The sequence below is a fragment of the Schistocerca serialis genome, chromosome 7 (genome assembly GCF_023864345.2).
Source record: "Schistocerca serialis cubense isolate TAMUIC-IGC-003099 chromosome 7, iqSchSeri2.2, whole genome shotgun sequence".
NCBI classification, from domain to species: domain Eukaryota; kingdom Metazoa; phylum Arthropoda; class Insecta; order Orthoptera; family Acrididae; genus Schistocerca; species Schistocerca serialis.
Genome location: NC_064644.1, coordinates 447,225,669 through 447,297,757, shown reverse-complemented (window position 1 = coordinate 447,297,757; position 72,089 = coordinate 447,225,669). Strand labels below are relative to the sequence as shown.

The following is a 72,089-nucleotide window of genomic DNA, read 5'->3' as shown; positions in this document are numbered from 1 at the left end:
TGGTCAAAGAAAACTAAAGATAATTGCTGAAGGATGTTGTTAAGTCTTCACTTTCCGTCGAATTTCTTGTTACTTCGGAACTGCACTTTGAATTCTTGGTATACTGGAGAACTGGCTTGTTACTTAACTTGAACAGTGCTATTGCACAGATAATTGGCAGTGGGTAATCACAGGACGGTTATGTCTTTTGTTTCAGGTTTAGAAAAATTGAGATTACTGCGCAGAAAACCTAATACACCTTGAAACCATATGAAATGTCACAGGTCAGAGAAAGGAAAACGAACAGAAAGCAAGCAACGAAAAATATTTTGATTAATTAAGAGCAAAGCTATGTTTCGACGTCAGTCGCAAATTCTATCTCATGTCTGTCAGCTATAAACTTTAAATACGCTCCAAGCTTCAAAGCTAATACAGAATAACACTAAACAAAAGATTAATCCCACAGACGCGAAAAGAGTCTCTCCTGATACTGACATAAAATAATTATATAAATGAATTGTACTGAATATACAGAAGCTAATCATAATGTTGTATTCAAAACATAACGCCAGAGCAGGGTACATCAAATGTTATACAATTCCGTACACCAGGAAGCATAGCATATATTAACTACAAATATCTTAACAAACGAATGTTAAAATGATCCATAAATTCGTTTCCACTATCATAACTTAGACAACGTCTAAAATGTGTTGTAAATGGTGTCATCAACGTCCTGTTGAGGCAATAACGCCCACTCTTCCTGCAGAGCTGCTCTTGAAGAGTGATTGGTGGATGCTGACGTGATGCAGCCCATCTCCCTCTTGTATCCTAGACATGCTCTGTAAGACTCAAATCTAGAGAGGGAGCAGGCGTGCAGTATATTCCGTTTCGAATAAAACGTCAACCACACGTGCTTTTTGAGGACGAACAATATAGACCATCGATATGAAGTCTGGGACCACCCCTCGCCACGACTCCACTTGTGGTCCCGAGATCTCGTCGCGACACTTGACAGAAGTTAAACCTTGCCACTTCACCCGTACAATTCATGAAGAAGTGTACGAGTGGTCAACGCTATCCCTACCCATATCATTAGGGATCCTCCTCGATATCGGTCACATTCCACAATGTTTGAGTCCCGAAATCGTGCTCGGAGTTCCCTCCAGATGCGAATCCATCGAGAATCACTCTCGAGACCAAATCGGGACTAATCTGTGAAAAGGACAGTGGCCAACTGTTCGACTGTCCAGTTATCATGTTGACGACTCCACTGTAGACGTTCTCTTCTGTGAAGACGCATCGGAGATACACCTAGAGCAAGTCTCCGACAATAAACGCCACTCTGCCGAGGCCTTCTTTATACCGCTTACCTCTATATAACACGTCCAGTGGATGCTGCGAGGTCAGATGCCAGTTGCCGAGCAGAGCTAAGTTGGTACCGTCGTGCCCTTACAGTCAAGCAACGGTCCTCTCTATCTTTGATGTCACAAGTAGTCGGACCTGCACTGGTCTTCGGGATCCAATTTCGGTCTTTATGAACTATTGCCATACCCGAGAAACAACAAAACGATTCACATTAAGCCATCGACTCGCATCGCTTTGCGAGTGTCCTCTTTCCACCCTTCCTATGGCTGTCCACCGCAGAGAGTTTGGCAGGCGTCTTCTATGTGCCATACTGCACCGTCTGTGACTGTGTACACAGCGACTGTGGATGTGGGTCCACCCGGAAAACATAGAACCATTCGATAGGTGCCCGTACGTCATCGTTGGCGTGATTGTACTTTGACCGGAATGCCATCTTCCCTGCAGAACACGGTCGTACGGACATCTGTTGACAGTTTGTATGATTACCTCGTGAATTACGCTCAGGACGGAAAAACAACGGTTTGTTTCTTTAATTTGGGGCATCAGTGTAATACGTACCTGAAAAGCGTCTTTGAATATTAATTAAAAGACCTGTGCTTCTGATGCGATCCCTACTGCAGCTTAGCTACTGAATAAAAATCAGCAGGTATGTCGACCGACGAATTTTTGTATAAGAAGTCACCCTCTATTTGGCAATGGCATTATCAAAGGAGGGCGAAGAAATGGAAAAAGATTTCATAGAATCTTATGGACCCAAAAAGTGGAAGATCTGCAATGATCATTAGCTGGAAGGTGAATAAGGCGTGGATACAAGCGCATAAAAGGCACATAACATGTATCAACAAGAAATGTGGCAAGGGGCGCTGGATTAATCCGAATTCGGAAAACCGAAAGGGGTCTACATCTAAATGTTTTGCAAACCGCTGTCTAGTGTGTGATGAACGGTATTTGGTATCAGTATTATCAACTTCCTTTCCTATTCGTGTACGTGTTATGTGTGGAAAAAAGGGATATATAACCACCTCTGTATGCGAACTAATCTCTCGTCTCTTCCTCGTGATCTCTACGCGAGCTGTACATACGTGGAAATACACATAACGTGTATCAACAAGAAATGTGGCAACGGACGATGGATTAATCCCCGCTCGGAGACCCGTAAGGGGTCTACATTCAAATACACATTTGGCAAGCCGTTCTCCAGTGTGTGATGGACGGTACTTAGTATGAGTATTATCAAGTTCCTTTCCTATTCGTGTACGCATTATGCGAGGAAAAAACAGCTAATTAAACACCGTTGTACGCGAACTAATCTCTCTTCTTTTTCTCGTGATCTCTACGCAAGTTATACATTGGTGGCTTCATGACAGTCGCACAGACGGCAAGACAAGAAGCAAGCGACCAGGGTAAACATATTGAGCATCCAAAGAAAGGAGGAAGATCTAAGGGGCGAAGCGGGGAGTGTTAGAAGTCGGAGTATCATGAAATAAAAATGCAGTCGTTGAAACTATGTCTAGTGCCGTGAGTGAAGTGAAATTGAACATTGGTCAAAGTGTCGTGTCAGAAGAATACTGTATTTTGTTTGTTATTAGCGTCCTAAAATGCTGTAATGGGCGTTTGATTTCCTTTGGATTGGAACCAAGAAGCAAGCGACCAGGGTAAACATATTGAGCATCCAAAGAAAGGAGGAAGATCTAAGGGGCGAAGCGGGGAGTGTTAGAAGTCGGAGTATCATGAAATAAAAATGCAGTCGGTGAAACTATGTCTAGTGCCGTGAGTGAAGTGAAATTGAACGTTGGTCAAAGTGTCGTGTCAGAAGAATACTGTATTTTGTTTGTTATTAGCGTCCTAAAATGCTGTAATGGACGTTTGATTTCCTTTGGATTGGAAGCAAGAAAAAGAAAGAGTTACTATGAATGGTTCATCCATAGAATTAGTTTCAGCACAGGCGACATCAGATCTTCCCCTCACCTGTCGCTGGCGATTACACGACGATTTCACTTGCAGAAGATGCACAGACATTTGGGTCTGTCAAGAAAACTGGAACGATGTAACATTGGTAGATGAGAGGGTTTTGAAAGAACAGGGGTTCTGGAATAGGAATGAGAGATGGGAAAGCCCTACTGAAATCTGAAACAGGTTTCAGCTAATAATATTTAAATCAAACAGGGAACACTGTAGTACGCAGCATCGTCAATGAGATTAATAACACAAACGTAAAGTCAAAGTCAGAGATTGCGACGTAAGGCAGAGGAAGCAAGAAGGGCTGAAGACGCTAACTGCTGTAGGATGGGAGAGCATTCCTCGTTAAAATAAGGCTGCGCGTATTATGCTTTTGTGTGGAATTTCAGGCCTTAGCGCCGGATCTATTCAATATACGGCTCTCGAGTCTGCCGCTGGATGGCTCCTTGTGTATTCCACAACGCCATCTCGAGGCAACTGCTCGGCATCGCCTTGTAGTGGCTCCTTGTTAGCGCTGTGAAAATAGCATCTGCGGTTGCCAGCTGTAGCAAACAGCCACCACCTACCCATGTGAAGCAGTTGCCTCCGGGAAACGTGATCTGGCCGTAGACTCTAGAGCCGTATATTGATCGTACTTTCGCTTTTTGAGGATGTACGTCTGCAAGACGCCTTAGGACAATCGTAAAAGTGAACCAAAGCCACAAACAATTGGTATTACAAAAATATAGCTAAAAATTAAGTAGCCTGATAAGACAGCACATAAGGAGGATCACCACAAAACCAACGAGGAAAGGAAAACAGCGACGACAGAAAAATAAACTTAAGACTTTTGTGCTGACATTAGGAAACAACATTCATGATACCAGGGAGACGACTGGAGTGTATACAACATATACGAGGGTTATTGGGAAAGTAAGGTCCGATGGGGTGCGAAATGGTAACCATAGTGAAAATCCGATGAAGCTTTCCACAGATGTGTTGGGTAGTGCCTCTAGTGTGCCCGTCGATCGAGTTACTTCGCTCTTTGCAGTTACAAGCTCACAGTGAGCACGTAAAGATAGTTACAACAACAGTGTTTCCCACCAAGTACGAGGGCCTAGTGTGAGATTTCGCCTGATGTCATGCAGCCCACATAACATAATTGTCATCCGTTTCCTTCTGTATGACAATTCTCGGCCGCACTCCAAAGGCCAATGAAGATGCTCCGGTAGCGTTTTCGATGGGAATTGTTTGATCAACCACAATATAGACCGAAACTTATTCTCCCTGAGTTTTATCTCTGCTCAAGTCAACTTCTTTCTATGAAGACAACGTTCTGGCCCAGACAACGAGCTGTAGGCCAGCGTAGAAATTGGCTGGAAGCACAGGCGACTTGTTTCTATGACAAGGTTATTGGAAAGTTGGTACAGTGGATATGTAGGGGAGTAGCTGGAAGGCACAGCTAGCTGATGCAAATAAAACATTTTTGATTTTCGCAGGACTTTTCATTTTGCGTCCGATCGGATCTTACTTTCTGAATAGACTTCGTAGCTGAGGACGCTGTGTGTATGCGGTACATCCAGATGAAGTTGAGGAAGTAGTCGTCGGCCGCATGAAACCCAGTAAAATGACTGATGACCCTTATCTCCCTAGTGTTAAATGATTGACGTAACTGACCGTCCACTGTTGTGTGCAAAGTTTGACACAGCAAACATTTATTCCGAGTAATCGACAGAAAACTTTGCAAACAACTGTAGCAAGAGTATGAGGTGCCACCGGTTGAGAGAGCGACTAAATAATTTTCGTTGTATATTTACAGAAGTTCCTATAACAGCAACATGGCTACAGGGAACTGTATTGTCGACGAAACTTTAGAAAAGGTCGGGTCTGTACGTAGTCCGGATGTCTAAAATGTTCCTTTCGCATCATGAATACCAGACCAGTTGTACGAAGCAGTTATCAGACAATTGTCCATTATTGGATCTCAAGACTATTTACCATTACATCCGATAACGTATCAGTAGTATTCGTTGTCGACACTGGACAGGTTAAAGACCCCCTACCTTTATAGTATCATAGGTGCATTTTCGTGATTTTGACTACAAGATACCTTTGAATAACTCCATGATGAACAATATTACAACAGAATGAAGCTTGCAAACATGTAGGTAATTGATAGACAAATGATATTTTCTGAAATGAAGCAAATTTTGACAGGTAATTCGTCAATTAAGGATTTCAACAACACCTTTTCCATTGGCACAATATAACCCCTGAACAAAATTGTCGTTAACGTCATTCTTCAGTAAGAAATTCAAAGCGTGTTTGACTAAACGATACGAGGGATTGATTCCCATTGCAATTCGCGAAGACACTAAAGCTGAATATTTCATGAGGTTTAGTTACTTCATACATCTCCTTGCTTGTGTAACTCATTTTACTCAGTTACTTTCCGTCGTTCCTAATGTCAAATTTTTCACAAATGGCCGTGTCGTTTCATTTTCTTTTCGGCGGTCAAGTTCAGAACTAGCAGGGGAGGCAGTCAGTGAACCCATCACCAAATGAAGTTAGCTTCACCGATTCCGAAATTTATGTACAGATTTTCTCTTCAAAACACAGTTACTTAAGTGTTCCAAAAATAAACTTTTATATAAAACAATAGTGGAGAACATTTTCTTTGATTAAACGTGGCTTCCCATGCACTACTTACTCTTCAGCTACCCTTAGCAATTCCAGGTTTCGTAAAATCCAAACTCTTAAAGACATCGTTAGAGAGCACAAGCTCAGCATAAAGAGAAGGGCTACTAAATCTTTTAGAAACAACCACGTGGATATTCCGCTGACAAAAATTCTCAATTAGTGTGACGAAACCAGTGTTCAAATACGTACCTCACGGACACGAGTCCATTACTTCGTCAGTTCGGTACCTGACTCTTCGTTAGATAAGCTTTCTGTCTACTTCCTCAGGAAGAATTCATCTCTTACCGCAAAGCACATAGTGGAAAAGAGTGAAACAGCGGAAGTACTGAGATTTCCCAAAATAATGAAGCTTATTGGCCGTCATCAGAACTGCTAAATGTCTTTGATACTATGACAGGTTAGGTAAAACATTTATTTTATTTAAGTTTATCTGCACGTCTTTTCCACGGAAGACAGCGATTATGCAGTTTTTGTTTCGTTACGAGTACAACTCTGAAATTGTTCTGCGTGGGAAGACATATAGGCAGACGTCGGGTGGGAAAAACAACTGCAGTGAGGTATTACGAACGCGAGCCGATTCAAAAGAGACTGCTACTGCTGAAACACGTAGTTTCTAACACAGGGTAATTGATTATAGCATGATGACAAAAAGTAATCGATGATACATAACACCATCACAGCCTCATCAGTGCTTTAAGACTCGTCTACTGAACATGCTTCGGCTCACACAAATTTAGTTGATCATCGGGCCAAATTTTGGCGATAGAACTAAGCCCATGGAATGACATAAGGTCCTACATAAAGCTGTTGGTAGAGCTTCCGTAACACATCACGTGGGTGGCCAGTCTAAAACTCTTTCCTTGATCTATCATAGCAGCATGAAGCGCAGCGCCCATTGATCTTGTAAAACCCCAAAAGAGAAGCCCTCTATTGGTTAAAGAAAGGGTGATGGAACGAGTCTATTAAGGATACTTGATAGTAGAGCTAATACAAAAAGTTACAAAAAAAAGTCGCATTGTACAAGCGTGTCCTAATGGAACACTTCAAGCACTAGCAGAAGAAACATGAGTTCCTTCCTGAGATCAAGATTAATCTAAGAACGACATTTCTTCATCTGTCGAGCTAAATGACAAACTGCCTTACCAGTCATGGACCATATGCGTCGTATCTGTACAAATGATAGTTGCGCCAGGGGCAGTGGCCGCTATTGGGAGCACTTTACTAAGATGAAGCGAGAAGCGAGTAGTTGTCGTTAGGCACTGAAGGCGCTGAATCCCAACGTAGTATTGAGGAATAAGTCGACCCGGCGCGTTATCAGATGACACTGCAGCCGTGTCAGACACGAAGGCAAAGAAGGACTTCACGAGAACATCAAACACACAACAGCATGCTGTTACCCGTACTGATCAACGTTCCTAGGGATGGACAAAAGGGAAGTGAGGTCGGCGACTACTGAAGAAAAACGGCCTGCAAGAAGGTCCATCGCGTTAGTGCAAGCGACTGCGGGAACTTAGGTTCTAAGAAGTTATATAGAATCGTGAAATAGTCTAGCAGTGCGGAAATACTGCCGATATGCTGCCGTAAGCCCTATGAATCCAAGGGGCAGCGACTGTTGGCCGGCCAGGTGACGGTGAGTATAAATCTTCTAAATATTAGGTTATCAATTCCACTACGAAACAGGCAAGTAACTAATGAACAGACAAATGTTTAGCGGTTTCAGTCATAGTTGTTGTAGTTGTTGTTGTGGTCTTCATTCCAGACACTGGTTTGATGCAGCTCTCCATCCTACCCTATTCTGTGCAAACTTCTTCATCTTCCAGTACCTACTGCAACCTACATCCTTCTGAATCTGTTTAGTGAATTCATCTTTTGGTCTCCCTCTACTATTTTTACCCTCCACGCTGCCCTTCAGTACTAAATTGGTGACCCCTTGATGCCTGAGAACATGTCCTACCAACCGATCCCTCCTTCTAGTCAAGTTGTGCCACAAACTCCTCTTCTCCCCAATTGTATTCATTACCTCCTCATTAGTTATGTGATCTACCCATCTAATATTCAGCATTCTTCTGTAGCAGCACATTCCGAAAACTGCTATTCTCTTCTTGTGCATACTATTTATCGTCCATGTTTCACTTCCATACATGGCTACACTCCATAGAAGTACTTTCAGAAACGACTTCCTGGCACTTAAATCTATACTCGATGTTAACAAATTTCTCTTCTCCAGACACGCTTTCCTTGCAATTACCAGTCTATATTTTACAATCTCTTTACTTCGACCATCATCAGTTATTTTGCTCCCGAAATAGCAAAACTCTGCCCGCATCTCGTGGTCGTGTGGTAGCGTTCTCGCTTCCCACGCCCGGGTTCCCGGGTTCGATTCCCGGCGGGGTCAGGGATTTTCTCTGCCTCGTGATGGCTGGGTGTTGTGTGCTGTCCTTAGGTTAGTTAGGTTTAAGTAGTTCTAAGTTCTAGGGGACTGATGTCCATAGATGTTAAGTCCCATAGTGCTCAGAGCCATTTGAACCATTTGAGCCAGCAAAACTCTTTTACTACTTTACGTGCCTCATTTCCTAATCTAATTCCCTCAGCATCACCCGAATGAAATCGATTACATTCCATTATCCTCGTTTTACTTTTGTTGATGTTCATCTTATATCCTAATAGTAGTAGTAGTTGTAGTACTGGTGTAGTAGCATAAACAATAGTAACGATATTTGGATAAATGATTAAGGGATCAATAATAGGTTCATACTTAGAAAAATAGTTTTTCTTCGTTTTCTTTTTTCGTTGTGGTATGAGATTCTATTATTCTATTTTTGCAGTATTGTTATTGTATTACAATTTTTTGGACCATTTTCAATTTTCAAGCAGTTATTTCAATGACCATACTTTTTGCTGCACGCAATCATATGAGCTGAGTGCTCTATATTAACTTTCAGGATTATAGGCTGCAATTGCAATTAACATTTCACACGTGTTTGATTCTGGCCGACAGTTACTCATATGGTATGGAAGACCTGCCGTGAGAGACATATTACGATAGCCTATCCTGAGTAAATGGTCGTGGTGCTGTAGCGGATACAGGACGACGTCAGGACCAGTGGGACTCCTGCCAGACGAGCAAATGAGATCCTTTCTGGAGGTATAAGACGGTCAGTAATCCGGACTCGCACTTCCTCCCCCCTCCCCCCCCACCCCCGCCCTCCCCCTCCGCCACCTACGCCGTTCTACTAGTGCTGCGGCCACGGAAGGGGGTACTCAGCTCAGTGTAGTCGATATCCTAGTCACGTGCGTGTGCCACAGACTTCACGTTTTATAGCCGATACCAGTTCAAGAGAGTCTTGGGCTGGGTGACATTTGGCCATCCAATTCCTGACAGCTAGACTATTGGAGGCTGCAACGGAAGACAGACAAGAAACGCAGGGAAGACAGCTGAGCTCCAGTCTGGCTAACAGTTTCATATCGTCTTCGTGTTTAAAATCACTACACATTCCTCTATAGAGTGAAAGATTCTTCATGATAATTGTTGCCCTTTATCGCATATTAAGATGAGATGAAGCAAAAGGACGTGATAGACAACAGTGAAACCAGTTGTAGCGCATGACAAATAGCATATACAATTCGTTGTGATGCTCTGAGTAGTCTTAACTAGCAGAAAAAGTAGCTACAGTGATCGTTTATTAGCTGTTGTAGTACATTTAAATTTACTACTTACTGATGTGCAAATAGTTCAAATGCCTCTGAGCACTATGGGACTTAACTGCTAAGGTCATCAGTCCCCTAGAACTTAGAACTACTTAAACCTAACTAACCTAAGGACATCACACACATCCATGCCCGAGGCAGGATTCGAACCTGCGACGTAGCGGTCGCGCGGTTCCAGAATGTAGCGCTTAGAACCGCTCGGCCACCCGGCCGGCTACTGATGTGCAGGAAACAACATAAACCGTCGGTAGTATATGATAATATCAATCGAATTATCATAGTCTATACTTGAATAATAAGTATCAGAAAAATATAAAAAGCGAAAAATTAAATAGGTAAAGTGCCTCGTGATGGCTGGGTGTTGTGTGATGTCCTTAGGTTAGTTAGGTTTAAGTAGTTCTAAGTTCTAGGGGACTGATGACCTAAGATGTTAAGTCCCATAGTGCTCAGAGCCATTTGAACCATTTTTGAAATAGGTAAAGTAAATAAGTAGCTAATGGAGATGGTTGCTTCGAAACATCAACTGAACACTGACATCGCCTGTGTCTTGTTACTTCTCACACTATAAGAGGCTACCGCATGGGCTTCACAAGGTAACTCCCAGAACATCTTAGGGATACCAGGGACACTATGGATCTCTCAGTAGATATTTACAATCCAAAACAACAAGAATAATCAAATACGAACGAAACTGCAAGATGAAAAAGGAAACATAATGAAACTGATTTCTTATTTTAGGGGGAAAAAGTCATTCTTGCGATATATCAGACCCGGAAATCGATCACGCCGGAAAATTTTGGCGAAATTCCTATAGTACGCTGTTATAGTATTCTGAGAACACAGCTTTTAACTTTTACCTGCGCATTAGTTGTTTGTCGCTCGCTCAGCCCCACTGCAGCCACCTAATGTCCGTGGTCGGAGTACCATACAGTAAGAAAGGGTTAGTGAACTGCTGTTCTGACATTGGTAATACGCATTGTTCATTCTGACGAAATGCGCAGCTTCTAACTTATTGTTGGTGTGCGAGCTCTCACTGCTACGAACAGTTTTGTGCTGCGATTCACAAATACATTTTAAAGCAGTGAAACGAATCAGTGGGTCCCTAAAGTAGTAGTGTACCGCTGTTTAATTATTAATATCGCGATTGTGCATTGTTCTTTGAATTACAGTTGGTACTGTTAAGGTGATGTACATTAACGGGAGATGCGCTGTTCTTCAACATGATTAGCATGATTAAATTATAAATGTAAAGTCCTTAACTTCATTTCGTAATGATTCTTCAGTTGAATAGGTTAATTCCTTTTGGTTTTTATGCGTACGTATAACTGCAGAATACTAAACCCGATTATTGTTAAAATCATGTTGAATGTAACTGTGTGTGAGGTTCAGATACTAGTACTCATATTACTAGGTTTCGCGTAAAATAATGCACTGAAAACATGAGATTAAGTTACTGATTCTAAATGACAACTGGTTGATAAGTCATCCATTTCAATCAAATATGGCTGCAATGATGGCTACGTGCACCAAACGAAACGTGACAACTCAAGTGAAGTTCAGAAGATGGGAGCTTACGGTGTTTTGAAGTACTTTCCCGAAGGGTCTATTCCTGACCTGTGAAGCAGAAATATTGTCTCGCGGCGTCGGAGACAGCTTCGCCCTACTTACGCTTCAGTGACACTACTCTGAGCGGTGCTGTGACGGCCGTCACGAGCTCAAGACGACGGACCAGCCTAAGCCGTCCCATTCAGCTGTTGCAGCTTAGAGTCTGCGCCGCGCCACCACTGGATTTCGCCGTCATTCCGCAGTGCACGGACACCGGCGTGAGATAATTGGTTCTCGTCTAGCAACGCTCTAGTGTCTACATTTCTACACAAATATACCTACACAAATATACCTGCTTCGCTCTGCGAAGCGAATCATGTCGGTATTCATTTCATACTCTATTGTATTAAACAATGCAATGCTTTCCAGATGAATCTATGGTGCTTGGCAGACGCAGATCCAGACGGAATCGTACGCAGCTTTAATTGTCGTTATCAGAATCTATCCTAGCACAAAGGTAGGGCATTGCTATTATAATTGTATGCATTACTTGCATTATAATGCTCATGTTTCTGATACACAAGGTAAATTCACTTAATATATTTACGGCTGACGTGAAGGGGTCTCGGGTATTTACAAAACGGTTCGAGCTTTGTAACCAAGTGTGTGTGGAAAACCACTCACTCCTGCATAAAAATTACTTGAATAGTGCTTATGTGGCATCTCTCAGCATCAAACGAATTAGTTAAACGTTTTAGTCATGTATTTCTTTTCGGGTGTTGAGAAATACGTATACAATAATTGTCTTTCTCAGTGTAACACTACACCACGTGTACCAACAGCTGGTAGAAACATGTTCTTGCACTGTGAAGCAATGTTTTATAAAAAAAAAATTTAAAAAAAACCTATTATGTTACCGCTTGCAATCTGTTAATAGATTTTGCTTAGAATAGGTAGTTAAGTTTGAGTTGCCATTTACTTCTTAGGACACAACTCACGTTTGTTGAAAAAAACTAAAGAACGTAACAGTAAATAATTCTTTGAATTGCCTGGCTTCAAACATTTATGGTGAAACGTTACATACTCTTTCCATTTTTTTTATTTTCAATTTAAAAGAGAACGATTCTAAGTAGGTACAACTTAAAATTGTAGTCTAGATTCAGCCTAGTCCCAAAAATGATGAGGTACCACTGAAAAACACTCAGTACAAAGAACTGAACCCCAATTCTCTAAAGAGCACAATGTTAGAGACATTTAATAACATAGTTGGAAAACAATATTGCATATTTCTATTTTTAAATGTATGCGGTCCTAAGGCATCGACCAGCGCAGAGCCACAAAACGGGATCAAGAAGACGGTGACCCGCGCGCCAATCCAAAGAGTGGGCAGTGCCACACCTCCAGGAAGACAGAGTTCAGCAACTGATGACAACGCTTACTTAACCAGCGTCCTATCGCCGGTCTGGCCGAGTTCGATCGCAGACTTCGAGAGCACCTGTACTGAGTAATAAGAAGACGATACTTAGCCTGAGTTCTGCGAATAATAAAATGGAGGAGGCACAGGAATCACTTCAAACCACCTCAAGAAGTTACGTTTCTTTCCTGTCGACGAGCAGAGCATCTCAGTGGCCACATGCAATACATTTCCTTGACACAAAGTCAAACCGCCTCCCTCCAAATGCTGAAATAATGCGCTTAGTGTTTGCTGCGCTCCCACGTACATTGCACAGATGATGAATCCAGTTACACTACTTTCCTCAGATTCCAATGGTACATTTTAAAAACAGTAACTTCAGATGGGCCTACGTTGCCAGAATTTTTGAGCTGACAGTTCGGTAGCTATGAAACTGCAATATTTCGCAGTATATAGGATGAAGAAAAAGGGAAGTACATTGAGGTCGGCCTGCGATTCTTCATCCATAATCTAGACCGAACTTTTTCTAGCAAAACTGCATCGGATGCATTTTGGAAACAAATGTATAGAACGAGGATCTGGCAATACTGTAACATCGTGCAGCGCATCAGAATGTACAGAGGAACTTGTATCACCTCACACTACCCTACCAGCCGCATTGCTGAAACATCAAACGGACATCCACTATCGAACTATGGTTTGAATAACTGTAAAATTCGTTTTTCATTTTTTAGAATGCCCGTGCCCTAGGTTTCGTCGTTCATGAGCAGGACGAAAATGGTTCCAATGGCTCTAAGCACTATGGAACTTAACATTTTATGTCATCAGTCACCCAGACTTAGGACTACTTAAACCTAACTAACCTAAGGACATCACACACATACATGCCCGAGGCAGGATTTGAACCTGCGACCGTAGAAGCAGCGCGTTTCCTGACTGAAGCGCCTAGAACCGCTTGGCCACAGCGTCCGGCTGAGCAGGACGTCATTTTGTAACAGACAATAGCGTATCATATGACAGTGAGGTGCTCTAATCTGCATGCATGTGTGTACTAACCACGCCGTGTAGGACTCAATATTTTTCCATATTTTTGAGTGGTTTAGGACAGGAACAGCCACCCCCGAACATTCACGCCCTCTACAGCAACTGTTTTGTTCTCAGGGCCTGTGATACCACCTGTTAGCAATTTCCCCACTGCATAGCGATAAGTTCTACCCTTGCTGCTGCCGTTCAACCTCATTTCTGCTTGTGGTGCGGTGAGGCTCTTCTCGTTTACTGACTACAGTCTTGGTTTTGTCTTAATGCATTACTAGTTTACAACTTGGCTTGTCCCGTTTTATCCGTATTTCATATTTATATGTTTTGCTACTCCCTTCGTTTTATAAAAGGATTACAGCTTTTAACGCACGCTTTCCTTATAACATGACGTAAATGATGGGTAGTGTCTCTAAGGCAGTTGCCTTTCGTCGATGACCTATTAAAAAGAATCTTTGTTAGGACTCCTCAAGCACAGTTCTATAACACTACTTTACACTATCCCCTTGTTCTCTACATATTTGTTAACGATCCTTTGTATAAGAATTTTTCCTTATTAATTGTACAAATTATCTGATGATGCGTCCTCTATTGTAGCGAAACCGGTCGCGACTTTTAATAAAAAGCATCCCACAGCCACTGCGGATTACTTATTTCAATATGTGGACGTCTGGCTGTGGTGATCCGCAGTTTACAATAACCTGTTTTTGGTTTCATCGCACAGAATATAATTAAATTATAATTACCATGCTAAATTATTAAAACAATCATTTTCGCTGTATTGACTTCATTAATATATCAGTCACTCACTACAGAAACTTTTCTTCAAAGCTGTATTCCGTTTTTGGTTCACAGATAAAATTCCAAATGTCTGAATAATGTTCGCTAGATACGTGGTGTGGGCACACTGAGTACTTTACGATCAAACCTTTAAAGATAAAAGAAAAGCAAGCACTTGTGCTGTAAAAATTATCCCACAAAATGAGCTCCACTCTTTCAATGCAGTGATTTTTATTTTTACACGCAGATAAAAATTTCACGATAAAGCTTGAAAATGCTCCTAACTTGCTAAAGATTAATAGAGTAATCGCTTAGAGGGAAAATTCCATCAAAACACATTCCCCATCTGTTTAGCGCTTCTGTTTTCAGAGGAATGAACAAATAATTGTGGTGCGTGTCGACTCTTATGGAAGAGAGAACAGTCTTTTTGAATTTAAATTAATTGTATTTTTCAGTATGGATTCTGAAAAATCAGAGATGTCTCCACGGTAGTAGCTATCGCAAAATTTGTGTTTCGGTTGCCTCTGCAACAAATACCACCCGGAATCCTGTTCTAACACGTTAAGCAATGCAGGTGATAGAGAGTAAGATATTTCTGTAATCTATTCAGCAACAAACGGAATACACACTTGAAGAACGTTTGCGGTTATAATTGATTTACTAATGAAATTCCTCCGGCGACAGTGACTATTTTTGAGTAATACTGTATAATATATACTATTTAACGATACTCTGTACGACGAAATGGATAAAAATAATAAAAAAGTACACAAAACGATAAGATTTGAACCTGTAACGTCAGCGAGATAGCTGTAAAACTTAGCGTATACGCTGCTCTTGCTTAGTCGAATCATAAACGACGTTATAGACAATGAAGGTACTTATAAGGCTTCAATATAGATTATCTCGGAAATAAGGGGTCCATTTCAAGGAAAACCCCTAGCCAGGAACCCAACACAGATCCCTCTACAACATTCCTAAAACCTGATTAACGGGTCCGATGATCCCCTTGTAAGACAGTCCCACATACGATTCAGCTTAAATGATATCATGACATCCGGCAGCGCTTTTGACAACATTCAAAAGTGAAGCGTAAACGGCTCTAGGCGTAAACAACAGTCGTCCATAGAGCAATGAGGAGGTGTTGCCATAGAGACTTTACTTAAACATTTGTACGTTATGGATATTTCTGTACGGCACTTTCATCATTTCAAAGGTGTTTTCACGAGTACATGGCAGTGAAATTTTTTCGATATTGCACTAAAAAAACAGATCCTTTTTGTTTTAATTTCTAATTGAAAACTGACATAATAAATACCCGGACAATGCCGGATTCGTCAATTAGTTTGGCAATAAAATCAACAGCGCAGCTCCCACGTCCACTACAACAGGAACGTGGCACGTCGACGGAAGTGTTGATATTATTTCGAATTTCAGTTCAATGGCTTCCAGTTAATGTCCGTATGGCCAGCACAGTGACGAAAAGATGACGTGACAATGTGTTTGAGGTGACTTCCGTGTCAGTAATGAAGATACGAATGTAAGGACAACAAAACACCCAGACCCCGAGCGTAGACAATCTCCCGCACGGTTGGGAATCGACACAGAGCCTCTTCGGTTAGCAATCTGCTGCGCTAACACTGCAGCTACAGAGTCGGTTGACCAAACAGTATGCGCAGCTATTTAGATACACTTTCGACTGAAGGACAATCTATTGAAAATTCAACTGCGAGAAAAACATAACAATGGAAATGCTTTTATACCTAGAAAACCATATGATCCTGTATACGGAACAGACTGACGGTTTGGTAATTTTGTGGGAGGGGGTAGCCTTCCCCCGACTTCCTGAACATCAGGAACTCGGCCGCCTTCCAAAAGTCGGGGAAGTGATAAATTTAAAACAGTTTTGGAACCTGATATAAGAAATCATTAAAAATTAACTTTTCCTTAAATTTAAAATATCAGGTGCCAGAGTAGCTTAGGATATTTTCAAAAGGTGGGCACAAAGTAATTTCCCCTCCCCTTGCAACTGCGAAGATTACTCACAAACGAATATGATATTCTGTATCACGTGATTAATATACCGTGATACTGAAACAGGGAGTTATAGCAGAAGATAATTGAACAGCTACGTGTCGTGAACCTTTTTAAAAAAAGAAAGGCGTCTGATTCCTCACAGATGTGTAAAATTTCTGTTCCCTTGATGAATTGTCGCTTAAAACAAAGGGTATCACGCCAGGCAAGGCATTAACTGCTGTCATAACAAAACGCAAACAATACTGAGTTAAAATATGGCATACTGATACAATGACGCCACATATCCCGCATTCAGAAGGCTCTTTATGCGGAAGAATGAAAACAGTGGGTTAAGGGCCGAAATGCCGTTTACGACTATGAGTTTAAAAAGAACCTTGTTTCGTGTAGGTGAATGTATGATGCAGCTGATTGGTCAACTAAACTACATAAAAGCTATTTTTCTCGTTTCCTGTTTATCTATTCCAACATGACACTGACAGTTCTGCTTGCCTCCTCCACAATTCACCGCAGGTGCATCTCCAGTGATGTCACTGATTTCACACCACTGGGATCTAAAATCTCTTCTTCGTGTTTCTGAGGAGAAAATAGAGTAGCAGTTACAGCAGTAACCGCTGGCAAGTTATACAAATGTAATTGAATTAAGTGTTCTCCAGGAATGTATAACGTTCATGAATTATCAGAAATCACATTATTTCACCTCAGATACACTGCCTGACAAATATGAAAAGCATCTAAAAGCTATACTTGGATGTCGATGTAATTCCGTGCATACAACTGGCGGGTTTTAAAATCATTACAGCTGCAATTTTCGGTGACAAGTAGAACGACCACCAGACTGCAGTCTAGATGTTAGCGTAAGTGTTGTTGCCATGTCTGGATGGTGTATAAGGGCAGTGAACAGCGCCAGATGTTGAGTGATCACTGTGAATGACACGAAGATGTCGCGCACTAGAGTGAGACAGCGTCATCAGCATCTGATGGTTTGGAAGGGGCCTCATTATGGGTCTCCGTTCGGCCGGCTAGTCGTATCCTCCTAAATCCAGATTTGTGGGATATTCGCTTATGACAGTGGCTCGAGGTTGGACCGCATGAAAACATGATATTCCGGATGTCTTCCACCAACCACCACAAGTGAGGATCACAGTGCAGTTCACCAAGCACAGCGTAGCCCCACAACATCTGCACCAGCCATCCGAGAACAAGTTGCGGGCTCCCCGCAACATTGTGTGTCAACCGTCACCGCTGGTCGGAGGTTAGCAGCGACTGGACTCGGGACCTACCACCCAGCGCAAAGGCTGCCGGTAAAAACACAACACAAACGACTGCGCGTGGAGAGGTGCCGTGACCGGGAATGATGGACTGCTGCTGAACGGCGTAAAAGTGTGTTCGGCCAGGTGGTGTGCAACGTCATGCTTATAGGTGGACTTAGGCTGCCTAGCTCTTAGTAATTATCACTCGATTTTGCAGTCACTGAGGTAACATCAAATACCTCTCAACCCATGACGTTTCATTTCGTTTCCACTTCCCCTTCTCGGAGTTCCGCTTTTTGAAAGGTAGTAATCATTTGAGAGTAACCATTGTCAGAAGACGATCTACGAGATGCGTTTACACGTGTTTTTCACCACGTAAAACGAAACATGGGTTTGCGCACTATCACATCGGCGTTGACGAACGTCCTTCGTTGAGGTCAAGTGAAACTGAATTCCAGCCTTCAGATGGGATCTCTCGCAATTGGAATGGAGCCATCTGTAATGTATACAAATCATTTACCCAGCCCCAAATGCATGAAACAGAATTCTGAGTAAAAATAGCTCACATTAACTTATTTTGCAATCTTCGAGTCAAAGTTCCAGGGACGTAAAGTAGAAAAAACAACAATAGACATGAAATTGGCGAGGACTAACTAGTATATCCTTTATCTACCTGAATGTCATGGTAGTAAAGCAGTGTCACACAATGATCATCACCGTCATATTCTGAGTAATTTCTATTTAATAATATTTTGTTACAAAATCTATTTTCATATTCAGAATCCAACTGAAAGGTATACACAGAGTGAAAAAGTATTAACGTATTCACAGAATACCGAAAGACATCGGTGGACATGCGAATGTCTAACTACGAAGCATGACCTCTTCCATTATGTGCGCTAGTTCAAATCCACCGAATCCTTCACTTCTCGTTGAAAAAGAGGCCCACTGGTAACTGCATGTCCCTTGGAGTTGGTAGTTTTCGGAAGCTAATGTAAGATTACAAATAACGAAAATATAAACTTCCAAATTTTCATGTAGTAAATAGCTTAATTCTATGGGTTACACGACAACAAGTTTATGAGATTAATGCAACACAGCATCCTCCGGTGTGGTAATTGTAAGACATAATTTTTTTGTCAGTCGTAACAATTACGACTCAAGAGGATACACGAGCGAACCAACCGGATATATTTGAGATTGTATATCACACTGATCACAGTGATACACCGTCTGAACATGAAGCCGAAATCGCTTTGAAATAGAAAGCGAATAAATGAAAAACCATTTAAAATAGCTAAGAGTGAAGGAATAGTGAGAGAATAGCAGCGTGGATTGGCTCCGCGGTTTAAGGCCCTATGTTACGGATTGCGGGGTCACAACCGGCAGAGTTCCGAGTCCTCCCTCGGGCAATGGGTGTCAGTGTTGTCCTAAGCGTAAGTTAATTTAAGTTATTTTAAGTATTGTGTAAGTCTAGGGACCGATAACCTCAGCAGTTTGATCCCTTAGGAACCGACACACATACGAACATCTGCGATAATGGACTTCGTTCTCCAAAACATAGGTGAGTAATTTTTCTACCATGGTTCAGACCCACAGTAAGCAGATCCAGGTCTCAGATTTCCTTCGAGAAAACTTAATTTATGACAAACGTTGAGTCATCATCGAGAATGCTACACGGGGAAGAACGGCAAATGAAACTGACTGAGAATGGTTCAAATGGCTCTGAGCACTATGCGACTTAACTTCTGAGGTCACCAGTCGCCTAGAACTTAGAACTAATTAAACCTAACTAAGCTAAGGACAACACAGACATCCATGCCCGAGGCAGGATTCGAACCTGCGACCGTAGCGGTCGCCAGGCTCCAGACTGTAGCGCCTAGAACCGCACTGCCACTCCGGCCGGCTGACTGAGAAGTTTAAGTAACTAAGAGAATGGATAGAGCCAAAAACTTCTCAGAAAGTAGCCTTGGCACACCAATCAGAGAAATATGAACAACATATCAACTAATCAGAAGCGTCTACAGGAAGAAATCTGTGTCAATTAGTGCCAACACAGGAAATGAGAGAAAGAGGCATCCGGAGAATATTCCTGGGTTCAGTTGAAGAAATTGATAAATTAAGGGAATGACATAACCATTTACTTCATAGACATGTAAGAAAACAAATACAGCTAAAGGTAGAAAAATTAATTAAATGTTTAAACCTGTTGAAAAATTCACGGCACAGTTCATACGATAAGGGTGTTCTTCTATAATCAAATTTCTCGTGCGAGCCTTACGAGATGGGTCAACCATGACTTCCTCTGCTTTCTCAACATTAAAAGGAAGTAGGTGTAATTCATTGAGAAAGGAAACGACCTGCAATAAGTGAGAGTAGCACAGGACTATTTCCATAAACGAATTACCGCTCAAGAAGTAAATCCAATACCGCCTTTATTCCAAGAAAAGCCGCACTACAAACTGGCAAGACGTACGCTGAAGTGAAGAAGGAACAGAATTGGAAACGAATGCAGATGAAAGGGTTGTGGGCGAAAAACCATTGTAGCGCACGGTGCGCGAATACCCATTGTTATTCATCCAGTATTTTGGATTACAGCACTTAATCCCTTGCAACAGACTTTACACATAATATCAAATGTGTAGTAGTAGTAATAGCTCTATTGATCAGTAGATCTCTTTTTATAAGGATATAGATCATGTCAAAGTATTAACAAGTTCAGACCAATTTCAAAAAAACTGATTCGTATACACATTGATTTAAAGACTTCTAGTAGGACATAATCATTAGATTTACTCCTGGTATACTACACGTTTTTACAAATAACTTATTAAATAATGTAATGCCACACTGGTCACTCATATCTCACTATCAGTCACTGCACACCCTATACACACAGCGTTTCGTAACACTTCAATCACTACACACACTCTCTCCACACACACACACACACACACACACACACACACACACACTGGTGATCTTCTGGGCCATTTTCTGTACCGCAACTGCCGGCCGGTGTGGCCGTGCGGTTCTAGGCGCTTCAGTCTGGAACCGCGTGACCGCTACGGTCGCAGGTTCGAATCCTGCCTCGGACATGGATATGTGTGATGTCCTTAGGTTAGTTAGGTTTAAGTAGTTCTAAGTTCTAGGGGACTGATGACCACAGATGTTAAGTCCCATAGTGCCCAGAGCCATTTGAACCATTTTTTTTGTACCGCAACTTCCCATTTGCTATCCTGAAAAACTGAGTCAGCATCCCTCTATAATGAGTGAGATGTTGAGCTCAGAAAGAGGAAGATGTGTTAGTATCGTGCTATGCATAGCTCGGGGTAAGTACTTCTAGAAATGGAAAAAGGAAGGGAAAAAACATAGTGTGAAGGTGTTAAGTAGAATGTTGGATGTTTTATAATCATTATTATTATTTACTTATACAACATTTTCTTTACCAAACCGATACTCGGTTTTTTTTATTGAAGTATTACTTAATCCTTCAGTGTGTAAATTGTGTTGCATAACAGGTACATTTTAGCTGCCCTTTTAAGTAAGTATATTTTTGTAATTTCTTTAATCTCTTTTGGTAATTTATTATGCGGTTTCATTCCTTGATAGAAAATGCTGTTTTGAGTGTTGTGTTTATTTTTTCTTGGTAAATGTAAGTTGAGTCCAGCCCTTGTTCCATGGACATAGCTGTCTGTGCAGTAATTACCAATGTTATTTTTGATGTGCACCACTGACTGATAAATGTATTCACATGGAGAAGTTAAACCAGTGTTTTGAACAGATATATACAGTGAGTTCGACTGCTATTTTTGGTTTTCATTCTTATGGCTGTTTTCTGGAGTTTGAAAACTGTGTTATTATTATTTTTTAATTTGTTCGCCAAAAAAGAATGCCATAGCTAAAAATTGAGTGTAAATATGAATAGTATGTAACTAAGGGACACTGCATGTTGAACACTGATGATAGTATTCTAAGTGCATAATGTGCTGATGACATTGTTTGCATGTAGATTTGTGTGTTCACATCACTTCAACTGAGAATCAATATTCATTCCTAGATATTCTGCATTTGTTATGCACTCTATAGAGGTGCCATCTACATTTAATTTGAGAATTGTCATTTTTCCTCTTCCAACTGTAATTCATGGCTTTAGTTTTCTTAATGTTACATGTCACTTTATTGCCTATCTTCCAATCATAAACTACTTTCAGTGTTGCATTTGCTTTCTCTGCCAGGAGTTCTGTTGTTTTCTCAGTGATTATAATATTGCTGTCATCAACAAAGAGAATTTTTTCACCATGAGTAACATTACTGGGAAAGTCATTGATGTATATCAGGTTTAGTATTGTTCCTGATATGCTACCTTGCGAAATCCGTATATTAGTGTATTTTGTTTCTGGTAAATGTTTTACTAAATGTTTAGATCTATTTGAAGTATGTGTTATCTCTAATCTTTGTACCCTATCTGCTATGTATGATCAAAACCAGTCATTAGCTACCCCTCTTATTCCTAATGCTTCTAATTTATTTAATAGAATCTTGTGATCGACTGTATCAAAGGCCTTAGACAAACACTCATCATAGCATCAAGTACGTCTTTTGAGATTCCATATTTTGGCCACTCTGGAAACAGAATGGTAATTTGGTTAACAGATTGTATATATTCAGGTAAGTCATTAATCTGTCTTACATAATTGCTTCTATTATTTTTTAGAATGGTGACAGCAGGGAGATGGCCAGTAAGCAGTACCTTTCTTAAGCAAAGGTACAACTATTGCCAGTTTTAACTGCTCTGGAAATGTCCCTGATGTGAAGGATTCATTTATTATATATGTTAAGGGGCTTTGTATAATCCCTATGCAATGTTTCAGTACACACATTGGCACTAAGCCTACCAACTTTCATTTTTAGCTTTTGAACAGTTTTATTGACTTCATTCTCTGTGGTTGGAAGTAGCTTTCATTGTATTTAGTGCAACATCGTTTACAGGTGTTATACTTGTTTTGGGGGAATATTTATTTGTAACGTCTCTACAATACTTGAAAAATGCTCACTTACATAGTTTGGTATGTGTTGTGGATCATGTATTACCTTATCTCCCTCCCTTAGCAGTATGTTATTCTGTGTTTCCTTGCATCTCCCCGTTTCCTTTTTTATAACATCCCAGATTGCTTTGCTTTTATTCTCTGCATTATATATTATTTTGTCATTAAATGACTTTTTGTAGCATTCAGCACTTTCCTATAGATCTTTTTGTACCTGTGATAAAGATTTAAGAATTATGGATCATTGCGACTCTTATTCATGGAACTGAGGTATTGAAGTGTTTTAGAGGACTTCTTAAAACCTGCTATTATCCATTTGTTTTTGTGAGATGTTGATACAGACATGCATACTTTTGGAAATACGTTTTCTCAGTTCAGTTTAAATCATTTAGAGAATTTCATAGTCATATTGGTTTCCTTATACTCTTCATCTCAGCTTTGTTTGCTAGTTCATTTGAAAATTCTTTTATTCTGATTTCTGATAGATGTCTTTTGTAGACTTGGAGTTTAGGGATCGATTCGACGACTGATTTTGCTGTTGTTATTTGACATCGATTGTCTTACAGTCTAAATCTTTTATTGCTACATCACATTTTTCCCTGTTCATATTTGTGGCCACATGATCAATTACTGATGCAGTCATTGTTGCAACCCTTGTTGCACTATTGACCAATAGGGATATGCCAAAACTTTGAAGGATATTTATGAGGGTGCTGCTCGATTCATTTATAATGTTGATGTTAATGTCGCCACATAGAATTATGTTGACTAAGATCAGTAACTCTGATAATAAAATTAAAGCAATTGGTAATAGTATTGAAAGGAAAACAGGGCAACCCAGAGCACAGGAAGTCTTTAGTGCCATAAAACTGAAGTGTACCAACAAACAATCAGAAATGTAAAATATTTTCAATAATCATTTTTTAAATGTTCTGGAGAAAATAGGATCTAGATCTTCACTAGAAGAGGCAAGGCTACTAATAGAAGAGGCCATACCTGTGCAGTTTGAACCAACTGTAATTCCACCAACCTCTCCCTCTGAAATCAGGAAAATAATAAACTCACTGAAAAGTAAAAGCTCTTACAGAATTGATGGCATTTCCAGCAAGATACTTAAAGCTTGTTCCCCACAGATAAATATGATTCTCAGCCACGTATGTAATAGCTCTTTGGAGGAGGGTGTATTCCCCAATAGACTGAAATATGCCATTGTAAAACCATTACATAAAAAGGGGGATACACTGGATGTCAACAACTACCGCCCAATCTCTCTTCTGACAGCTCTATCAAAATTTTTTGAGAAAGTAACGTATTCAAGAGTAGCCTCCCATATTTGTAAAAATAGAGTACTAATAAAATGTCAGTTTGGTTTTCAGAAAGGCTTTTCAACAGAAAATGCTATATACGCTTTCACTGATCAAATATTAAATCCTTTGAATAACTGGACATCACCCATTGGTATTTTTTGTGATCTCTCAAAGGCCTTTGATTTGTGTAAATCATGGAATTCTTTTAGATAAGTTAAATCATTATGGCTTGAATGGGGCAGTGCACAAATGGTTTAATTCATACTTAACTGGAAGAATGCAGAAAGGTGAAATAAGTGGTTCATGTAATGTTAAAACAACAGCTGATTCTTCAAACTGGGAGCTATCAAGTACGGGGTCCCACAGGGTTCAGTCTTAGTTCCTTTACTGTTCTTGATATACATCAATGACTTACCATTCCACATCGATGAAGATGCAATGTTAGTTCTTTTTGCTGATGATACAAGTATAGTAATAACATCCAAAAACCAAGAACTAAGCGATGTAATTGTAAATCATGTTTTTCACAAAATTATTAAGTGGTTCTCAGCAAACGGACTCTCTTTAAATTTTGATAAAACACAGTATATACAGTTCCGTACAGTTAATGGCACAACTCCAGTAATTAATATAGACTATGAACAGAAGTCTGCAGCTAAGATAGAATTTTAAAATTTTTTAGGTTTTTCCATTGATGAGAGCTTACACTGGAAGCAACACATTGATGGTCTGCTGAAGCGTCTGAGTTCAGCTATTAGGGTTATTGCCAATTTTGGTGATAAGAATCTCAGTAAATTAGCATACTATGCCTACGTTCACTCACTGCTTTCGTATGGCATCATATTCTGGGGTAATTTATCGTTGAGTAGAAATGTATTTATTACCCAAAAATGTGTAATGAGAATAATTGCTGCAGCCCACCCACGGTCATCTGGCAGACATCTATTAAGGATCTAGGGATCCTCACAGTAATCTCACTTATTCACTTTAGGCAGGGGAACCTGTTGTTTGGATTTATTCTAAAACGACCTACTTTTCCTATCAGTGACAATAAGTATTTGACCATGTATGGCCCCATATTCATTCATGAATCAGCTGTATCAATCTTCCCTTCCCAGTACTGTTTTGGTGTAGGCCATGCCTAGTAAAACCTGGTTAACTTCTCGCTGACGACCACGCTAAAATGATAAAAAGAAAAAAAAAATTATCGCTTACTACATTTTCGCTGCTCATACAGCGAAACTGACAGTGAAACTGTCATGTGAAATATTTCGTTTTAATATTATACTTCTTTACTACACAATTTGCCGACAGTATTCACATGGACCACTGAAAGCACAAACAAAAAAACTGATCTACAATACATTAATTGACGATTGGGCAGTTGGAATTATTTCTTCATTCCCCACCCACAGGTTTTGGAAATAGTCTACTCATAATTGCGACAGTATGGTATCTTTCTCGTCTTTCTTGAGAACCTTTATTATTACATAAGTATTTAAATTTTTTCAATGACATTGTGTTCTATATTTCCAAGGGATGCCTCACAACTCTTCCCTTAACCCTAGCAGTTCAAAAATGGCTCTGAGCACTATGGGACTTAACATTTGAGGTCATCAGTCCCGAAGAACTTAGAACTACTTATACCTAACTAACCTAAGGACATCACACACATCAATGCCCGAAGCAGGATTCGAACCTGCGACCTTAGCGGTCGCGCGGTTCCAGACTGAAGCGCCTAGAGCCGCTCGGCCACTCTGGCCAGCTAACCCTAGAAGTAGCAAGACACTTTCCATAACGTACATTACAAGTGGGGTCGGGGGAGAAAATATTGTGACCACAAAAAATGTAAAATAAAATACAAAATGAAGAAGTCGTTAATTGTTGTTGAATTACATTAACAACATGATTTTAAAGAGAGGCTGAAGCGCCAATGTGGGTCACAGACTGAAAATACCATTTAGCACGCCCTTAGCAATACCGATGCATTTTCAATAACGTGTATTACTGACTCCATGACAACTACAAAAAATAATGCACGCTCCTAGTAGCTGTGTGGTCAGCGCGACGGAATATCTATCCTGAGGGCACGGGTTCAGTTCCAGGCTGTGTCGAAGTTTTTCTCCGCTTAGTGAGTGGGTGTTGTGAGGTTCTAATCACCATCATTTCATCCCCATCGACGCGCAAGTCTCCTAAGTGGCGTTAGATCGAAAGACTTGTGCCCAGCGAACGGTCTACCCGACGGGAGACACTAGCGGACAGTCTACCCGACGGGAGACCTAGAAAAATAGGAGAGGCTCCGTCCCCGCCGCAGCGGTCCGAAACCCCTCGACGACTACCGCAGTCAACTCCAGCCCCCCCCCCCCCCCCCCCCCCCGCCGCCCTACACCGAACACAGTGTTATTGTGCGGTTCGGCCCCCGGTGGACCCCCCAGGGAACGTCTCACACCAGACGAGTGTAATCCCTATGTTTGCGTGATAGAGTAATGGTGGTGTACGCGCATGTGGAGAAATTGTTGGCGCAGCAATCGCTGACATAGTGTAGCTGAGGCGGAATAAGGGGAACCAGCCCGTATTTGGCAAGGCAGATGGAAAACGGCCTAAAAACCACCCACAGACTGGCCAGCTCGACGGACCTCGACACAAATCCGCCGGGAGGATTCGTGCCGGAGACCGGCCCTCCTTCTCGCCCGGACAGCTGTGCGTTAAACCACACGGCCAGCCTGGCGGGCTGACATTTACATAACAAAAAATTATGAAAATTCAAGTTTCGTTCATTGTTAGTGATCTCTTAATTATACGATTTAAAGAGTTACTGATGTGTAAGTAACGTTCTAAACTTCGAAATACTGAACATGATATTGGTTGAGGTAAGTGAAATCTGGTTAAGTTTAACTTAAAAATTTAAAATACATATGACATCTGTTTGAAGAAGTTATTAGAGACGATTATATTCTATTTTATTCAAAATTTTAAAATATAAAGTAACCGAGTACAATTCAGTTTTGACACAAAGTGGGTATGTGGGCATAAAGCACCCTCCCCCCCCCTCGACCCTCCCCCCCCCCCTCAGACCCGCCACCAACACCACCACCACTGGGTTCCGAGTGTTAAAGGTAGTTTCTGGATAAGCCGAGAAAGCTAACAGTAGAGGTTGAAACCCGCTTCACAGCGTTTGAAATTCAGTTAAATGTACTTTAGGTTGTTTGATTACGTTTCGCGGCTTGTAAACGCCCGGGTGAAACCACTAACGCGGGCTAACAGGAGGCAGCGCGCAGCAGCCCCGCTAAAACGAAAGTTCTCTCCCGGCGCGGCTAGCGGGAGTGGCCGCACGCGGTTAGTTCTGGTCCGCGCATGCGCGGCCGACGCGAGGTCTGTCCCCTCCGGCGCGCCCACTAGCAGCGCGTGACCGTCGCCGCCGACACCGACGCGGCCGCTGGCGACGCCGACCTCGCCAGTAGCGTCCGCGGCGCCGCGCGGTGCACACGTGGCGTGTCTGGACATCCGACGCGGCCACCGCCAGCTGCGACCGAGGCTACGGTGACGCTGGGACGCCTAACCACCGTAGTACGTCGGTGTCGCAGGGCATATTCTTTTCTGTGATAACATCGCGTTTTCATTTGATGTATTGAGTTATTTCGAAGAAAAGGGGAAACAGGTTCAGATTTAACACGATACACCAATCGGAGTTTCATCTTTGATTCCTGGCTTTTCTGAAATAGTTTCGACAGGAAACAGGCGAATATATTTTTTCTTTGATTAAATTTAGATGTGATGTACGAGGTATATGCGAATTCATGTCAGATAAAGTCCTGTCTCTAAAGTAAGGAAATTCACTGTTGTCTTATTGTTATGGTTCATACGAGCAGTTGTCGAAGAAAAGTGTACAATCCGAGTATTCGGTCGACGAATGGTAGCAAGACACTCCTAGTATTATCGACACTCGTCCACTTTTAAACAGGTCTAATCTTGTAGTCGAAGAGTCCAGTTACGCTTAAACTGTATCAGGAAGTCATTTGTTGATATGGACTTGGATTCCTGCTCGGTGACAGTCGAGTCGCAAAAGAAGTGCAGAATAATTTCGTGTAGTTTCTGCCAGCCTACAAAAATGCTGTCAGTTATGCACAGTGGCTATACTAACTACGTTACGATTTACTGGGATCAGCAATAACGCACTTTCTCTACCGTAACTCTATACACAGCTTTGGTAGTTTTGCTGCAGTATCGTTACTGTGTTGCCTTAATGAGCTGTTATACTAACTACGTTCTGATAAATCTAGTTCGGCGCGTAAGCGAAATGAGTTTTCTGGTGTGTGTTTGTAGGAATAAAATTTTTCGTTGAAAAGATTCTAGGCTCAATGTGAGCGATGATTTCGTCACTGACAGTAAACTCCACCACGGAGGCCACGAATTTTACGGTGGCGGAAGAAGTGGCCCAGTTCTGTGGTGCGGGGCTGGAGCATTTCCACGAGGGCTACAAGCAAGTCCATGGTTACTTCAGCCTCTTGGTGTGCGTCTTCGGGTCGGTAGCCAACTCCCTCAACATTGCCGTGCTGACGAGGCGCGAGATGGTGTCTCCGACCAACAGCATACTGACGGGACTCGCCGTGGCCGACCTGCTGGTGATGGTGGAGTACGTGCCGTACGCGCTGCACATGTACCTGCTGAAGAGGCCCAAGGCGCTCACGTACACGTACACGTGGGCCGTCTTCGTGCTGTTCCACTCCAACTTCGCCCAAGTCTGCCACACGGTGTCCATCCTGCTGACGGTGATGTTGGCCGTTTGGAGATACAGGGCGGTGGCGCAGCCCCAGGCGAAGCAGCGCCAGTGCGGGATGCCTTCGACGTTGGCGGCCGTGGCGTCGGCGTACGTCCTGGGGCCGCTACTGTGCACGCCGCACTACCTCGCCTTCGAGGTGAAGGAGCACCCCGAGGACAACTCGACGACACTGTACTACGTGCGGATGAGCCGGCTGAGCCAGGCGGCCGGCGGCCTACTCAGCGACGTCAACTTCTGGGTGTACGGCGTCGTCGTCAAGCTGACGCCGTGCGCCGCCCTGACGGTGCTCAGCCTGCGGATCATCGCGGCGCTGGTGGAGACGAAGCGCCGGCGGCGCCAGCTGACGCTGGCCGGCTCGTCGGCGGCGTCGTCGTCGGCGGCGACGCGCAAGCAGGAGAAGGAGCGCCAGACGGACCGCACGACGCGCATGCTGCTGGCCGTGCTGCTGCTCTTCCTGGTCACCGAGCTGCCCCAGGGCGTGCTGGGCCTCCTCAGCGGGCTGCTCGGCCAGCGCTTCTTCTCCGAGTGCTACGTGCCGCTGGGTGAGCTCATGGACGCGCTCGCGCTGCTCAACTCGGCCGTCAACTTCATCCTGTACTGCACCATGAGCCGGCAGTTCCGGCAGACGTTCAGCCAGCTGTTCCGGCCGCGGGCGTTCGACAGGTGGATGCCCATCGACTTCACTGGGAACGGCCACACTAACATAATAACGCAGGTCAGTTTCAAGCCCCTATCACTATCTGTTTCCAACTATGCAACACCGAGCGGATACTCAAGAATGAGTTTACATTGGAACCTGGGACCTTTCTCTTTGGCGGTCAAGTGCTCTACCGACCATTCTTCTGTGTCCCAAAATAACACCGACGAACTTTAGGGACATAGGGACATTTTCCTCTTTCAGAAAAAATGAAAGAAAGTCTCGAAAACACGGATTCTAAAATTTCTAAAATGCATGCCTTAAAAGCTGAGTACTTTGTTCATCTTTGCTAGTGCGAAACACATCTCTTCTGCTGAACAATTGCACGTAGCTCTTTAGACATGCGTTTTAGAGGCCACGTTTACTGGACATGTGTATCGTACCATACTACGTCTTCCAAAAATATGGAAAGGAAAGAACTTCCAGTAGAAGAGATGTTTCATACCATGGAAGATAAACAAGTGCTTATATCTTTTAAGGTATGCGTTTTAGAGCCTTCGTTTACTAGACGTCATTTTCTTGTTTTGGTGTAAGTAACCGGTCTCTAACGTTTGGATCGTCCTGTGTGTATAAAAAGGCCCCCCCCCCCCTTCGTCTTCTTCTTTTAGACCCTCCATTTGTTTACCTAACCTTGCCTTCACGTCCTTGGTTAATTGCCATTCTCTCTGTGTTTTCTCTTTATGGTTCCAGAGTAGTGACATTTCGTTCTTACACCAATAAAGTGACGACTACAGATAAACATAGCTCTTATGTAGTAAACAGTAGTACATTAAATTTACAGGCCTGTACCGCTTCTTGATCTAAAAGAAATCTATTTGCTGAGCTACAATTAAATTCCTTTTTTGTCAGAAAAAGTGACTCATTCTTTGAGTATATCTTTACTATATGGTGGTTAATATAGACTTAATTTACATCAGGCTCATATAATTCACAAATAATAGAATTTTCCCTGTGTCTTTCACCTCAGATAAATCATATAAACAAAAGGCATGTACGATATTACGAAAGTGACTTATGTATTCTTAATCGGACTTTTTGGTGTAATTATTTGCGTTTAATGGTATCCTGAAAATGTATTTAGGGAGAAAGAAAGGGCCTCCGTCTTTCTCTGTTAGCTCCTAATTTCACAGACCTAACCTTGCCTACTTCTCCTGGGTTCCTTGCCGTCTTCATGGTTCCCAAATAATGACACTCTCTTCTTACAACAATATGGCATGTACTTTTTGTCGTCCTCCTGGAGAAAAAATTTCAAGAATATAAAAAAAAATTAGTTTAGTTGAAATGAAATGCATAATATTACATATGAAGGCCGCCTCCACTGCGATATTTATATTGTCTTGATCTAAAACGTATTGTTATACTAAGATGAACTAAAATGTCTTTTTTGGCAGTAAATGTACCACCTACTTCTAATACATCTCTTCTGTGTGCTAACTTTCGCAGATTACTTCTTTTACATCACAGATTTATATTTCGTAAATAACAAATATTTCCTTTTGTCATGTAGCTTCAAAAATCATATAAACAAATGGCACAATCCTTAGCAAATTAACGTTTCTGTTTTGAGTCTGCGCTTCTTGATGTAATTATTTGGGGTTATCGGTCTCCTGAAAATGCACTTCGCTCGAAACGGGTTTATGTCGTTCGTTAGATTTCGAGGTGAAAGGAGGACTTCTAAGTAGTAATGACTCCAACTGAGCTATCCGAGCTGGACTCACGATCCGCCCTCACTGCTCTGCTTCTACCGGTACATCTTCTACTACCTCCAAGATACCTGTCTGGCGAAAAGCAAAGGTCTCAATTTCTAGTACCCGTCAGGCACCCAATTTTAAAGTGCCAAGAGTTTTCGTTCAGTTTGTTATACGTCGCCGGCCGGCATGGCCTAGCGGTTCTAGGCGCTTCCGTCTGGAAAAGCGCGACCACCACGGTCGCAGGTTCGAATCCTGCCTCGGGCATGGATGTGTGCGATGTCCTTAGGTTAGTTAGGTATAAGTAGTTCTAAGTTCTAGGGGACTGATGACCTCAGATGTTGTCCCATAGTGCTCAGAGCCATTTGAAGCACTTTTTTTTTTTATGCGTGGGGAAGCCGACCTCCGAGGTCAAAACGTAGGAGGTTGTTCGGTGATGTATGCCAAATATTTTAATAAGCTGACTAGTGGTACCCGGTGGCTCCTTACAGATTAAATTATAGTTTATTCAGTTTTTTACCCCAGTTACCTATAATTCTGTTTGAAATACCTTCACAGAAGTGAACGAATCTGCAATATGCAGTTACATACACATTTGTCTACATTTCCATACATACTCCACCAGCGACTATACGGTGCTTGGCGGAGGGTACCTTGTACAAATACTGTTCAATAGCTTTCCTGTTCCCGTGCAAATTCAGCGAGGAGAAAACGACTGTCAGTATGCTTCAATACGAGCCGTTTTTTCCATTATCTTCGCAGTCCTTATGTGAGATCCATATCTGTTGTTGGCAGTAGGCTCGTTCCGCACTGTGTCACAAATGATGCTCACATAAACTTTCTCAATAGTGGTTCGCGGAAAGTACGTCTTCTCCCCTCCAGGGATTTTCATTTGAGTTCACTGAGCAGGTCCGTAATACTCGAGAGCTGATCGAACCTAGCGGTGATAAATCTAGTAGCAATCATTTGAGTTGCTTCGATATTTACTTTTAATCCGGCGAAGAGAGGATGACAAACATTCGAGCAGAATTCTAGAATGGACAGTGCAAATGGTTTGTTCAAATGGCTCTGAGAACTATGGAACTCAACTTCTGAGGTCATTAGTCCCCTAGAACTTAGAATTAGTTAAACCTAACTAACCTAAGGACATCACAAACATCCATGCCCGAGGCAGGATTCGAACCTGCTACCGTAGCGGTCTTGCGGTTCCAGACTGCAGCGCCTTTAACCGCACGGCCACTTCGGCCGGCAAATGGTTTGTACGCTGTCTCCTTTATAGGTGAGTTATACTCTCTCTCTCTCTCTCTCTCTCTCTCTCATTCTCTCTCTCTCTCTACACATCACTTTGTAACGTTGCGCCGAGATATTATTCGACGTGAATGTCATCACTAACATGATTTCGAACATATCAGGATTGTTTTTACTACTGATTAGCGTCAAGATACCAGTACATGTATCCAGCTTTAGAGTGAACCACCGTTCATCGCACAAGGAAAATCTATCCTCGTATTCCTAAATCCTTCCACAGTCACCCAACGACGACACTGTCCCGTACGCTACATCACCATCAGCAAAGAGACGCAAAATGCTGGTAACCTCATCGGCCAGATCATTTATGAATTTAGAGAACAAGAACTACACCATATCACCTTCATGAGCCACACCTGACGAAACCATTGCCGCCGATAATCAGAATACACAGCACAACCATCAGATGAGACTCTGACGTGGTCGCTATCGCATCAGGGTCACCTCAGCGTACCACCCTAATGCCCCACTTCCATTGAATTCAGTGAAACAATACACGACGCCCACGTCTGCTAATTCATCATCGGTGAATCTATCTATGCTGCTGGGTATCACTGTCAACACAACCGGAAAACTAAGCCGAGACAGTACTGAAACCAAGTTGGGGGAGGGGGGGGGGGGGGGGCAAACAGTAAAGTGGACACTATTGCCGTCAACAGAAAGTATCTTGAGGAAATGCAAAGTGTTTCTTTCCAAGTTAGACACACACTTCCTATGGTCAATCTTTGGACTGTATAGCAGATAATTTCAGCGCATTACAGGTGGAAAGATACATGGCCTTAAAGTTCAAGCGAAATACAAATACTCTGTAACGAGCCACCGAAGGTCAGTAATCTCTGATACCAAAATACTCAGAAATAGTTCGTGCACCAACTCTGAAATTTGACCATCGGAGTTCAGATTCTCCCTGCATAGTTAGATGCCGGTTTAAGATACTAACATAGCAGTATAATGTACGCCAACAGCCTTGTCGCAAGGTAACAACGGTTCTTGTCGGACCATCGAAGTTAAGAGTTGTTGGAGTTGGCTATTACTTGGAATGGGGTATCATCCGGGTCTGCCATTCGCTGTTAACGAACGGGGAGCTGTCAGCCCTTGTGGGGGCATCTGAATTACTTGACTGAGAATTAGGAGCTCCGGTTACGGAAGCTGACGGCGGCTGTGGGAGAAGTGTGCTGACCACATGCCCCTTTGTATTCAATAGCGCTTATAAGCAGAGGATGTCACGGCGGTCGGTCGGTACCGTGGGGGCCTTCAGAGGCCCGTTCGGATGGAGTTTAGTTTAACTTTAGTAAACTGACGTCACCCGGTAAGTACGAGTGTCACAACGCTTACGACATAAGTCGGTTTGAAACGTTAAGCTGTTGCTTCCAAATTTATATGGTTTGTTGATCTTTTCTTATCCACATCTAACAAAGGCTGAGGGAGACAAATGTCAGTGGCATCAGTTATACCTGGTCGTCAGTCATCGACATTTAAAATGCATGTGGGAAACTTTAACGAAATGGAGAATGAATTAGCTGTTACTTAACAAGACTGAAGACTGGGGTGTAACACCTTGTAGGCGGCGATATCGTGAGAAACGGAACGTGAGCTCATGTGGGAGGAGGATGAGAAAGGAAATTCGACCCTATCGTTTCCTAACCAATCATCGCCACATTTGCCTTAAGATATTTAGAGAGACCAGGGATAACATGAGAACTTCAAACTTCGCAGTCAGTCAGCTTGGAAACCGTCGTCCTCCCAAAAATGAGCTGCGTCACGATGTACGGTAGTTACAATAGGAGTGGTATACTGGTTATCGATGAATTTGTTATTGTTATTAATTTTAGGTGGCGTCTCCCTAGGGTGGATGAATAAATGTAGTTTACGTTCTCCCTCTCTCTCCCTCTTTCTAAAAAAAGAAAACTATTGGCCACTTTACTTATAAACAACAACAAAGAGCTCTGCTCCTTCTAGTCTCACGTTCAGAATATGTTTTATTACTTACACTGTGAGTAGATATTATTTTACGCAATATTCCCTGTGGCCTTTCTGGAACTATGCGTCCGCTTACTCTAGTAAGACCTTTCGTTTACCCTGAGCACAAACGGCAGACACGCCTCTCCACAACATTCTTTTGTCTACGTTGTGTTGTGGTTTCCACTGTAGAATGTGTTTATTGTAAATCTATAGTCAGAGGTTTCTTTCGTGTAGAAGTTTGTGTATTTGGTCATTCATTATTTGCTTGCTCTCCGCTATAGTTCTCTGGGCATGATAGGTATTTCTGTATTGGGGAGAGATATTTGTCACGAATATTTATATTAAAACGGGAATCGTGGGTGGATCACAGAGCCGAAGATACACTGGTAGTTACATTGCAGACTACGAGGATGGTAGACAGAGCGAGGTGGCGCAGTGGTTAGCACACTGGACTCGCATTCGGCAGGACTACGGTTCAATCCCGCGTCCGGCCATCCTGATTTAGGTTTTCCGTGATTTCCCTAAATCGCTCCAGGCAAATGCCTGGATGGTTCCTTTGAAAGGGTACGGCCGACTTCCTTCTCTAATCCGATGAGACCGATGACCTCGTTGTTTGGTCTCTTCCCCCAACCAATCCAATCCAATCCAAGGATAGTAGAACTACAGTACTAACTTTAGTACTCTACGTGACAGATGACGCAGAACTGCACACTAACGTGCAGTTTGGGAAACAAACTCACAACCACACACGCAGTCAAGAAAGATTTTGTTTCAGATTTTCCTGTTTGTAACTCCTTTTTCTCATAATAATGTTACGAATACTGATATTCTTAAATGTAAAGCCCAACACCTAATCATTAAATAGAGCAAACATACGGAGAGTCTTTCATATTCTTATCTCCGTGTCTGTTGTCTCTACAGCCTCTGCGTTTTGTCCTTTTTGTGTAATGGTTAGTGGGTAACATAGTCTAATTGGGCAGAAAGGAAGTTGGTTGGTTGGTTTGTGGGGTGTTGAAGAGACCAGACTAAAAAGACCATCGGTCTCGAAAGGAAGTAGTTTTCTATCTGACCATAACTACATAGAATATTTCTGTATGATACTGAAGCAACTTACGTTTGCGTGTTTACTTTAATTCTTCATGTTTCTTGCCCACTTGAAAGCGCGGCTGGATTGAATTGTTATTTGTAAAAATGTACAAATTAGTACGTTATGCAAAATTTATGGCCCTTATCCTACACAGTGGTAACTGAAAGAACCTTTTACTGCAGCATGCTACGATTACATCTTGGTCGATGTGTTTTTATTTACATGTCATATATTTCAAAATTTCGCATTTATACTGTTGAAACTATCAATTACAACATAATGTACCGTTGTATCTCCACAAAGTGCTACTGTGATTAAGTGTCAGTAGTTTTAGGTACAGAAATGTAAACATTCCTTGATTTTATTTAATATGTTGCTGTCTTAGACGAAAGTCGTAAAGAGACGTTCCAGTTACACAGATGGTTCGAATGGCTCTGAGCACTACGGGACTTAACATCTGAGGTCATCAGTCCCCCAGAACTTAGAACTACTGAAACCTAACTAACCTAATGAGATCACACACATCCATGCGCGAGGCAGGACTCGAACCTGCGACCGTAGCAGTCACGCGGTTCCAGACTAAAGCGCCTAGAACTTCTCGGCCACACTGTCTGGCTCCAGTTACACACATACATTTGTATATCTGTAGCATTTGTGGCGTAGAGTATTTGGCGCAATAACATTTATCGTTCCCGTCACTCTACTGTTGTACTTCTAAATGATGTAGAGGAATAACGTTTATGTATATGCCAGAACATCTCGTTATTACAGTGTCGAAACATATAATAGCAGATATTTACCAACGAGAAGATATTATTCAGAAAAACACGTTTCATATTTCATTTAGTATTTGTTTCCCATATGTGTTGTTTATGAGTGTGTGTGTGTGTGTGTGTGTGTGTGTGTGTGCGTGCCTGTGTGTGTGTATGCGTGTGTATGTGTTTCAGCGAGAGTGTGTGTGTGTGTGTGTGAGAGAGAGAGAGAGGCAGACAGACAGACAGTGATAGGGGGAAGGAGAGGGCGAGGGGGAAGAGGAGAGTCTTGTTCCTAGTGTGTGCATGTGTGCGCCGCCGCGCTTGGAGGGGTGGGGGGAAGGAGGCAGGGGGCGGGACGCAATTGAGTATGAGATGACACGGCAACATAGGATGGGTTGGCAACCGAGATGACAGTCTTCTAACTCCTTTGGTAGTAAACAATGGTTCCAAAGGGTTCAAATGGCTCTGAGCACTATGGGACTTAACATCTCAGGTCATCAGTCCCCTAGAACTTAGAACTACTTAAACATAACTAACCAAAGGACATCACACACATCCATGCCCGAGGCAGGACTCGAACCTTCGACCGTACGGTCGCGCGGTGTAGTAAACAATGCGTGGTTCATACGTGTAGCGGACTGCTTGTATAACATGTTTGTTACGTTTCGTTGCCTTCGACGGCTGACAGATGAATGTCGAGCTGTACTATTACAATGCTTTGCCAGTGTACAGATACGGGCTCCTGGGAGCCTTCGAAAAACAGAGGAACGTTGAAACCTTAGAAGTGGAAAGAAGACGTACAGAAAATTCTTAGCCTGGTGATACAATATGTTTTCTGGATAAAATTTCGGCGTACTATAGCTAACAATCTTCTACATGTAGGTTCCGTCTCTAAAGAGAGTAGTGTCTCTTGGTGTGAAAACAGCACGAAGTAAAAGGATGCCAACTACAGTGAAGATGGTAAGTATACAAAAATGGTTTCAAGTTTTCCCTTCACGAAATGTCTTCGTGGACAGCTAGGTTCGTTTCTTTTGCAATCCAAATCTTTCCTCGAGCAGTTTCTCATCCAGTTGAACTCGATGATATACGTCGTAATCAACAGGCTGTCCTATGAAAGGACACGAACACGCAAATCAGTTTTTGTGTCACAGAAAAAACATTGGTCACATTTTCTCTAACAGAATAAAGTGGTATGATTCCTTCACCGTATTTGATGACTGTTAATATTTAAGGCTCTTCAGACCGTTCTTTCGTAAAATGGAGTCCTACTAGTTGATGGAATTCACAGTAAACGAAAACAGGCCCCACCGTTTTAGTTCGCTTCCCTTATTGGGAAGACTACCAATTTCGCATCGTTACAGATGCATCCTCAGAGGATGCACTGTTAATTAAAATTCACTTTTTCGGAATAGAACTTTGTGAAAAAGAGAAAACGTTTTTATAAATATTCCCAAAAAGGTTTGTCAATCGTGTATTAACTGTAAAACAGTGAAAAAAGCTAAAAATCATGACACACATGATTAGCCCTCGGTCGAGAACCTACGTTGTTTCATTGTTCATTCGCGAATCGAAAATGTTGATCCATTATAGGTTGTTGTCAATAGTAAACCGCATTAACCACAAGTAGGTGAATGTGAGACTGGAAAAATGGGGACGTAAAACATAGCACAAAAAATAATTACACCCCTTGAAATTTATGGCAGAATGTGTCAAAGATTTTTAAGAAGCTTTCGGAAAGGAACGTCTACGAATTCTACGAAAGTAAGTAATAACAATCTACCAAAAGTGCTATTCCATTTTAGAATCACTCTGCATTAAGAAAACGTGAAAACGAGGACGCTTTGTTGTACCAGTACTATGGACTGTTAATTAGTGGTGTGCACCTACAAGCTCATATTGACAAGACAGATCCCGATTTTGATACCATGAAGCACTCTCTTTCATAAAAAATGTAAAAAGTGAATTGACATGTGGCAGGGAGTCACTTGCAGTATATCAAGGCGCCCGTTATGGTAAACCAACGGCAAATGCAATAAAACTGGCATTAACGTTAGCTGACAAGGTGTTTTGCAGAAACGCCATAATAAAAAGAGTAAAATGGGTAGAAGCATTCCTATAATACGTGTTTTCTGCGGCAGACGTAGAACCGGCTTGTGTTATACCCGCGAAGCAGTTGTTGTGTTTTGGTTCAAATGGCTCTGAGCAATATGGGACTTAACTTCCCAGGTCATCAGTCCCCTAGAACTTAGAACTACTTCAACCTAACTAATCTAAGGACATCACACACATCCATGCCCGAGGCAGGAATCGAACCTGCGACCGTAGCGGTCGCGCGGTTCCAGACTGTAGTGCCTAGAACCGCTCGGCCACTCCGGCCGGCTGTGTTTTGGTATTTACAAACTGAGGAGTAGCAGGGATATGACACTGGCGAGTGATTAGAAACATGCCGGAGCAAATTACTGTAAGACAATAAAGATGTAGGTTTTCCGTGATATCCCTAAACCGCTTAAGGCAAATAACGGGATGGTTCTTTTGAAAATGGAATGGCCGACTTCTTTCCCCATCTTTCCACCAACCAATCTTTTGTGCCGTCTCCAAGGCATATGGCGTCACTTACTTCACAATCCCTTTACTGCAGATCCTCCTGTCACCCAATATTCCGCTTATCGCACAGCTATCGACGGAAATTGAACTGAAAAATTGTTAACTTTGGCTTCCTATGGATGAATGTGCGACGCTGCAGTCTAACTTCACCGTGCAGCTGGCAAGGACAGTAAACAGGAGATTTGTCGATACCACGGCATACAGTCAGAGAATTTCATTCCGTGTACTCAGTTAGACAGTGAGTACGGCTTTCAGTCAGGCGCGTGAATAATATACACAGATAGTTTTGCGTAAGGATAAGTGATTGGCCTCCAAAAAGCCGGCTGCAATAATCGGAAAAAGGACCATTAACACGATTTGCTGATACTGGCAGAAACAGATTCACCATAGCCAAACACAGCATGAAAAAACCTACCGAAGATCTGTCAGTCGTTAGACACACATTCAGTCACGAATTCATCATTATGATCGATCCGACGAGCAAATGGTGCTTCAGTGACTTTAAGGACTATTAACAGGCGGCTCACTAAAAGGTGACTGAATTCTTCGAGCGCATTGCGCCGACTACCATTGACTTCAGTAAGCCAACAAGGCAGATTTGTTGTGTAGTCGGGCACATTCGGTATGGAATCACATTTACTGGAGTGGAATAATTTTCATTGATGCGTTTGCCAAGAACTGAGCCCTGACGCCCAGCGAAGTCGTGTCTGGAGCGTCCCGGACCACGGTGGGATGCCAAACTGACTGTCGTCCCAACACACGGCCCGACAACCAGGAGCAATGATCTGGGTTGCCACCTCATTTCATAGGAGGACTCCTTCGGAAGTCATCCGCAGTACCCCTACAGGTGAGCAGTACATCGACGATATTCGATTTGCTGCCCTGTACGGCTAGCCATCTAGGGTTTACATAGCAGTAAATGCCCGCCCCCACACGGTTTGATCCTTCTCCAATCGCAAGCTGGTTGGATTGCCATATCCTTAATATGCCAAACGTTCTCAAAATGGGGCAAAATCCGTCAACCTTGCTCGCCTTCGTACGGTTTGAGAAGCAAGAAAACAAGCAGTAGAAATTCTCGCTGTTTGCAGGTGGGCATTATCTTGATGAAATGTAAACCCTGAAGGGCTTGCCATAATGGGCAACAATACAGGACATTGACGATGAACCGCTGTTTGTAAGGGTGCCGCCGATGACAACCAAAGGGGTCCTGCTACTAAGAGAAATGGTACCCTACACCATCACTACTGACTTTCCGGCCATGTGGTGGCCGTTAGTGACGTTTGTATCCTACTGTTGCCCATAGCGTCTCCTGACTGGTCATCGGGGCTCAGTTCGAAACGGTATTTGTCACTGAAGACAATTCCGATCAAGTGAATGAGATGACAGGCCGAAGACGTGCTTGGAGATGGCCGATACCAAGGTGACTGTTACCTGCTACTCGGCCCGACAGACAGCAGTGACTGTCTGGGGCGCCATGTCTTATCGTAGGAAGACCACTTTGGTTGTCATCCAGGGCACCATTACAGCACAGTGACAAGACGACGATATTCGACGCCCCGTATTGTTGCCCTTCATGGATTACAATCCCGGTATGACACTTCAGCAAAATAATGTCCGCCTGCATAAAATCAGAGTTTCTGCTGCTTATATTCATGCTTGCCAAACCCTAACTTGGTAGCAAGGTCGACAGATCTCTCTGTTGAGAACGTTTGGAAAATTGTGGGTAGGGGCCTCCAACCAACTCGAGAGTTTGGTGACGTAACGCGCCAGTTGGACAGAATTTGAACACATATCCCTCTATCTGTCAATTCCAAGCCGAATAACCTCTTGCATAAGGGCCAAAGTTGGAAGGTGGCGTAATATTCTGGATCAGAACCGAAGTGCGTACTATTCAACGAACATGACATGATGTTCGCTAAGTAAAAAAAAAAAAAAAAAAAAAACAAAAAAAAAAAAAAAAAAAAAGAGAGAGAGAGAGAGAGAGAGAGAAAGAGAGCACGGAAAATATGTCGCGAACAGCTACTATAATTGCTTAAGACATGCTGTACCATGCAATAAATAAGATCAAAAAACAAAAAAACCCTCACTGATGATGGTGATATATGTCGCCTAAACTAGTTTGGGAGAATAAAGAACTAAACGAGTAACAAGGTGTTTTGCATCAAGGCGGACTCTTATATTACTAGCCAAAGTTTGACCAACACCACATTTACTTCATCATTTTGTGAAGCTGTTTCTCCTCAATAGCTCGTACAATTTTACTGTAACTGAGATCATTTCTTTGTCTGTACAGATGCGTCATATCTACCTATATCCGCCCCATTCAGATAAATAATTCGTCGTGTGTCTTTTCATTTTCTTACAGAGTACTTAGTCTAGCTAGAGTAGGCCTATACCTCAGGTTATGGTACACCATGGACCAAACTATCAAACCACAGTTAAATTTTTGTAAGAAGTAGATTAGCGATAAATTTCTTACTGTATCAAGAAATAACACCCTGTACAAAACATGAAGACAAATTGCAGTTAACCTCACTTAACATATGGTACAGATTAGAGTGGTCAGCACACCGCTCTCCCAGTCTTTATTTTTTTTTTTTTCCTTTCTTGGCCGGAGCTGCTACTATTCCGTCGAGTAGTTCCTCAGTTGACATCACGAGGCTGAGTGCACCCCGAAAAATGGCAACAGCGCATGGCAGCCCGGATGGTTACCCATCCAAGTGCTGGCCAAGCGCGACAGCGCTTAATTTCGGTGTTTTGACGGGACTCGGTGTATCCTCTGTGGCTAGGCCACTGCGTAACTGACAACAGCTTAACAGTAATTTTGCAGAGCTTATCTATAAATGTGAACATTCGGTACTTGTGACCATTTCATTTTTGCAGTGTTTTCTGCCATATATTAACCGCACTGTGGTGTGCATCAGTTTCTACGTTAACTAATTTATATCTCGCTGTACCTTTGTGATATTTTCTGCAGGAAAGTCGTGGGCCGCTTACCTAGAAAAATATCTGCTCCATGTATAGGAGGGTTCTTTCTTAGCTTCTTTGTTGTGGAGATATTACTGGTCTTGGGTCATCCTTTGTGTAGATCTTCGTGAACAGAAATTATAGTTCCCATGGAACTATTATTACACTGTGCTGTGGCGTGTGATTAATTTTGAATCTCGCTGGCAGATTATGGCTATGTTTCCTGCCATACTCAATCGCAGAGCCCAGCCTTTCACGATTTACACTCTCATGAGAGAGCTACCCACTCACTAACCACGATACGCCTATATAGCTCTCGTTGTGTTAAATCTTCTGTCCTACGTTCCGGACTACACAGAACCTTTCAGTAATGCTGCTATGGACAACAATGCATGAATGTATGGAGAAGTGACTTCGACATAACCTGCGGGTTATTTTCAGAACGGCAATTTCGCTGATTCTCTTCATATGTAGAACCAACGTCTTTCACTTCATATGAAATTAGCTTTACAGAGTAAGATATTAGATAAAGTGAGAAAATTTCTGCCTAGACGTTTCATCCCTATTTGATTTATTTGGGAAAAATTGAAAGAATTCAAAGAATATATGTATATTTCCATGATCATTCCTACATTACGCCTCAGTAGGTATCGATGGGGGGTTTTGTGTTTCTCACAAAAAGAAAAAAAAATCAAGACACTTCCGTCGCATCGAACGCCAAAAATCTTTACTGAGCTTGTTCCTAATGGAGGTTGTATGCCTTTTTTTCGACCCATCTTCGAACTGTCCTGCCTAGCCTATTACAGAGGGCCCGTACTTCAATGTAAATAACGAGCCACAATACAACCTGGCATTTGTCACACTAACGAATCATTCCCAAAGGTGACAGGAGAAATTCTTTAGACGATTGGGAACTAAAGCCTACACATTGGGATTCACGGTAATTTATCAACATTTAAATACATTATCAACAATAATAGAATGGTTAAATAAAAATAACAATTGTAACCGCTACCGGATACCATCCTTTTTTCCTCCACTAATCACCAGTACATTCTTTTCTTGAATGTTTAATACCCTCAGTGCGTTCGCAGCAACTTTGTACTATGTTTATTGATCCACGGTGTGTCTTTCCCGTTTCTCAAAACCTTGATATTAAGTACTACTCTACAACGTGCTGTATATTGGATTTGAAATTAATCGACTCAGGCGCCACATATTCGTCCCCAGAGCTGAGTATTCCATATTCACTAATCATATATCTTGCATTTTGTTTCCCGCTGCTATTCTAAAACAATAACATTTTTCTGTCAGTCTTGACATTCCTTGGAACATCTGTAGACATCGATGTTTTAAGTGACGTATGATCTATACATACATGCGTGTATCCGAAACTTCTTTAATTATTACTCATCTGCCGACTTCGCCTAATAACTTCTACAGTACAATAATGGACAATCATAGAATATGAGTTAATTATTTGCCAGTACTAATGACAAAACTCACATCCAAAGCATTAGTAGGAGACTGTTGCCTGTCATCTAATTACGAATATAGGTAAGGTTTTGACGTGGGGCATCGGTACCTCTGCAGTGCGTATTGGCATACTATTTCGACAGTGAGAACCGATCTAATTTCTGCCACAGTCTAAATTCAAATCAGAAATTCAGTCAGGACATGACGCTACATACTGAGAGAAATTTACAGTTACGGTAAGTCATATCAAATTTGGGTAATCTACCTTTATCTGATTGAATCCGTCGAATTCAATAGTTAGACACAAAAATATAGCACTGTAATGTTACAACTAAGTAAATGACAGCATGCTTGCGCTTGCTAGTGGTTTGCGTCGGTTTATTATATTCACTTCACATTTTTCTACTTAGAAGAAGTGTGGACCGTAATTCAGTAAGTCTCGGGAGACCTAACAAGGAGGTGCTTTGTTAAATAACGGATGAAATGCGGCACAAACCACCGCCGTAGCGTCATATCGAATTAATGAGAACTGTGAACAACCATATAATCCAAAGAAACACAGGTCGGAATCCAATGGTTTCCTGAATACGGCCTCATTTCCGGCTAGACCGACTTACTGGTCGTGTGTGCCTCCGTTTCCTACAACAAATTCTAAGCCAAAAGATGATGTTTCTTACGGTGAATGGAGGCGTATGTGGTACATGCATGATGTTTATCGGTGTCTCAGCTCACTTTCACGTGACTTTTCGTAACTTGTAACACTAATCTTGGCAAGGGAATCGATCGTACATCGCAAACACCGGGGCGTTCCAGGTTCCCCGACGTGAACACCTTCGATTTGTGTGTGTGCGAATACTTAAAAGATATGGTGTGTTATAGCCCTGCTGGCAGCATCAGTGAACTCCGGGCACACATTGTGGATACATGGGACTTTTACACGTGAACGTGTATCGAAGAGCAGACATGCTGAAGCCTGCTCTCACACGAACTGTGGCCATGAAGAAAACTTTTAATGTGCTCATCAAGTGCATGTCTGCAGTTCAGGACATCTTTGACTTATCGGGAAACAATATCTTTTTCCAACTTAACGTTTGTTAGGATTATTAGCATTTTTTATTGTCCTCTACACGCCCTTTCGTTTGTCCTATAGTGGTCAAACACCGTGTATACACAACGGAGCATGGACACTGCCATCTTTACAAATTTGGTACTATTACTAATTATTATTAGTGTTATTAATGGGAACATACGCATATTTGTTGTAATCAGTGACCAAAATTTACGAGGGATCAATAATATGTGTACACTTCTACTACATAAAAGCTTATAAGCAGTATTTTATATGATGATTATATATATGAATAAATGATCAAATCTCTTCTGCTCAAAGGACTTCACTTTCCATATTCTGGAAGTACTATGAAGTATGGGCAAAACCATGGAAAAATGTCTAGTAAACATGGGGTCGAAAATGCATGCCTTAAGAGCTATGAGCACTTGCTCATCTTCGCTAGTGTGAAACACATCTCTTCTCCTGAGCAAGAGCTCATAGCTGTAAAGGTATGCGTTTTAGAGCCCACGTTTAGTAGAAATTGTTTTCTTGTTTGGTGAAAAGAACATGTCCCCAGAGAATGTCGGTAATTTTAGGGATACCCTGTGTCTGCATTCAATAAGTAAACGCCATATCAGATTAAGGCAGGAATATTACCCAAACTGTAGTATATGAGGTACACGAAACACATATGCTTGAAAACGTACTATAACACAACAGAGTGACGCTACATTGTTTAATGTTCAGAACAGAACCTACTACTCTGTGTCTACCTATTACACAAAGAGCATTCAATAAATTATGCAGCACATTTATCCTGAAAGCAGATTGGTTTTATTCATGGTTCCAATTCACCATATTATTCCTCATTCTTTTAGCTACACAACCCTAATTTTCACAATATCCTGCGTTTAGTGCGACGGCCTTACGCCGCCTTATTGGAAGGACCAGTATGCCCTCGTCATACCACTCTATTGGAAACTTCGGAACCAATGCCTTGGTGTATCAATAACCTACTCACAACCATGTACCGCTTCCCGCGAATCGCGTCTTTCATTGGGCCAAACAGATGGAAGGTGCGACATCCGGTCTGTAGGGTGGATGAGGCAGAACAGTCCAATGAAGTTTTGTGAGCACCTTTCGGATACGCAGACTTCTGTGGGGCCTTATGGTGTCTGGTGAAGGAGGAGCTCGTTTCCATTTTTGTGGCGAGGAGCGTGCTGATGTCGTTCCTTCAATTTGCTGATGGTATAACAACACATTTCAGAGTTGATCATTGTACTATTAGGGAGGTCATCAAACAGTACAGCCCCTTCAGAGACCTAGAGGACCACCGCCATGGCGTTACTAGGTGAGGGTGCGGCTTTGAACTTTTTCTCTGGAGGAGAAGCAGTGTGGCGCCACTCCATGGATAGCCGTTTTGTTTCCTTTTCGAAGTTAGGAACCTATATTACATCGCCCGTGACGATAATACGCAAAATCATTTCACGGAGCCTCGTGACGCGCAAGTAGTTCCGTACAGATGACCTTCTGTTAGGCGGCGAAGAATGCAGCGGCCACACACCGTTGGGTACTCCAGTTAGTGGGCGAGTGTCCAACAGAGACGTCAAGTTATCTGAGATGTGTGTGACTGCGATAGGTCGATCACCTCCAATGAGAGTGTCCACACGTTCCAGCACTGCAGAAGTCACAGAGGTGCTGAGTCGGGCGGCACGAGGAGATCGGACAGGTTTGCACGACTTCGTTCCGATTATGACAGACGCCTCGTCCAACGGCTCACCGTGCTTTTTCTGACTGCCAGTTCTCCGTAGAGATTTCCTCGATAAGAAACTCAGTGACAGCTCTCTCCTTGGGACGCCCGTCCATTACAGACACCATTTTGAAGGCGACGTATAGCCCCACCGTCTATCTGAACGTCATGAAACTGTAGGGTTTGAAGCGGGAATATTCCACGAGGTCCTTCAACAAATTCCGCATTTTTTCTACCGAATTTGGCCGAGAAAAATATGTGTTGGTATACTCATTTAGTGCTCTTCGAATTCTATTTCCAAAGTAATATGAAATTTTTCCTTACTTACACCTGACAGGGGTTTCCGTTATCAGAACCGTTGACATCAATCGTGTGACATTTCGTGCAAATGTTGATATAATGTTTTTATTGTTCGCAGGTATAACAGCGACTGGTCGCCAGATGAATCGTCTTCTTCGCTTGCAGATAACGGTGCAATCCTATCGCTTCTCCTGCCGACACAATGCCGTATTGTTCAACGTGAGACTGCATGGACGGTGCTAATTAAACAATCGGCGTTCACTTACATCGAAGCAAAAATATTTGCATACGAGAAAGTGTCACTTGCTTTTTGAGCCCGAGAGCAAATGACATTTTTTTGTGGCACAGTGTGTTCGTATACTGGCACCAATAGGGTACTTTCGATGTTGCCTCGCCGTATAACGCTGCCCTGCCTCTCGCCTTGTTATCCGCTGGTGATGTTTACACACGGCTAACGCAATAGTAGGAAAAACAGTGAGAGAGCAGACACAGTTTCTCTCTTGGGATAATACTGATAAAACTGAAACCTCGTCGCAGCGACTGTGGCATTCAGCTATATACTGACGATCCTTGACAATTACGTACCAAAATTAACTTATTTAAAATAGTCGGAAACCATACAAATTCCTCCGACTGTAGTTCTTAGTAAGAAATCGGTTCTAGTTTAACAGTTTCATATAAAGCTGAGGGACACCTTTCCTCTTATTGTAAGACTGTACGAGAGCATTGACATAAATGTGACTTCCGTGAAACCACTTTTGTATGGGGTCTGTTTTCGTTATCATCGTACATCGACGCTACCTTTAGGCGTTGTGCAAAACATTGCTCAAACAGCCCACGTGTATTAAGTTACCCAAGGTGACTGTTAGTTAAAATGCCATTGATGTTATTTAATAATGTTACTTTTAAGAAATAATTTAATAAATGTTTCGCATATGCAGATGAATAAAATTCAGCTACGCATCATTTTATAACCGTTGAATCCTGTTATCAACTCCTTATTTCACCTATTTTTAATAAGAAAGTGATGAAGACACGTATTTAAACAATTCTGTAGCATCATAACAACTTATTAAGGCGACTGTGTTACAGTATACTTAAAATGACATTTAATAGTGCTACACCTCAACATGCATATCCTCTATGTTCGTTTGAAACAAATACACAATAAACACGACAACGATTTTCTGAAAACTTATTACAATTGTAGTGTCAGCTGAAATTATCTTTTTAAATTAATCATTACATCTTCATTGCAAATCATAGGAAAACTCTAGCATTTCATATACTGATATGCCTCATGTTAAAGTCGTGTGTGCTGTTAAGATATGGAAAGTACCAAGTTTCTTTTAAGACTTCTTTTGAATTATGTGATAATATAAAATCACTTGTCATTAAGCTTCTTTTTATGTTTCTCAAGTGTTCATTAAGGTCCTACAATGGGTTCTGAAATGATCACCGTGAATAAAAACTTCGAAGGCGATTTCTGTCGTCTACATACGTTACACCGTAGACAACGTAATAAATAAACGTAGTGTTATGAATAAATTAAGAAGGAAACGTTTTGTATAAAGTTAAGATTGCATCTTTGTCTTGACAGTAACTAAGAGGATAAAATTACCAGTGAGCAACTACCTACTCAATTCAACAACTCACAATAAATAACACAACCAACTTTATCTCTTTCAAACTACAAAATTTAAGATTGCACAGAAATATTTTCAGCGACCCACCGTGTCAAACTGAAACCGTCCAAGTACCCAGCACTACTGCTGTACATCCAATATCCATCCAAAGCTCAAAACGATATAAAGATGTTTTAATCACAATTAATACATTGCAAACGTGTTCAGACGCAGCTTCTTAGTCAACGGCAGCCGACCACTTAGTATAAAACACGGTTCTTCGTACTTTGAAGCATTATTAACCATGTGTTACTTAGACAACATGTTGAATGCATGCTGCGTTTTGTAAGACGATGTGTTCAGGAATAGCTGCTGTCAAAATACCAAAGAGTTATGGATCATTGTCAAAGAAATAAAGACCACAATATCTTCTGTTCTGGCTTATAGTTTTCAAAATATTGAATGTTGTATTGTCACATTCTTGGAAGAGAAATACACGGAATATTATCACAGAAGAGTTCACTGAAAGAGTGCAATTTGGAAAGTTACAAGCTAGAGGTGGCTTTTATGAAGTACATAGAAATCATAGTGCATGGACCCTACATTTTCAGTAGAATCAACTCCATGTAATTCACTGGACAGGAGACTTCCTCTGCGACAGTATCTTACAGTGTTTCCATTTTCATAATTACAAATTCGCGTTCCTCCTTTCATGAGTTAAAGAATTACAAGCACTGACGTCATCTTGAGAGGGCTTGACACCACAGAGCATTTATACCACTTATACAGAGAGCACAAAAAGCAACTTCTAAGCACTGTGGACAATTTTCACATTGTGCCGTGCCTAAACTGTCGCCCTCCCACGAGAAGTTTCCGTCATCGACGTATTCGTAATAATGGCGTCACATGTTGTCAACTGTTTTATGAACGAACTTGCACAATTTTCATCTTACGATTGAAAATTAACAGAAACGACAGCTGCTTTTCCCAATCACATTTGAAAAATGTGCATATTCGTTTTATATGTAATGCTTTACATAAAATATTAACATAAATACATATATATGTCGTACAGAAAACTGACGTTACGAAGTAGCGTATTAACTTCTGTGTATTTGATCACTAAGTATTATAGCGGTTAGTCAGCACACTAGTAGTGTACATATTCAACGATGGCGGTTCTTTCATCTGTATCAGGAGAAAAATATGTTATTTCAGAACACTTTTACAGTATGATACCTCTTTCAATGTTGAACAGCCATATACTCGCGAACATCGCACCCAAGTATTGCCAAGCGGAGAATAAAAAGTATATAATTCAGCTTTGTGAAGTGTCTACTTTCATATGAACTGTACAGTTCCGAACACAAATTGCAGCCTATTTGTTTCAGAAAGGGCAAAGTTGGAAGGGACTTGTGCTGCAAGACTTAAGTGAGGGAGTTAATAAAGAAGAGCAAAATCAGCAGACGGAAAGGACATTTGCATGATGAATGACGAATGACTTTATTCGTCATCTGTACCGTCACACCTATTTGCTGAACTTAGTGAGGCGTTGCTGTATTTTCCTCTGTCAACATCTGGCAGAAGATTGGAAATAAATCGTGGAATTCATTTATCTTTAACAAAGTCTCGCACGGCTGTGGACGCTCTACTATGAAAAATTTAACACAATGAACATGAGAAATATGAATAAACATTATAACAGCAGCTGAATGGTGGCACTAAATCATTAAAATCAATTTTAGAAATTACGTGGGGCGTTCAATAAGTAATGCAACACATTATTTTCTGAATGCAGGTTGTTTTTATTCAAAGTTTCAATATGCCACACCCTTTCCCACTCTTCTGGCTACAAAACACTACTTTTCAAGATAATTTCCGTTCGGTGCGACAACATAGCGCCACGTTACTTGCAGGGCCCGTAGCCCCCATCGAAACGCTCTACTGGTCGTCGTCTGAGCCAGCATCTCACTGCATCAGTAACCTCCCAGCCTTCCACGTACAGCTTCCCGAGGAGTGCAGTCTTCATTAGGACAAACACGGAAGTCAGAAAGTGCGATATCTGGGCCGTAAGGTGGATAAAGCGGTACAGTCCAATGAAACTTTGTGAGCTCCTCCCGGTTGCACAGATCTGTGTGGGATCTTGCGTTGTCATGGAGAAGGAGAAATTCGTTTGCATTTTTGTGGCAACGATCACGCTGAAGTCGTTTCTTCAATTTCTTGACGGCGCATGCGGCCTGCCAGCAAGCAGGCGGTTGAACTGGTTTGACCTACCTTGTTGCTGCGATAACACACCCATCGACAAAGACTCACAGTACTTTTATTCACTATCAGGTCCTTTGACACTCTCCACGGGCCTATGAATATCCCTGATGCTGGATTTTCCACAGAAACAGATTCAGTGACAGCCCTATGCCTGGAATGCACCTTCGTCACAGGCGTCATTTAGAGGGCTACATACAGCAACACAACTTATCGGATCTTTATGAACCAACAGTGGCTGAATATTCCACGATGTCCTGCAACGTGTTCCGTATTTTTTTTTTTTTCAACCGAAATTGGTGGAGGAAAAAAACGTGCTTCATTACTTATAGAACGCTCCTCGTATAATCGAAGTCTAAATATTTGTCTTTCCTAAGTCAGGTTTTTACATTTGAAAGAGTTCTTCTCAAGAGAGTCCCGCAGGAGATAATTTAAATATTTTCAGTGCTCAAAGATAGATTTAAGTGGTGTTTGGAGTAACATGTATGCTGACAGTCAACGAGAAATCGACATGGAACCACTGTAATTTAAACTTACCATATCAGCACACAGTTGACTGTTTAGCAACTATTCATTAAACATCGCCAGGGGTTTCACAGTGAAACTAGAACCAAATATAATTCTTCTAGTGATTACTCGTATTAAGCCAGGTTAGTCACATCCATTAAATATCTGGTTGTATACGTACAGAGCGATGAAGAGAGAAACCATCAAACAAAACATATTGTAAAGAAGTCAAATGTGAGACTGACAGTGAAACAATCAGCAGGTTGCGCAGTCCAAACACGAAGGAGGTGGCGTATAGAAATGCTCATCGTCTACCTGATAAATACTGGAAGGGATTGATAGACGAAACAGATGAGATCCAAAGAAGAGCAGTGAGCTTCGTCAGAAATTCGCTTAGGAACCTCGAAAGAATCATTAACAAGCTCACCCATCATCAGTGCCAGACTTACAGGAGGAGCGCTATGCATATGAGTGCATTACTTTTAAAATTCAGGTAAGATGCTTTCTAGAAGAATCAACCGTTATATAGATTCATCCAAGATGAATCTCACTAAAATTTAAGATGAATCTCACTAAAATTTAGGAGTAGCGAGGTAACACGAATGTTTACCGACAATTGATCCAGTCTCGACTGGAAAGGAATGAGAAATGGGAGTGGGGAGGAGGAGGGAGCAGGAGAAACACTTGTACACAAAATTCCCTCCAGCACGAACCGCCATAAGGTAGTTTACAGAGTATGGCTGTAGATGTAGATGCAAGTGCAGTTGTACATATAGGTATTATTAAGATAGTTATTGCTGTGTTACATCTCGTTTAGTTAATTGTCTCAGTGGTATGAGATGCCACTTTCACTTTTCAGAAGATGTATCTATAAATCTCGCTTGCGACGTACTAAACGCCAAAACACGAAGAATTTCGTTTAATGTTAGAATTACTTTATTTGCGTTACCCCCGCAGTCCTTCATGAAGAGGAATAACGATACTTTTCCTACAATAAACATTTGACGGGTAAGTACACAAAGAGAAATATTATTATAACAGTGAAAACACCGTTTAGCTGGAGAACCGAAAGAAAGGGTTTCCTTCTTCACGTAATTGTCATGTTCTGCCAGCAGCGATGGAGAATCCAGTGAAATGTCAGAACGTAAGTACTGCCATAGACGTCACAACAGAATGAAGAACCACTGAATGCAGGCTTCCCCTTTCAGCATTTCAATGTAAATATGCCTGTTTGCGCCCCCATCCACGAGTACATTTATAAAGGTAACTTTTTTTAAATCTGTGACAAAAGTTCAGTCATAAAATTAACGTTAACTTCGTTATCTTTACAGTATAATGGCACAAATTAAATGTTTCGTTCCAGGAAAAGTATCGAATGTGCGTTTCTTCAAAATATAATTTTCGCATACGCATGACTCACTCAGAATAAAAAGACCCACTTTAACTGATAGAGAAGTGGTGTAAAATTTCTGTCAGCAACTGATAGTATGAAGTATTCCTTTTCTGTCAGAACGGGTGAATACGGCTTTCCACATACTAATACTGTCATCATAAGTCTCACTCATTTGTCCTTATATTTTTAAGTGGATTTCCGATAGGGATGGCAATTGTCATTCAAACAACCGGTTTTCGGTTTCACCAGTTCTTTTCGTCTCTAGTTTAACCTCAATGTTAATACCGTTCAAAATAAACTATTACCGATTTATCGTTTCTTATTGCTACTACTGCAAAACGAAGAGAAAGAACAAACACCGAAAAGCTCTAATGAAGATGTAGAAGTTGGAGATGGTGACCGATGTGGGGTGCAGGCTGCGGCATAAATCGGTCTCATCGTCTCCAACCAAGATTGCAAAGTTGGAGTAGATGGGCGCTGCGACAGCTAGAGCGAGAAGTCACAATCTGTTGGCTTCTCTGTACCACAACTCTTGGATAGTATGAATTTTTCACCCAGAAGCAACTGCAGAATTAAGTGTTCATTTTTATGCCAAGTCTATACTGCGCATCAGGAAATTATAGGTACATCACTCAAATTTACTTTTTCTCCCAAGGAACATTGAGGTTTGGTCCTCGTAATCTTTTGTGGTGGCATTACTAAATAAAATCTTCCCGATTTCCAAGCAGCGTGAAGTCCAATAAAATACTCGAGCTTCAGATGGTTTGCTCCACCAACGCCGTCAGGAGTAAAACTACTGACTGCCAGGTTTGCTTTCTTTTTCCTTTATTTTAATTTCATTCCTCTACCCCATATAGGCAGGGAAGGGGTGGCAGTGGCACAATCCGCCGCTCTTCAGCCGAGTGACATGACAATGAATAAAAGGGGAAAACTATACATATAAAGGCGATAAAAAGGGGGACATAAAAACCAAATAAGTGGAGATAAAGGGGGTTAAAATATATACTGACCAGGAGGCGTTCCTTGTGGGACAGTTCAAAAGGTCGACATATAGTTAAAAGTCACCGATGGCGGTTTCTTGCAGCACATAAAATACAATGAAGTCACACGCACAGGTTAAAAGTAGGCCACAGTATTGAAACACTCCAGAACAAAGACACTCTAAAACATCTGTAAGATACGAAGCACACATGATGAAGAATAAAACTGCTGTGAGGGACCTGAATAGGGAGAGGCTAGAGACGAGGGAAAATGAGGGGAGAGAAAGGTGCAGTGGGGGAAGAGGCAGCATGAGAAGAAAATGGGGCTAGGCGGTGCACCAAAGGGCAGGAGTTGTACAGGGTGGGAAATGGAGAGGAATAGCAAGGCCGGAGGGAGTGCAGAGACACTGAAGTGGTGTACTGGAAATGGAGGGGCGTGGTGGAGGGAGGAAAACCACTCAGGGGAATGGGAGAGGAGAGGGATATCTGAGGAGTGGGAGGGGGAGGTTGGGTTAGAATTGATAGGAGGGGTAGATGTCAGGGCGAAGCTCATCGTCCAGGAGGGGTAGATGCTGGAAGTTGCACTGGTAAAGGAGGTAGAGAGTGCGGATATGGAGAGAGGGCGGGACACAACGATAAAGGTGCAGCAATGGGCTGGAGATGGAGAGGAAAGGGAATACCAGAGGTTGAGGGGGATCGCGTCAGTGGACGATGTACAGGGTGTGGATGTGTTTGAGGAAAAGAAGGAATTGGGGGAAGGGTATGAGGTCGCAGAGGACACATGTGGGAGGACGGAAGTTGGATACGTAAGGCGAGGTGGAGTGCATGGCGTTCTAGTATTTTGAGGGCCTTATAGAATCTGGGAAGGGAGCAAATCCGAGCGATGCTGGCACACCAAAGGAGGGGACAGATCAAGGATTTGTGTGTGTGAAGAATGGTGGAAGGATGCAGTCTCTATGTCCAGTCTGACAGGAGCTTCTTAAACTGTTCATTCCATTCAGCAACTCATGTAATACTTCTTCAGTTCCTCTGAGGAAAGCAATGTCATCAACGAATTGTTTTGTTGATATCCTTTCATCTTGAACTCTAAATCCACTCCTGACCCATTCTCTCATTCCAATCATCACTTCTTCAATGTACAGATTGAACAGTAGGGGTGAAAGTCTATATCCCTGTGCTACACCCTTCCTAATCCGAGCATTTCGTTCTTGGTCATCCGCCTTTATTATCCCCTCTTGGCTCTTATGTACATATTGTCTCCTCTTCTCTTTACTCTATGCCTGTTTCCAGGTCTGTACAGTTGTATCCCACCTTCTCTCCGTCTCCACATCCTCCACCTCCTTTAACAAGCACTTTCCAGCACCTATCTCTCCCAGATGATGTTCTTCACTAGGTATGTACCCTTCCTACCAGCTGTAACCCCACTTCCTACCTCTCCTCCTTTTCCCTGAGCATTTTTCCCTTCCTACACCCCCTACCATTCCAGCGGACCCATTTCTCATCTCTGCACTCAGTCCTGTCTCGCTTTCCTTCTCACAACACGCCCATCTACTGCCACGTGGTGCACCACCCAATACCATTTTTTCATCCTACCCTCTACAGCTCCCCCTCTACACTCTCTTCCCTCCTCTCAGGACTCCCCTCCCTCAGCAGACCCCTCCCAGCATTTTTTATTCCTTGTGGTGTTTGCTCCACCTTGTATAGTGGTTTTAAAATACCGTCGTTCTGGTGCCGATTTTAAGTACTGTGGCCAACATCCATCTTGTGCATGTGACTCTGGTGCATTTTACAAACTACTCACATAGCCATAGCATTTTTAACTGCCTTACAATGAACGTCTCCATGTAAGTGTATATTTTAGCTCCTGCTGTCTCCCCCTTTTTATGTTCTTATGTTCCCCTTTGTAATGCCTTTTTAAATGTTTCATTTCATCTTTTTAATAACTGTACTGTCTCTCTGCCACAGAGCAGTGGGTTGTGCCATTGACAACCTTCCCCTGCCCATACGGGGCCAGGGAATGAAATTACAGTGAAGCAGTAAAAAAGCCAACCGTGGTAGTCAGTAGTTTTATTCTTGACGGCGTTGGCGGAGGTAACCATCGAAAGCTCGAGAACTGTGTCGGAATTGATGCAGCTTGAAAACAGAGACAGAAGATTTTATTTAACACTGAGGTTGTTTTGTCATTACATGCCGTCTCAGGTTTGTTGTGAATTGCCCTTCTTTTTTTATCTTTTAAGAGCATTTTACTTCATTGCTATCGTACTTGGTAAAGCACTTCCGCAAACTTAAGTTGGTACCATTTTGCTGTACAACTGATGTCCGAGGATGACAGCGGGAAATTGCAACGCTAACGGAGAATAACTAGGACACAATTTTATTTGTGATAGATTTAGAGTTTCCTAGGTGGTAAAAGTCACATATGTGTGTAACATTGAATCAATAGAGCAAAACATAGCCATGAAGTTTATGGTCCTTCCATCTTCCGTAATTACAAAGGCCGATAGTTATTTAGTTTTCCTGGGAAACTTTTAACTGGTTCCAAATTTTCGTTATTGCTTATAGCAAACTATTTTCTCGTGTGGATCACAATGATGTATCGATTTGGCTCGGCGTTGCAGCAACGCACGTCTCCTGCCTTACTGAGTTGATGTGAACATGGCTCCATCATCTGGTGGGAGTATGTCAGAAGCAGCACTAGCCTATTGACTCACATTTTTGTATCCCGCCGGGACGGCGGCGCTTCGGTCTGCTCCTGTGTAATGAAGGGTAGGCCGAATGTAGGAAGTGAGTGGGAGAAGGAGAAGGTGAAATGCTTCGGTACTGGTGTTAGATTTTATAAGTTTACTATAGTCAGAATTAGGATTACATTAGGCTTACTTAACTTTCGCTGAGATGCGCACGTAGGTGCGAAGCCGTGCAGGTATCATTGCTAACATCGGCTAAAGTTACAAAATCTGTAGTGCCTCGCCCACTATGAAATAGAAACACTGTTGGTTGATCGTCTGCTCGGAATCAAAGTGAGCTGAATCTGGAGCGGCGCTCGTAGAGCTGCACAGCGCCGGCTAGACGGCGCTGTCGTCCGTGTCGGTGTCGTAGTGCCAATCTAAGAACTCGTACTTACGCCGTGGTATCGTAGCTATCGATACCACACACATAGCGGAGAGCCATGGAACTATGTCAGTAAGTCAAAGAGCGGTAACACGAAAATTTCTCTGATATTTTTGGTATTGGCAGGAGAGTCAGGAGAATGATGAATGAGGCACTGTATTTGTGTGTGACCCGTAACAAGGCGTATGAATGGTCGCTCCATCACAGGCCTTTGTCAGCATTAAAGATATGATAGAGGATAGAGATGACAACCAAAAAAAAGAAACCTTGACGAAATTAGAAAATATACTGTAATGCCATGAGTGCGAGTAGCAGGTGTAGATTTGCTAACGAGGATTATTAGATCAAAAAATGGTTCAAATGGCTCTGAGCACTATGGGACTTAACATCTATGGTCATCAGTCCCCTAGAACTTAGAACTACTTAAACCTAACTAACCTAAGGACAGCACACAACACCCAGCCATCACGAGGCAGAGAAAATCCCTGACCCCGCCGGGAATCGAACCCGAGAGCCCGGGCGTGGGAAGCGAGAACGCTACCGCACGACCACGAGCTGCGGGCGATTATTAGATCACCTATTTCGTCTTGAATAGCTACACCGTTAATCTGCAGAACAATGCTTCTTTGTCTTTGATGATGTTCAGTTTAGAAATATCAAACTTTGTCGCCATGATGCTTATTCCACCACAATCAGCAATAATTTTCTTATCCTTAAGTATGTCAACATTTATAATGCTACCTCGGATAAATCAGAGTTTTCGATAACATCGAGTGCCTTTGACCAATGTAATCATAAAAAACGTACAATTTTACACAAACATCATTTCAAAATGGGGACCAACGACCTAATGAAATAAGGAATACTACTAGTTCTTAATAATAAATATTTAAGCTAACGGCGCAACAGCGGCAACGATCTAAAAGAACAGCAAAATCATAGTAATAGCCAACTGCGCTAAATGAACATAAAAAGAGAAACTCGAAACTATGCTTACTTTGAAAGACGCATAAAACACATAAGCAACGCAAACCAGCTTCAACGGGTATCGATAACATCTCTTGACATGTGTAGCTCAACTAAAAGCCTGATAGCAATGCTAAAAGCCAAAAACCGCTAGCTATATAAAAAGCGAAAACTCGATACCTATACAGACATACAAAAACCACAGCAAATATTTAAATGCGATAACAAAATAATTACTTCATCTGTTAACTCAAATGAAAAAGCTGACAGCAAAACAGAAGGTAAAAACTGATACCAATATAAAAAGTCACAAGGCGACACCAGTACAACTAATGACGCTTGGTGTCGGAAACGTCACTTGGTTACATTGGTTAACTTGAACCACCGTTACCAATAAAAGAAGCCAAAAAGAGATAACAGTAAAAATTTTCTAAAATGTAAATCAACTGACGTAACAAAACACGGTATAGAAATAAACCAAAGTATTGATACGTTTAACATCACCGTAACACAGTAATTTAGCTTCGATCTCTCAAAGCAAGCAGCACGCTAGGTAAGAATTTTTTATTCAAGGGAAAAGTATTAATAAATAATTCCAAGTGTAAGTAAATTTTAATCACTGTTTCGCTCATTACTACTCTGACCGATGAATTATGTCCCCACCACAACTTCTAACGCACACTAACGAACGCTCAAGTGAATTTGTGCTTTGCGAACATCCGAGCTGAAATGATAGTCTTGTTTCCATATCATTTCACCAATCAACAAACCCTCTAAAATTTGAAAATTTATTGTCCTCCTGAGATACTTCAACATGGACGTTTGTAGTTAACTAAATGTTCATCTGCTTAGAGCAGTGCCGTCCCAGTAGTAGTACAAGTGTTAGCACTCAGCGAAAATCTAAGTTTCAGGTGGACACGCACGAAAGTAGGGATGTGATATTGCCTTTTCCATTAATCGGTTTGTTAACCGTCTTACATAACTTAGAACAGAATCAAAGATACTTATCTCGCAGTCGATAGTAAGGTGCGATATAAGGCCGATTTTTGAACGTGGCACTTTTACGTTACCGTTACCAGTAATTAGGAAATGTTAGTAGCTAACTAAGATACTAATCATCAAGGGAAAAGTCAATCAAAGATCTACATACGCAATCCAAATGGCAAAATACTTACAATTAACGATGAAGCCACTACTTCTTCACAGAGATATATACAGACAGTTTTTAAAGATCTTATAGCGTAGATGAAAGTTCTTCAGAATCAATGCGCAGTCATAAAGCACAAATGGGATGTCGCATAGATCACTCACAATATAGAAATGGAGAGAACCGCAACTCGAATATAAGCGGGAACTTGCGGGCGCCACAGTCAAATAAACAAATACAGCATGTCACGTAGCAACGGATGCTAATCGTTTTGCGTCTGTGGACTACAAAGAATATCTTTGCAGCATAAAGCCGACCAAAGAATTAGGCGCCAGCCATGGTGCCAGTATTTTCTCGCTGTCTATCTTTCCGCCCGCGACTTCGCGTTTGTCACGTACACTGGGATGTTTACTATATCTGTGGTATTAGGACATGTGGCATGATATTTGAATACCAAAAACACAGCAATAATTATTGACTCGCTGGAGTGCTCGTTCTCGCGACAACACAAATAAGAGATGGACTGCGTTTCACAGTTTCACAGGATTCCAAGTCAACTAAAATCAGGGAAGAAATATCGATAGGTCGTTTACACGTGTTATCCCCTATAATCCCCATCCAAACCTTTATATCTATTAGATATATTAGATTTATATCTATTAGAAATATCTTATTCACACAGTATTTTTATACAACCAATGAATCATATATACACTAAATTCGGCTGAAACTCCTCCAGGCGGTTTTGAGTAATGCTTCTAAAGCCCCCCTCTTCGAATTCAGTCACACCCACACAGGGTGTTCTACTGTCTCAGTAATATATTCCAGACACCAAGCGATCAGTGTGCCAAGTTTCATAGCGTAAGAGATATGCTGATATGTAACTGCCTTTGCATCCATCCTCCTCATACCACACCTGTGGGTGAAGTGTCGTCTTTAACGTCAGCAATGGGACTTGAGACCCATACAAGTAGTGATTCGGTACAAATATTGAGAGTTGCCGACTATTTTAACATGTCGTTGCTTCTCACACCTACTCCTACGTGTGGTAGGAGTATATTTTTATACCAACAAATATCTACGTTAGTAATGGATGATATGGGTCATGCATAAAGAGTATTTGACTGAAGGTATTCCAGAAGTTGATGAATTGTGCCTATAAATCAGCCCGCTTGTCACCCCACCCCCATTACAAGTAAGGGTTCTTAACGCCCTCGTGCTTCCATACATTTCGATTATACAGGGTGTATCGAAAATAAAAGAGAAAACTGAGCCGCGTGAAACTGTATGACAACTGAAATAAAGCCATTCCAGTAAACGTGTGTCCATAAATGATCCAACTGCTACGTAACTGGGATTGTATGGTACTAGTACGGTTATTGCAGCATGAAATATAGTCCTGGGTTAGCAGTAAAATATTTGTAATGTGAACTTTGCGATTAAATCCCAACCATCCAACTGGGCTCAGATTTCACCAACCGTCAATCTTGACAGGATATGTGGTTTCCAGGAATGCTGCGTACTCGTTTCAAAAATGGTTCAAATGGCTCTGAGCACTATGGGACTCAACTGCTGTGGTCATAAGTCCCCTAAAACTTAGAACTACTTAAACCTAACTAACCTAAGGACAGCACACAACACCCAGCCATCACGAGGCAGAAAAAATCCCTGACCCCGCCGGGAATCGAACCCGGGAACCCGGGCGCGGGAAGCGAGAACGCCACCGCACGACCACGAGATGCGGGCGTACTCGTTTCCTAGACAAACATTCAAACAAATCGTATTAATGAGTTTTATTACAATAAGGTAATTACAATAGTTAACTTCTGCAATTACACATAAGTATGGCAAGCTAAGGGCGACATACGAAATAATAAATCTTCGTCATAAATAATTCCAAGTCTGGACGACATAGAGATTACAAGGGAAGTCGATCTAGCGTTGACGCTTCTACCCAAGTTTCCAGTCTTGAAGCTGCTATTGAACTGGCCGTGGCCAGTCGGTCGTGGCACTTTTGTCCTCTTCACGCATGGGCCGCTGCTGTCACGTTGTCGTCCTGGAGAGGGGTCGGACAGCGTGACTATATCCCACCGGCGACTCTTCTCTTTCGCTTCCGACTGGAGTGCTGGAGCTTTACTTTACTCCGCAACATTCCTCCCCTTCCCCCCCCCCCCCCCCCCCCAAAGCGACGAACCGTGGTCGTTTATGGAGGACGACAACAGGAGGGGAGGCAGGAGCGTGGAAGCTCTGATGGACCGGAAACTGCGGCTACGCAGGACGTCAGACTTCCAGTCATAGCCCGCCATCAGTCCTTTCCTCTGTAGTTGAAACGTCCCCTGGAAACGCCCACAGTGGTATGCGTCCACCTCCGGAGACCCATCAGATGTAGAAGGCGTGGTTTCGGCTGCTGCGGCGTGGGCGGGTCCGGTTCCATTGGTATGACGAGAGGAGGAGGCGGAGGCGAGGGCTCCGTCCCCGTGGGGTCGCCCAGCGGTGTCGTGATGACACCCTCTGGCCGCTGCTGTAGCCGCGCTGTCCTCTGAATCCGTGAATCTTGGGGAAGGCAGACAGAAGGAACGCTGTGCACATGACAGTGGCGAATTTGATTGTGATGTCGGCGCTGAAATCCGTCTGGGTCTAAAATGAGGTACACGCATGCGCCTAGTATGCGAAGGATCTCGCGCCCACCGTCTGCAGCCGCTGAAAAACCTGAAAAACTCAACATCAGGCGGCGCGAAGCGATAATTGCTGCTTTCCTTCGGCACCGTATGCTGAGGAGGGTGGAGCAGGAGGAGCAGTGTCCGATGGCAGCGACCGTGAAGCAGTTTCACCAGCGATGGTCCATCTCGTGGATGCGAACAGCAGGAGGCGAGAATCACTTGCAATGCTTCATCCCTGGTATGGAAGGTGCGGAGTTTGGCCATCTACCCCTAGAAGGTTGAGACAAAACGTTCCGCTTCGCCGTTTGACTGTCGATGGAATGGTGCACTAGTGGGATGCTGTATGCCATTGCGTTCGCAAAATGTTTCAGATCCATCTGACGTGAACTGAGCGCCCTTGTCTGACACTACAGCTTCAGGCAACCCTTCGAGGCAAAAAATAGAGAACAGCGCCTGGATTGTGCTACGTGACGTTGTCGAGTTCATTGGCGCAACAAAAGGAAAGTTACTATATGAGTCAACCACAATCAACCAACAAATGTTCCAAAAAGGTCCCGCAAAGCCTGTGTGCACACGTTGCCATGGTGATTGCAATTTAGACTAAGCAGAGAATTTTTGTGGCGGAGCAGACTGATTTTCCGCACAGGCGTGGCACTGTGACGTCATCTGTTCTATTTGGGTGTCCATACCCTGCCAAGTACACTGTCGACGCGCTGACTGTTTCGTACGAACAATCCCCCAATGTCTTTGGTGAAGTAACTGCAACACTTCTGTTTGCAAGGCTTTAGTGATCAACACACGAAACTGTCCACTGTGGTTTTGAACAAGATTCACTCCTCGCTGTATAGCGAGGCTATGACGACGTGCAAAATATCGCGCACTACGCAGTTCTTTATGCAACGCAATGAGTTAGGCCAAGATGTCCGAACGTTTTTCAGGAAAATGTTCAAATCGGAATCAGCTTCCGTGGCCTGTGCAACTTTCTGTAGTTCAGAGGAAAGGAATGAAGCAATTCAGAAACTTGATCATCGTCGTGACAACAAGGTGCAACGTAAGCGTCAAAGTCTGTATTATGGCCAGTCGGAAGACGTGAAAGTGCTTCCGCATTACAAGGTTGAGCTGCCGGACGATACACAACCTCGTACTTCTATTGGGGTGACAACAAAGCCCACCTTTGCATTTTTTGGGCAGTTTGTACAGGAATCGGATCCATCGGATAAAAGAAGGATTGCAATGACTTGTGATCTCTTACTAAGTGGAATTTTCTGCCATACAAATGGTAGTGAAATTTGTTGACACCTTACACAGTAGGCCTAGGCTCTTTCTCTATTTGTGAATATTTGGATTGAGCTCTGGACAACACTTTCGATGCGAAAGTAATAGGCTTGTCTTTATCACCAATTCCAAGTGAAAGCACTGCACCGATTCCGTATGAGGAAGTGTCAACTTGCAATACAAATGGTTTGTCGGGATCAAAGCGAAACAAACATCGATCACTGAGAATTGCATTTTTAAGTTTTTGAAAAGCTTCTTGGCCCTTGTCCGTCCAAAGAAATGGGACGTTCTTGCGACGCAAGTGATGAAATGGAGCTGCGATTTGAACAGCGTTCGGTATGAACCGAATACAAATGGTTCCAATGGCTCTGAGCACTATGGGACTTAACTTCTGCGCCCGCATCTCGTGGTCGTGCGGTAGCGTTCTCGCTTCCCACGCCCGGGTTCCCGGGTTCGATTCCCGGCGGGGTCAGGGATTTTCTCTGCCTCGTGATGGCTGAGTGTTGTGTGCTGTCCTTAGGTTAGTTAGGTTTAAGTAGTTCTATGTTCTAGGGGACTGATGACCATCGATGTTAAGTCCCATAGTGCTCAGAGCCATTTGAACCATTTGAACTTAACTTCTGATGTCATCAGTCCCCTATAATATAGAACTACTTAAACCTAACTAACCTAAGGACATCACACACATCCATGCCCGAGGCAGGATTCGAACCTGCGACCGTAGCGGTAGCGCGGTTTCAGACTGTAACGCCTAGAACCGCTCCAGCCGGCGAACCGAATACAATAGTTCATTTTCCCTAAGACGGACTACAATTATGTGACGTTGCGAGGAACTGCCAGGTCACGTACGGCTAACAAATGCGACTGAAGTTGATGTACATCTTGAATATTTATGACATGACCAAGATAGTGCAACTCAGTATTTAAATAAATTACACTTGTCCAATCTACACTTTAGTCCTGCTTCAGATAACACACGAAACAAAGTACGTAAATTTGCAATGTGGTCTTCAGGTGTACGACCTCCTACGACAATATTGCCCAATAGTTTGAACAGTGTGGTACTTGAGCAGTCGGCTGTTCCAAATACAATTGGAAAATGGTGGGTCGGAAGTACTGCCAAAATGGAAACGCAAATATTTAAACAAGCCCAAATGTATGTTGACACCACACGCGGTTTGAGATGCTTCATCTTGTGGTATTTGGAGATATGCGTCGCTCAAATCAGTTTTAGAAAAGTAGTGACCAGCACCTTATCTGACGATGGCATCATCTGAGCATGGTAATGGATAAGTATCAATCACAGCTTGTGGGTTGACTGTAGAGTTAAAGTCAACACAGAGGAGAATGCGACCTGAAGGTTTCCGGGGCAAAACCAGTTGACTTGCCAGCTGACTAGATTCTTTGGACGCAATAGCTCTGCTATCTTGCAGAAGTTCAGCAACCACTTTGTCTCGTAATGCAGTGGAAACACTTCTGGCCCGGCAAAATTCCGGTGGAGCATTATCTTTCATAGCAATATGTGCAACAAAATTGTTAGCCTTGGTTAAACCTTTAGAAAAGAGTTCAGGGAATTCTTTCAGCAAGCTAGCTACACTGTCTTTTGCATTGAATGCAATGACTGACAACACGTTGTCCTGTATTTTGAAGTCAAATAAATCAAACGAATGAAGGCCAAATATGTTCTCACAATTGCGTGATTGTAGCAGAGTGAGACTCATAGTTCGCTTATGCGAGCGATACATGGCGGGCAAAGGCGTGAAGAGACTAACAATTCATATGTGTTACCATTCAGCAATGTAACAGAGGCACCCATTTCCACCTGAAAAATCAGACGTCTTCCACTAATATGCGAATGAACAAAAAGTTCATTGGACTGGCGCAGCACTGACGAAACTGTTTGCTTGTTAGTTTTGCTAAAGCCGGCACCAGGCATTGAATACATTGCGTTGATTACTTGGACCTCGTGACGAGAATTATGAGAGTGCGCAAACGTAAGGATTGTATGTGATCGTTCTTGCCACAAGCATAACACTGTGCTTGTCTGGACGGGCAATCTTGGCGTTTGTGCTATGAATTAAACTCCAGGTGTGACTTAATTCTCTTCGCCTGTTTAGAGAGCTGTTATTACGCGGTTTGGCGTACGCATACTGTTGCCGATTACTGGGCCAGTTGTAAGCTAAGGACGACTCAACCCGAGATATTGGTGGCCACTCAGAAATATCGGCCACAACGGCATCTGAACTATACTGATCTAGTATTTGAACTACGTGCTGACATGATGGATCGAACTGTTTCAAAATCTGTTCTCTAATTATGACATCAGTTACAATGTACACAATCGCATCATACAACGTAACAGCTGAATATAACGCACCACAAGCACATCTGAAATTCCATTTCCTCGTCATACCCTGCAAATTTGGTACTCACTCGTGACAAGTTTGCTTCGACCTTTTCTTGTAATGAAAGAATTGGTACCCAGCTGACACCACATTCAGTTGTTTGTTATAATAGTTCTTAGAGAATCTATAACCTGATCGTAGGAAAGTTCATTTTGAGTAGCTTTAGGGAACAACTTCTGAATGAGGCGAAAGACTACACTTGTTACCGTTGATAAAAAATAATGTAGTTTCACAATACTTGATAAGTGTGAGCAATGATGTGGGCTTCATACTGTTGGAACCACTCGAGACGTTCCCCTTCTTATCCTTTAAACTGGCGGGAAGGTGGTATGGCACTCGCAGCTACAGTAGTTGTATTTTGCGCTGCGTTGGTAGCTTCCTTAGCAGCTGTTGTGTAGTGTTTAGTAGAGTAGCTATCTGCTGCATCTGAAACTGAAACATCTTTGTTAGCGGAGATGCATCTCTTGCTTGCAGCTGTGGTGCCTGAACAGGGAGTGGGAGAGGTAGGTGGCTGATCGTGGAATGCGTAGAATGAAAATTTTTGCAACGCCCGTCTGAAAACACCGAATAGAAAAACACTATAATAGACAATGTTAAAATATGTTAACACACACCTTCAAAGAAAAGACAAGGTAGAATCAAGGAGCCAGCAAAACTCAAAAGCCCACCATATAATAAAATTGTGGCAGTTAGGCTGTGTGCTGTCGCGTTGGTGTTAATCCAGTCTTGTTGTCAAATATGTGGTGTCTAGGAATTCTGCGTACTCAGTTCGCTGGACAAACATTCAAATAAATTATATTAATGGGCCTTAACACTATAAGATGATTACAATACTTAACTTTTGAAATTACACAGATGTGCCCCAAGCAAATGGTGGCATACGAAACATAAATCTTCTTCAGTACAAACAATTCCAGGTCTGTGCAACGTAACAGAGTACAAGAGAATTGGATCTACCGTTGACCATTCTATCCAAGTTGCTAGTCTTGAAATTGCTATTTCACTAGCTTTTGCCAGTCTGTCGCACCGCTTATGTCATCTTCACATAGGGGCCCCTGCTACCGCGTTGTCGTCCTGGAGAGGGGTGGGACAGCATGCTATTGGCCGACTTTTTCTCATAGCCGTCTCTTCTCTTTCGTTCTCGACTTGTGTGCCAGCGCTTGACTTTATGCTGCAACAGGAAATGCAATTCATCTTCATCACATTAAAAGCTACAAACAGCAGTACATTCGTATGTGTTACAGCTGGTGTTCCAATCTCGCATTTGGTTTCAATAGTGTTGTCGTCTTTATAGTGAGCTACAATTTCTGTCAAACACATTTCGAATCGTTTCGACAGTCTTGAAGAGACTGTTTAGTTAGCATCTTCGGTTCCTCAACTGTATCAACGACGGTGCAGTACATTTCTCTTTCGAGATGAGGATAGACGGAAGATACCACGGCTATATCTTATACACCTGTAGTATACATCGAGTGTCGCATTGTGCAAACGAGATCCGTGACGCTACACAGTCAGCAGAAACGACGCACGGCTACTGCAGAAGAATCCAAAGGTCTTAAGTCAGACGATCGTGGAAGCGAAGGTGCAATTCTTGCTCGTCGTATCTACATTATACCGCATTGGCGTTTCTGATGTCGTCGTACAACAGTAAGGAAATGTTCCGGTGGCCAATCAAGCATACAAATCATTCCCCAACTATGGGCACATCCTCAAACAATCCTGCAAGATCCTGCCCCTGCCTGTGACGTTTGATTGCAATAATGTGTTGTTCAGTCAGTGAGAAATGCGTGATTCAGCTGCCCCTACCGATGTCATTTTATGCAACCCGCATTGTTACATCTGACCCTCAAAAATCACGAGCGAGATTTTCATATTCTCTCGTTCACTAGGCGTAAGTTATTCTTTTTACAGAAAAAAATGAAGGGAACCTTATTATAGGAAATTTATTGTGGTTAAATTTTATACTGGTCAACGTTTTCGCTAGAGACCGAAGTTTCCGAGTTAATCCAAGAAAAACGTTCAAAAATGCCCTTCAGGCGAATCGTCACTCCCAAACTTAGACCTCACCGGTCAGGATTTCTAGTATGTTGTTCGTCCCGTTCCCTCCTACCACCGCACTAAAATTTGTGATTGCACGAATTATTTCCCACATTCGACCTTTTTTGGTCTCGATCGAATGATCGTATTAAGCTAGTAGTTTTCTCGGACTTCAACTGACGTATATGTAAATTTTACCTATCAATTATGTGCGTTTTAACAGGATAACATAATTACATCGTTGTATTCGTCACATCTACTGACTACTAAAGAACTAGGTTTATAAGGACTAAGTTTTGACTGAATTCGCTACATAATTGGTTTTAGCGCAGAGTCAACAAAAGTGGTTTTTCGTTCATTACCCTCACCCAACTATGTTGATAGCGTAACAGCTCATTCGGTAGAGACCAGAAGAGGTCTAATATCGTGAGCAATTCGTGTAATCGGAAATTTTTGTACATTGATAGATGGGAGTACCACTAACAACATACTAGATATCCTATATGATGTGGAACGAGTGTGAGGGTTGAAGAGCGTGTGAGGGTCACTTGGGTACGTTTTTTATTGAATATTTCGAAAACCGCAACATCCAGCGAAAACGTTTCAAAGTGCAAATGTAACTCCATTAATATACCTACTCAGTGGTCCTGTTCATTTTGTCCGTAGGACGAACAGATCGCTCCTAGAGAGTAAGAGAACATGAAAAATCTCGCGCGTGGTTTTTGAAGGCTACACATAATATTCGGCATTGCATAAAACGATAGCGGTTGGGGCAGCTGAATCATCCTCTATAGAAACGTAATCGGAAGGTAATGTTTAAAATACATTTGAACTAACAGTAACAACATTTCTTTGTTGATGTCAGTAGTAACTCGTCAAAACTCATTCGGAATTGTCTCGTAAGTGACTCATTTGCTAGCTTCTGTTTGGAAGACTGTTTCTACTTATTTTGTGGTATACTTTCAATCATGTCGGTGTTAATTGTAAAACACCGTGTGGAAGTGGATATGTTACATAACTCCTAAAATTGAAGGAACCTTAAGAAGCAGCTTTGATGCGCAAACTAGGAAAATTTAGAAGCGGACTTTATGTGTAGTCTATATCAATGGCAATATTTCAATAGCCATGGAATAGTTGTTACAGTCGCAACGCAGTTTTGATATTACACTCTCTATTGAGTTTCAACGTTCTCAGTTAGCCTACTTCAGTAAAGCTGCACTCCCTACCACATGCCAGACAAAGTTAGAGAATGACATGGAGAAATATCGTAGCGATACTGTCATTGCGGTAAATATTATTAAACTGTAAACACTGCATAATCTTGTGAAAAATAATGCGGAGTTGGTCAGCTGTTTAGGCCGTCTTCAAGTGTCATCTGAACATCGCAAACAGACGTAAAATGACGTGCGACTTACAAAGATATTATTTATATAGAAGTTACAGGAAATACAAAAGGATGACATGCAGAGTATTTACATAGGCAAATATTACATTTGTAATCACGAAAGTAGTTATATTAACTGAAAGAGGAAAGATAAAATCTTCAACGCAGAGTTACATTTAACAAATGATGACAAGAAACTTGAAAGTACGATTTTTATCCATTATTGGCAGCTAAAACGTAATTTAACAGAGGGTACTAAGGTAACAGTTTCACCGTATAATAGTAACATGGCGTTCTGTGTCGTACACACTGACGGAAAGAAACACCACCATCAAGAAGGAGTTGTGCGAGATAAACTTAAGTTGAGAGGCATGTTTCTATATCTGGAAGATGACGTCTACTCAAATTTCGCGTTAGGCCAGCAGACGAACTCTCATACTTATCCCACGAAGCCTAACTGAAAATTTCTATGTCAGTGCCCGGTTACTTAAGAAGCCAGGTTCTACCAATAACAAGTGGAGTGTCACAAAGCCTCAATAAACGACACTGTTAAATTACAAATACAGCAACAGTTCTAATTTTCAAGTTAACACTCTAGACAGTTTTAAGCAAGTAACCAATAGAATGTATTCAACGTGAGCTTGAGATTTTAGAGTTAACCCTGATTTACAGCCAAAAAACAACCTAGAAGAAAACAGTGACACAGATTATACTTTAAAAATACATGACTTCCAAAGCCGTACAGCCGTTCAGTGAGACGTGGAGCCGGGTGTGGAGGGGGGAGGGGGTAGCTGCATCGATGCCCATTCAAAACGCGCCAGGTCGTCTGTTGACTCCGGAAAGACCAAACAAGCAAGCTTGCCTACACACTCGTGACACTGAAACACACTAAAAGTCCATCTAAGTTTGAACCTACTATTTACCGGTACCACGGTCATGTAGTCACTTAACCCACAGTTAGATACTCAACCTGACTAAATTTACACAAACAAAGCGCAGGATAATGTATAGCAATAATCAAAGGAAACAACAGGGAAAGCACAGGCTCATTAAAATTACATAAACAATGCTGAGCAACGTGGGGAGCAGTTAATCAACGTCTTTTTCAATATCAGCAAAACACGAAGTTTGGAGGACAAGAAGAGCGAGAATACGATAAGGCTACACTCTTACAGACCGAATAAGGCAGTTTCCTCTAATAGGAGAAACCAACCGACGCTTCTGGGAAACCAGTGGTTCTGAATGAACAATGTGAATGGGTCGGACACTACTAAGATCTGACATCCGCATACGTACATGTTTGTTGCTGAGCAAGAAGTAACAGCCAAGCAAATCCAATAACTTACTCTCCAAGAAAAAGTCGTAAGCTCAAGCGCACACACACTAACACTTGCGCCAGGTACCAATGGAAAATTCACTCCAAGACGCTTCGGGATGACGTCTCCCCTTCCCGTCCCGATCTCAGGCGTCTACCGTCCAAACGTCGGCGTTCCTCGCGCTTCACCCCCGCCACCGCTCCTTACTCAGACCCCTACGTGTTTGCAACGCACCCTAACCCGGCAACGACCTCTACGTTACTCAACGTGAAGTCGCTAACTCGAGATGACAAGACGAATAATTCGAAACACGAAAGAACCTGCACGGCTCTGAAACACCATCGTGTAACGAGTGCCCAAGATCTACTTTTCGTACTTCTATACATCAGAAACTGTGCGTGGTAGACCATATTTAACATCTGTATTTTACACTTTGAGCTCACTTGTAGTACTTCTCATATTTGATAAGTTCAGATTCGATCAATAAACTTGTTTGTTAGCAGGTGTTACGACGGTTTAGGTTTTCTTAACTTATAACACTATCGGCAACTAATAAAATAGTAATATCCTGGTAACTGTACCCCTATCAAACGATTTTTAATTATGTGAACGTGAGAATGTATAATTGTAAAATATCGGACTAATTATGTTTCCCTAAAGATTTCTATTGAAAGGCAGCACTAGCAAGATAAACGGGAATCGAAACAAGGTTCTCTTAGTAAAGAAGCAAAGTATACTTACGTAAAAGAAACGGTCGCCAGCCTAATTAAGGAAAGCTGTACCCGATACTAGCATGATTCATAAACAAATTAATTGGACTGGATTTTCTTGGATACTGAATTTCTGTACGAGCTGTAAATAAATAGTTGCCACTATTAAGGTTCCAACTCTCGTACTTCTACTGAAGTAGTTATGAATTAATTGTATCATTTGTACTGATTGTTACCTGTAATCTCAAGGAATATTCGCTACCTTATATTATTTAGCTCAAATGGAACACGGGGCACCTGGATATAGTATAGTTTGAATAACTGCAATCAGCTGCTTACATTTGATTGCTGTTATTGTAATATGACATTCAAATTAGACTGAAAAATTAGCATGAGGAACCAGAAATCAATCTGTCGCTAGATTCAGATAGTGGCTGAATATTTTTATCACAACACGATATAGGAAACACTGTAAACTGCATAACATGTTAAATTGAAACACTTTCATTTCAATAAAAAGAATATCTGAACTGAATGCATTAACTGTGCATTTAAGAAAACTAAGTGGAATATTTCAAAACTGAAGCTCGCTAAACAATTGTGTACTTTAAAATTCCACAAAGTTTGTTAACTTTTGTTGAGGAAAATAATTGATTTTCAGTTGAGTAAAATAGGGTACGTGGATTCAACGTAGCACTTGGGACAGGATCCTGACGAGGTAAATGTCTGAGGATTATATACTGTGGCTCAACACCCAGTTTAAAGGACACAAAATTATTATTGAAAACGAAGCCACATAATTGGTCCATGCAGTTACAGAGTGCAGATCTGATAATGTGAGCTGAAGGTAGTGTACTATTCAAAAAAGGGCGGAAAAGTATCCATGGCTCATCCTGTGTAATTAGCTCTAAACATACTCTTCAGAGAGTTGTATTCTCGGGGCACACAGCTAACCAAAGTAGGCCACGAGTAACAAACTGCATTAATTCCGCATCCGACGCTATGTCATATAATGCTGCAGTTCTTCTGGGCTCATTCAGTTGACAAGATGCGCATTATTGCATACTAGCCAGCGACTGAGTCATATACCAACCAGGAACTTTGCTGTTCGACTTGAAGATCCACCTTTCCTATTCACGCCTAGCCGATTCCCTTCAGGGTTTATATGATTACAAACCTGCTTGCCCTATGCATGAACCAGTAAAGTTTAACATATTCATTTTTTTCAGGACATTACTTTCGACATTACATCAACAGATTAAGTAAAACTGCATAAACTATCATAAAGAATGAATAAAACATTTACATCGATGATACATGAAAGAACATGGTTATACAGGAGTCACATTAAGTAAAAACAAAGAAGTTAGATAAGATCATTATGGGAAAATCGACATTTGTGTTACAAACTAAAAAAGTCTTTCTTTCTGTCGCAGATGCAATTGATGGATCACTGCATTTACTTATATGTGCACATTGGGATCAAAACTATCTAACCCGCGCTGCTATCAGATGGTCGTAATAAGCATATGACAAATTATAAATGTAAACTTATAACGGATTCTATACCAGTTTCACATTTATTCTCTTATCTAAAGTTTCTCGGCGATCTTGATAGACCTCATTGCAACTGATGAGGTACATATCGATTTAATACTGACGTATTATGGAGTAACGTTCGGATTTAAACAACCGCTGTTATACTATATATGTTGCGTGGCCGTCAGATTCTGCCTCAGTAATGTCCAGTATATGTTTTCACTGCACTTTCTTAGCCCAA

General features: G+C 42.1%; 1 protein-coding gene across 1 annotated transcript; it reads left to right on the top strand.

The window, feature by feature from the left end:
• The first annotated feature begins 27,534 nt into the window (after nucleotides 1–27,534).
• Nucleotides 27,535–47,479, top strand: LOC126412770 (G-protein coupled receptor dmsr-1-like). Its single transcript, XM_050082526.1, has 2 exons — nucleotides 27,535–29,604; nucleotides 46,653–47,479. The coding sequence occupies exons 1-2, from the start codon at nucleotides 28,477–28,479 to the stop codon at nucleotides 46,656–46,658; spliced, it is 1,134 nt and encodes a 377-aa protein (XP_049938483.1). The 5' UTR covers nucleotides 27,535–28,476; the 3' UTR covers nucleotides 46,659–47,479.
• The last annotated feature ends 24,610 nt before the right edge of the window (nucleotides 47,480–72,089 follow it).

Excerpts from the sequence above, each read along its gene's own strand:
- LOC126412770 (XM_050082526.1), top strand. The coding sequence starts at position 28,477 with ATGATTTCGTCACTGACAGTAAACTCCACCACGGAGGCCACGAATTTT.